The sequence below is a fragment of the Oncorhynchus nerka genome, linkage group LG20 (genome assembly GCF_034236695.1).
Source record: "Oncorhynchus nerka isolate Pitt River linkage group LG20, Oner_Uvic_2.0, whole genome shotgun sequence".
NCBI classification, from domain to species: Eukaryota; Metazoa; Chordata; class Actinopteri; order Salmoniformes; family Salmonidae; genus Oncorhynchus; species Oncorhynchus nerka.
In genome coordinates, this window is record NC_088415.1 from 54,346,387 (window position 1) to 54,407,334 (window position 60,948).

Below are 60,948 nucleotides of genomic sequence, written 5' to 3' on the forward strand. Positions count from 1 at the left end.
ATTAGAATGGACCCCGAAGAGCCTCCTAACCCACCGCCCAATGGAGCACCTTCCCCGGCTGATGCAGTGAGAAGGAGGCGGCAGCTCATACAGAAATTGGTGGTAAGAAACAGAATGCCAGACAATATACAAAGCATAGGTTTTGTATTCATGTGGAAAAAGTGCAAAAATTGCATTATCTAAATTAATCAAAACCCTGCGTATTCTTCCGAGTTCTGTCGAACCAATGTGTTCAACTCGTTCTGGGTTTGCCGGGTTTGACTCGTTCTGGGTTTGAGGTGGTCAACACGCGAACTGTAGATGTGGATGGGCCCTCGACACCTGTGGCCAAAATTTCCCCCTCCTGGCCCCTGCTGATTTGGGAGCCTCGCGCACTTTATCCCTGGGTGGAGGGCTCACGGGCTGCAACGCAGCTTCCCTTGGTGGAGGGGGTACCCTCACCTGGCGCACGGGCTACAATGCAGCATCCCCCATTTCTATGCGAGTAAAATAAATCAGTGCATGTCTTGTATATTAAGTTACTGACAAGCACGTTTCACATTCTCTTAATTACTTACTATGATCCAGTGATGCAGTCGTAGAGGGTTTCGCGCACTGACTTCACTGTTTCCGATGTTACTGCTAAACGAAGTAAAAGTTGGGATGAAACCATGGGAACAGTTTTAAATAAAGCAAAATAGAAGAAACTGACCTTTTTTGAAACATTCACTGCTGCCGTCGGAGCATGTGCCAGTGTATGCGCCTTCCCCAATGATTGCCCAGATGCGCTGGTCCATTTGGGAGAGCTCCGGAGTGCCAGGCCCCCCTCCAGTTCAAATCAAATTTATTTATGACTCCAAAGACACCCAGCCATGGTTAGGATTATTAGAGAAACTTTTCCTGTTGAAAGGCAGATTCATTTCGTCTGGTTGCAGAAAGAATTTATTGGATATGTTCATAACCCCATCCACCTCTAGTTGTACTATCCCAGTATTCTTCAGATAAACAAATCCCACTTCCGTAAAGGCCGTTTTCAACAGCCCTTCGTACATCAGCTGATATCTCGAAGTGCTGTACAGAAACCCAGCCTAAAACCCCAAATAGCAAGCAATGCAGGTGTAAAAGCACGTTGGCTAGGAAAAACTCCCTAGAAAGGCCAAAACCTAGGAAGAAACCTAGAGAGGAACCAGGCTATGTGGGGTGGCCAGTCCTCTTCAGGCTGTGCCAGGTGGAGATTATAACAGAACATGGCCAAGATGTTCAAATGTTCATAAATGACCAGCATGGTCAAATAATAATAATCACAGGCAGAACAGTTGAAACTGGAGCAGCAGTACGGCCAGGTGGACTGGGGAGGGCAAGGAGTCATCATGCCAGGTAGTCCTGAGTCATGGACCTCCGAGAGAGAGAAAGAAAGAGAGAAAGAGAGAATTAGAGAGAGCATGCTTAAATTCACACAGGACACCGGAAAAGACAGGAGAAGTACTCCAGATATAACAAACCGACACTAGCCCCCCGAAACATAAACTACTGCAGCATAAATACTGGAGGCTGAGACAGGAGGGGTCAGGAGACACTGTGGCCCCATCCGATGATACCCCCGGACAGGGTCAAACAGGAAGGATATAACCCCGTTGCCTTAATTCTGCGGTTATGTATGGCTATTCTTTTTTCCCTTGCAGTTTAAGGTCAGACCATTTCTTATGACAAGTATATGACAAGTATAAATCTAAGAACATTTTTATAAATGAGGACCCAGGTCATCTGATGCAGCCCTCCATCCCTCTCCTTGGTCAAATAGCCCTTACACAGCCTGGAGGTGTGTTGGGTCATTGTCCTGTTGTAGAAAAAACCCACCAAAGCTGTCATCAAAGCAAAGAGTGCCTACTTTGAAGAATCTCAAACATAAAATATATTTTATTTGTTTAACACTGTTTTGGTTACTACATGATTCCATATGTATTATTTCATAGTTTTGATGTCTTCACTATTATTCTACAATGTAAAGAAAAACCCTGGAATGAGTAGGTGTGTCCAGACTTTTGACTGGTACTGTATCTGTGACCAATAGATGCATCTCTGTATTCCAAGTAATGTGAAATCCGTAGATTAAGTTCTAATGACCTATTTCCTCACATGAACTATAACTCAGTCAAATATTAGAAATTGTTGCATGTTGCATTTATATTTTTGTTCAGTATAGATGTAATTTACCATAATTCTAAAACTAATTGAGAGCAATGGTGTCTTTTGTAGGCACTAACGTAGGCAAACTTATATAAAAAATAAATAATTTGCTAGTAAAAGATGACATTCATATTCTGACAATCTCTGAAACTCACTTAGATAATACCTTTGATGATACAGTGGTAGCAGTAAATGGTTATAAACAAGACAGAAATGTCAAAGGTGGAAGTGTTGCCATTTTATATTCAGAACCACATTCATGTAAAGCTTAGAGAGGATCTCATGATACTGTTGAAGTAATATGGCTACAGGTGTATCTGCCTCACCTAAAGCCCATTCTGGTGGGAAGCTGCTATATAACAGTCAACAGAGAGGTACATTTTCTGGGTGATTTAAATATTGACTGGCTTTCATCAAGCTGTCAATTCAAGAAAAAAGCTTCAAACGATAACTAGTGCATGCAACCCTGGTTCAGGTTATCAGACCAACCTACCAGGGTATTTACAAACAGCACAGAAATGAAATCATCAACATGTAGTGATCACATATTTACTAATACTGCAGAAATGTGCATTAAAGCAGTATCCAAATCCATCAGATGTAGTGATAAAAATATTGTAGCCATATTTAGAAAAACCAAAGTTCCAAAGGCTGGGCCTGATATAGTTTGTAAGAGGACATAGCATAAGTTTTGTAGTGATTCCTATGTTGTTGTTGTAAATACTATTTGTTGGTCGGTGTTGTGTAATCTGGAGCAACCAGATGCTGCACTTGACACATTTATGAAATAGCTTATTCCAGTTACTAATAAGCATGCAACCATTAAGAAAATTACTGTAAAAAATGGTTAAATCCCAGTGGATTGATGAGGAATTTAAAAATTGTATGGTTGAGAGGGATGAGGCAAAAGGAATGACAAATAATTCTGGCTACACAACCAATTGGAAAACGTACTGCAAATTGAGAAATCATGTGACGAAATTGAATAAAAAGAAGAAACTATACAATGAAACAAAGATAAATGATAGTAAAAACCTTTGGAGCACCTTAAATGAAATGTTCAGAAAAAAGGCAAACTCAGCTCCATCATTCATTGAAACAGATGGCTAATTCATCACAAAACCCACTGATATTGCCAATTACTTTAATGATTTTTTTCATTGGCAAGATTAGCAAACTTAGGCATGACATGCCAGCAACAAACGCTGACACTACACATCCAAGTATAAATATAACTGATCAAATTATGAAAGACAAGCATTGTAATTTTGAATTCTGTAAAGTGCGTGTGAAAGAATTGAAAAAATGATTGTTGTCTATCATCAATGAGAAGCCACCGAGGTCTGACAACTTGGATGGAAAATTACTGAGGATAATAGCAGAAGATATTGCCACTCCTATTTGCCATATCTTCAATCTTAGCCTACCAGAAAGTGTGTGCCCTCAGGCCTGGAGGGAAACAAAAGTAATTATGTTACCCAAGAATAGTAAAGCCCCCTTTACTGGCTCAAATAGCCAACCAATCAGACTGTTATGAACCCTTCGTAAACTTTTGTACAAAATTGTGTTTGACCAGATACAATGCTATTTTACTGTAAACAAATTGACAACAGCTGTTTTGTTAGACTTCAGTGTGGCTTTTGACATTATCGATCAGTCTGCTGACAGAAAAACATATGTGTTATGGCTTTCCACCCCCTGCTCTATTGTGGATAAAGAGTTACCTGTCTAACAGAATTACAGAGGGTGTTCTTTAAAGGAAGCCTCTCCAACAGAGGGGCTCCAATCAGGCCTTTATGGTAGAGTGACCAGACGGAAGCCACTCCTCAGTAAAAGGCACATGACAGCCCGCTTGAAGTTTGCCAAAAAGCAGCTAATGGACTCAGATTTTTTTTAATGTTTCACCTTTATTTAACCAGGTAGGCAAGTTGACAACAAGTTCTCATTTACAATTGCGACCTGGCCAAGATAAAGCAAAGCAGTTCGACACATACAACGACACAGAGTTACACATGGAGTAAAACAAACATACAGTCAATAATACAGCATAAACAAGTCTATATAAGATGTGAGCAAATGAGGTGAGATAAGGGAGGTAAAGGCAAAAAAAGGCCATGGTGGCAAAGTAAATACAATATAACACTGGAAGTAAAACACTGGAATGGTAGATTTGCAGTGGAAGAATGTGCAAAGTAGAAATAAAAATAATGGAGTGCAAAGGACCAAAATAAATAAATAAATAAAATAAATACAGTAGGGAAAGAGGTAGTTGTTTGGGCTAAATTGTAGGTGGGCTATGTACAGGTGCAGTAATCTGTGAGCTGCTCTGACAGTTGGTGCTTAAAGCTAGTGATGGAGATAAGTGTAAGATGATGAGAAACAAGATTTTCTGGTCTGATGAAACCTTGATTGAACTCTTTTGCCTGAATACCAAGCCTCACGTCAGGAGGAAACCTGGCACCATCCCTACGGTGAAGCATGGTGGTGGCAGCATCATGCTGTGGTGATGTTTTTCAGCGGCAGGGACTGGGAGACTAATTAGGATCGAGGGAATGATGAACGGAGCAAAGTACAGCGAGATTCTTGATGAAAACCTGCTCCAGAGCATACAGGACCTCAGACTGGGACGAAGGTTCACCTTCCAACAGGACAACGACCATAAGTACACGGCCAAGATAATGCAGGACTGGCTTCGCAACAAGTCTCTGAATGTCCTTGAGTGGCACAGCCAGAGCCCGGACTTGAACCCGATCGAACATCTCTGGAGACCTGAAAATAGCTATGCGCCGACGCTCCCCATCCAACCCGACAGAGCTTGAGAGGATCTGCAGAGAAGAATGGGAAAAACTCTTCAAATTCAGGTGTGCCAAGCTTGTAGCGTCATTTCTGCCAAAGGTGATTCAACAAAGTACCGAGTAAAGGGTCTGAATACTTACGTAAATGTGAAATTTCTGGGTTAAAAAAAAAATACATTTGCCAAAATTTCTTAACCTGTTTTTGCTTAGTCATTATGGGGTATTGTGTGTAGATTGATGAGGGAGAAAAATAATTGAATCAATTTTAGAGTAAGGCTGTAACGTAATAAAAAGTGGAAAAATGAAAGATATCTGAATACTTTCCGAATGCACTGTATATTTAAAACTCATATATAAACGTGACATATTTTTAAATGTATGATCATATATTTTAAGAACATAAATATCACACCCCCATACAAAATAATATATTATGGATATGTATTTTCATCATGAAAAATGTTCCACGAATTTTTGTCCCCCATCAATTTATTTATTTATTTGAACTGTGTTCCAGAAAAGTTAGTTTTATGGCATATTTAAAATAAAAAAAATCTCACACATAGGGATGAATTACTTTCTAATTGCATTGTGTTAGGCAACCTTATGATTACTTTGTTCCTTGTAGGTACTGTAGATGATACTTGCCATATCATTTTGAGACTAGCTTGAGATGGCGTAGACAACAATAGAGGGCTCGCAGTTGACGTACGACGCCTCCTGGCTGCCATGTTGGAAGTGCCTAAAACGTGTTGATTCATTACCACGGTAATTTTCTGTAGAGTATTTGGCTGCTCTAACAAGGCAGGAAAGACGACGAAAAAAAAACATGTTTAAAGATTCCCCGCAATCATGAAACACAATTGGTGACACCAGTGAGATAAGACTCAAAAACTGTCAGAAAAGCGAAGAAACCTTTTTGCTTGTAAAGGCCTGATCACAGACAGCTGTCAGTAACTGGTCTGCTACGATAATTTCATCACTGGTAAATCAAGTCTGATCGATTTCGAGTTTTGTTAGCAACAACACTAAATTAGCTAGCAGGATAGCCGGTAGTCTATCAATTAGCATGTGTCGCGTGAGTTTAACGTTTTAGGGAAGCTATTTTTCACCATTAAAATGCACATTTATAACAAAGAATTGGGTGCCTCTATCATCACATTTGCAGACTAATGTACATCTACTGTTCATGTGATGAGTAGATTGGATAGTGATAAATTAGGCTATTAATAAGCGCGTAACGTTAGCGACATAGGTTCATAGGCAATATCAGAGCTGTTTCCTTCGCATGGGAATAATGTGGCCTTTTGATAAACTTTTCATGCAATTATACTACACTTTATATGACTGGAGGAATTAGCAGAATGTTTTTTAATACGATGGTAGCCTACCCTATTGACACTGACCAATAAAAACGACCTTGTCTTGAATGCAACCATGTTATCAAGGCCTATGAAAGGGATCCAGCTTTTGATATTTGCTACGAAATATAAAATATGACGTTCATTTTTTACAAAAACTGGATCCCTTCTAGCCATGATCATGAAAAGGGGAGCCACAAATTGTACAATATGACATCCATATTGCCTGGAGGACATTATTTTCCAAAAAAGCTCCAGTGGTTATATTTTATCATATGATAACCCAGTGAAAATTTGTTGAGAACTTTATTCATAAGAGTGAAAATGTATGCACATTACAACATAGGAAAAAAGACTCAATAGGATAGGACAACCTGCTGTGTTGACTATTGCTTGTTCCAGCCCAACAATATATGTAATCTTTATATGGTATTAACACCAGAATGAATTAAACACAACCAAACAATTAAGTGCCCTGATGGTATAGGTGACCTGAAGAAGTGATATTCTAACATCAGGTGTGATTTTCATTTTATGTACTACTGTAGGCTCCCCAGTTGACCTCTATTAAGACACCCATGCTGACTGGATACCCACTGTGAAGATGAGCAATGCTGCAGAAGCATCCGTTTCTACTTCTAGTACTTTGTCCTTTTCCAAATATGAAAGGAGACTTCACTCAATTATACAAGATGGTTGTTATATGATGTGCTTTGGTCAATCTGAATGATTCTGTTGATTCCATTTGAGTAGAGCACCTTCACTTTGTCAAGACAAAACTGTATGAGTATGTAAAATGTCATTTGGAACGTGTAAAATACTACTGTTTATGATATTGTAAACATACTGTACTTTAATAATAGGCTACATTGTTGTATGGGTGAAATTAAAATAGTAATCTTTGCTTTGCCTAGTTCCATTGAATAGAAAGTATTTCTTATAGCCTAACTATTTTATTTCTTAACAATTTAAACACATTTAGCATAGACAATGTAATTGTTGTGGTAGTCTTCGTCAAACAATCTTCACAGTGCCACTCGGACCTTGGAGAAAAGTATCTGGCATTGGACTTGGTAGTAGTAGTTGTGTGTATGTTTTAAGCTAAGGATCCCATCTCGTGCTTCCAGACATTTCACCACCTAGAGTACAAGGGTTGTATTTGAAACAAAATATGTAATGTCAGCACAAGGCATGTGCAAAATCTAGCATAATGACTAGCTTCATATACGTTGTCTACTGGTATCGTTTTTTAAATTGAGAACATATAGCTGAACAATATGTAAACAGTGTGTGATTTAAGCTATCCTATGCATAATGTAAGGAAGGGGTGCATTGCAAATGCCCAAAAGGCAAAGGCCATTATACTGTGGGCCAGTGGTTCCCAACTCCAGTCCTTGAGTATCCCCAACAGTACAGCTTTAGTGTAGCCCCGGACAAACACACTTGTCAACTAATTATCAGGCCCTCAATGAGTTGAATCAGGTATGTTTGCTGTTGGGGGTATTCAAGGACTGGAGTTGGGAACCAGTGCTGTAGGCCTATGGCTGCACTGGTATTATATGCCATTATCAGCTACAAAATGGGTTCACATGGTTGATATCCAGATTTTTTTTTTGTTGCGAGAATCAAATAAAACTAATTGGAGAGCTTATGACTGAACAAAAAGGTAATGTTCATTTGAGAAAACAGACAAATTAGAGACAGATTCCCTTCCCCTCTTTATTGCAGGAATGTGATCTGTGATTAATCAACATCAACACTAGTTAATCTTGAATAATAGTTAACAATTAAAACAAGTTTAAAACGCAACTTCAAAGAATCAACCATTTCAATGTGTATAAGTAAGCTAACGCATATGTAAAGGTTAGACATTTTAGTAACAAGTAGGCTATTATTACCAAAACAATTTCCGGTGAACCAAAAAAAGACAATACCAGTGGTGGCCAACTTCAAGCCACGGATCCCTGATCTACTGGGTGAGCAAACTAGGTCACTGGCTTATTAACTAATTAGGCTTAATATATTGAATACGGTGTTTTAGTGCTGGGCTAAAACAGAAGCATGCACACCCAGCAGGGTTGGTCTGCTCCAGTTGTAATAGGTTTCTACATTGTGTGACTTTTAAAACGGTATATACTCCATGGCATACAGGGATGTACCCTTACTCTCTTGGGACATTCACTGGGACCTCTTCATCTGCAGACAGGCTTCGACAGCTCTCTGTATCTGAAGACAGAAAACATCACAAGGAAACAGGCTGCATTTTTTCCCTTTCCATTATACTCAAGTTAGACAGCCCTTAATATTACGATGCTATATCACTCTGTCCTCAGTTTCTCGCTAGGGGCTGGATCTTCCCTATCCCCGAGTAGCCTACTCTCCCTTCTCTGACACCTGGAAGTGCTGGCTAATCCTTTCACCATCCTTTCACCCTCTTCCATGGCTGTTAGCTAGCTAACGTTACCTACCTAGCTACAAATGCATTTTGTGTTACAACGATAAATAAAGTACATCAAGATAGCTAATATGAAGTTAGCAAGCTGGTGATATGTAAAGTTAACTAGTGACATTTTTACTTACTTTAATAGGTTCTCCCACTGCCTCTGTTTTACGGGTTCTTGGAAAACTAAATAATGATTGTAGCAAAACGCAGCCAGTCATATTGACGATTGGAGGTCTTTCATCTCCTTATTCTATGAGGTTAACGAGGGTTGCATCAAATTTGTTCCATTACTGCCAGACCTACAAGACCTTATACTTAAAGTAGAAAAATGTCCTAAACACTATATTCACTAATTTCAAAATAATTTTATTTTAAATCATTTAACACCCCCATACTCCACTAATTAAATGTATTTATTCCTACCTCATGCCATCACCCTAAAGGATGGGAAATCACAACATCCTGTAACTCTCCTGCGGTCAAGTCCTGCACACCCAAATGCCTCTCTACAGCTGCCACCACAGCCTACATTTTCTGAGACTTCTGATCTATTCCTGCAGTACAATTAATAACCATTGTTGTAAATGCTAAAAATCCAATCTTACTGAAACTTTTCGGCCTATCCCTCTGTACTAGTATATCTCTACTACTCTCACCACTCCTCCCTCTGTACTAGTATATCTCTACTACTCTCACCACTCCTCCCTCTGTACTAGTATATCTCTACTACTCTCACCACTCCTCCCTCTGTACTAGTATCTCTCTACTACTCTACTACATATTCGGCACATAGGCTCGTACAGGATAACTTTATAGATCCCATCTTCACTTTATCAGGCAAAGACTCTGCTTCAAAACTCAAAAGAACAGACACCGACTCTGTTCCCCCACCCGGTCTGCGTCGCATCAAACGCCGAGCATCACATACACCGGGAATCTTTGCCTTCAACTGGTCATCGTCTATATCTACTGCTAGCCCAGTTATATCTCCTTTCACTGGTGCCTTTTTCTTGAGAACGAAACGCTTCACTTTTACTTACCCCCATTCGTTTTACTTCAAGCGCATTCTTCCTCTGCCCAACATAAACCATTATCACTAGACCACTTCTAGTTACCCCGCAACGATTCCACATGACCAAACACTTGTTTTCCACCCACCGTGAAACCACAAATCGACCAGCCAAAAGGCACGAGTCCACTTTCTACATAAACTTCACACCTACTGTCACAGATTCTTCTTCATCCTGATCATCGGTGCATACATCGATCTCCGATGACTTTACCGCACCTACCACCGATACTTCGCCCTCATTCACTTCCATTTCGCCTCCTGTCTTCTATCCGGCGTACAGCTCACTCTGCTTACACCTTCTTCCAATCTCTCTTTTCCGCCCGCCCGCTAACCGATTCAAACACCCTTTTCCTCCTTCTCTCTCTTAGACCTCATCTGCCTCTTTTCCCCTCTATTCCTCACCCGTATTCCAAGTATACATTTCCTTGTGATAATACTGCACTTTTCCTCCTGACATACATCTTGTTCTCGTCCTCGCAAGGGATGCCATTTAACTGTCTTTTCAAGGTAAAGGCGCTCTTCTAACCATCATCAATCTCTTTCCCTCCCGAAAAGTATTTTATTTTGTGATGTAGCTAGTAGTCCATGGCCGTGTTCGATAGGATCAAAACCACAATGTATTGTAGCGACCCGCACAGACAGCTGTGTGTTATGTGCTAGGCTAGGAGGTGGTTGTGTTGTACTGACCAGTACCCGGTGTTCGCGGGGTCCGACATGTCAATCAACCTGCTATCTGCCAATCACGGGAATGCCTGGAATGTTCTGATGCCGGGCATCCTGGTGGTTGGCGGAGTGGCGTGGAGGGGGGTTGGGCATTGGAAGTTAAGACCAGGTTCAGCCTTTGTTCTCTCTCTCTTACGTCTGGGCTTCACAAGGGAAGGTCACGATTGGCTTGTGGGTTATCTGTCATCTATTTGGCGTGTGCTACGGCCCAAACAGTAGCCTGTGTAAAGTTGGTTCAATAAACCGTCAATTCGCAAACTCAAGCCTCTGTCTGGACAATTGTTCATTTATGATCTAGTCAGGTCACTACAGTATCATGGGTAAATTGTGACTGACTGATCTACAAATAACAAATTGTAGGTTTATAATTTGTGACGTTTATTTATAATTTGTTTATTTTCATACAGTATAGTTGTGGCTGCCCACAAGGTAATGTAAACATGGTTTAGATATTGTGGGTTGCGCCCACAAGGGGGAGCGCGCAGGATCGGCAGGAACTCAGTCCGTCTAAATTTACCTTTGAAAGTTTTAATAGTATAATGTACAAGGTGCAATTTTGAAATTGGGTCAAATACATCATCAATTCCTCTTCTCATGTTAGTCATTGCATACCTTAGATGTATAACTTTTCAGAAATGTCCAGCTCAATTAGCTTATAGTTTTTTAAAATTGCGATTTGTTTAGATCATAGATATTGTTGGATTTTTTTTAGACACTCATATCACATGAATACACATTAGACATGGCCAAATGCATAGAATTGCAAGAACATTTGCTTTAAACCCGTTTGTGTCATGAACAGTGTTTGTGCCCACAGAAATAGACTTGCACGGGGTGGGGGTGCACGGGATATCCCCCAATTCTGGAAGGGAGGCCCCGATTGAAAAAATTGGGGAACCCCTAGTAGAATCCACTAGTATTCTGGTCTTCCAACGATTTCCATTGGGAATTGTTTATACCCGTTGCCACCAGCAGGGGTCGCGAAGGAGAATGAGCACAGTGGTTTGCTTCTCCCTCCTATTGCTTTGTTTTGTTAAAAAGGTAGGTACACAGGTAACAATTTGAAAGATTTTACTGAGTTACAGTTCATATAAGGAAATCAGTCAACTGAAATAAATGAATTAGGCCCTATTCTATGGATTTCACATGACAGAATACACATGTTATATCTGTTGGCCACTGATACCTTCAAAAAAAGGTAGAGGCGTGGTTCAGAAAACCAGTCAGTATCTGGTGTGACCACCATTTGACTCATGCAGCGCGACAACTCCTTCGCATAGAGTTGATCAGGCTGTTGATTGTGGCCTGTGGAATGTTGTTCCACTTCAATGGGTGTGCAAAGTTGCTCGATATTTGCGGGGACTGGAACATGCTGTCATACACGTCGATCCAAAGCATCCCAAACATGCTCAATGGGTGACATGTCTGGTGAATATGCAGACCATGGAAGAACTGGGACATTTTCAGCTTCCAGAAATTGTGTACAGATCCTTGCGACATGGGGCTGGCTGTACATTATCATGCTGAAACAGGAGGTGATGGCTGCGGATAAATGGCACAACAATGGGCCTCAGGATCTCATCATGGTACCTCTGTGCATTCAAATTGCCATTGATTAAATGCAATTGGGTTCATTGTCAGTAGCTTATGCCTGCCCATACAATAAACCCACCATGGGGCAATCTGTTTAACACATTGACATCAGCACACGGTTCGTCCACACGATGCCATACACACTGTCTGCCATTGCCCGGTACAGTTGAAACTGGGATTAATCCACGAAGAGCACACTTCTCCAGTGTGCCAGTGGCCATCGAAGGTGAGCGTTTGCCCACTGAAGTCGGATACGACGCCAAACTGCAGTCAGGTTAAGACCCTGGTGAGGACGACAAGCCAAGACGTTTTCGGACAGAAATTATTTGGTTGCGCAACTCCACCGTTTTTCATCAGCGGTCTCAGATGGTCCCGCAGGTGGAGGAGGTCCTCAGCGGGGGTGGTTACACATGGTCTGTGGTTGTGAGGCCGGTTGGACGCACCGCCAAATTCTCTAAAACAATGTTGGAGGCAGTTTATGGTAGAGAAATGAATATTCAGTTCTAGCAACAGCTCTGGTGGACATCCCTGCAGTCAGCATGCCAATTGCACACTCCCTCAAAACCTGAGATATCTGTGACATTGTGTTGTCTGAAAAATTGCACATTTTAGAGTGGCCATTTACCAGCACAAGGTGCACCTGTGTAATGATCATGATTAATAATCAGCTTCTTGATATGCCACACCAGTCAGGTGGATGGATTATGTTGGCAAAGGGAAAATGCTCACTAACACAGATGGGAACAAATTTGTGCACAACATTTGAGAGAAATTAGCTTTTTGTGCATATGGAACATTTGAGAATATTGTTTCTCATGGTCTGAGAGTCTTTTGCCTTTTGGCAAACTCCAAGCGGGCTGTCATGTGCCTTTTACTTGAGGAGCGGCTTCCGTCTGGCCACTCTACCATAAAGGCCTGATTGGTGGAGTGCTGCAGAGATGGTTGTCCTTCTGGAAGTTTCTCCCATCTCCACAGAGGAACTCTAGAGCTCTGTGAGAGTGACCATCGGGTTCTTGGTCACTTCCCTGACCAAGGCCCTTCTCCCCAGATTTCGCAGTTTGGCCAGCTCTAAGAAGAGTCTTGGGGGTTACAAACTCCTTCCATTTAAGAATTACGGAGGCCACTGTGCTTTGTGACATTCAATGCTGCAGAAACGTTTTGGTTCCCTTCGCCAGATCTGTGCCTCGACACAATCCTGTCTTGACACTCTACGGACAATTCCTTCGACCTGGCTTGGTTTTTTCTCTGACATGCACTGTCAACTTTATATAGACAGGTGTGTGCCTTTCCAAATAATCTCCAATCAATTGAATTTACCACACGTGGACTCCAATCAAGTTGTAGAAACATCTCAAGGATGATCAATGTAAACAGGATGTACCTAAGCTCATATTCAAGTCTCATAACAAAGGGTCTTAATACTTATGTAAATAAGGTATTTTTGTTTTCAATGTTATAAAATTAGCAAACTTTCTAAAAACCTGTTTTTGCTTTGTCATTTTGGGGTATATATATATATATATATATATATATATATATATATATACACACACATTTTGGGGTATATATGGGGTAGATTGCAGAGGATTTTTTTTATATATACATTTAATACATTTTAGGATAACCAAAGGCGCTGTAAGTGACCGACTGGCTCGATTCGGTTTAACATTGGATAAAAGTAGAGACTCAGAGCTAGAAAATTGTATATCAAACACTACAGTTGAGGAACAATGGGAAAGTAATTTTGCTTTGAAAGTTGATAAACTAGTAACCTCACTTTTGAGAAAATGTCTCTTGAATATTTTGGTCCCTACTGGAGAGCTCTTTTTTTGTCCACACCCATTCAGCATCGTTCTCTTAAAGCATTAGCCTCACCCATCTCTTTAACGATTCACATGTGAGGCTATGTACTATACAACCAAAGATTTCAAGACTAAAGACTGGCTTATACTGTGGGTGTGTTCGTAAATTGAATCTGCAGTGCCAGAGTGTGCTCTGGGCGTTCGTAAACTCAGAACGCTTTGATCTCGGAACGTTCAGAGCGCACACTGGGCACTCTGGCCGAGGAGTAGGGTTGATCCAAGCGTTCTGACCTAAAAACAGCAGTCAAGCACCCGAGCTAACTGGCTAATGTTGGTTAGCTTTCTAGCTACTTCGACACAAATGAGAGAACAGCTCACTCTGACCATTTTACTCACCCTAGCAGAGCTGGTTAGGCTGGTTTTATGTTATCCAGAGCGTTGGTGACTGCAGCGGTTTGCTGGCAACAATTTAATGAAGCTTTTTTGCCAGCGTTTACTGACGGCGGACAGCGCACTGGAGTCTGTGGGCATCATTCCATACCTCTTCTGCAAGCCTGAACCACTCGTCCACCGCAGGAGTTTCGGTCTGGCTCGGAGTTCACGGAGCCAGGGCTGGCTGATAACCCAGAACACACTAGAAGGGAGTCAGCCCGGTGGAGGAGTGTTGCAATGAATTCTGTGCGTATTCAGCCCAGGGAAGGAATCGGGCCCATTCCTCCTGTCAGTACTGGCATTGGCCCCTTAAGAACCTCCCCAGCTCCCGGTTCATCCTCTCCACCTGCCCATTAGACTGAGGCTGGTACCCAGAAGTGAGGCTGACCGTGACCCCAATCTTCTCCATGAAGGCCTTCCATACAAGTGATGTGAATCGGGGGCCATGCTCAGAGATTATAGCCTCCTGGAGGCCATAGTGCCAGAAGACCTGCAGGAACACTGCCTCCGTGACCTGGATAGAAGTATGGAGAACAGAGAGAGGGATGAAACGACATGATTTAGAGAATCTGTCCAATATCAAAAATATGGTGGCAAAACTAGAAGAGCGGAGATCGTGACAAAAATCAATAGACAGATGAGACCAAGGATGCTGAGGCACGGGGAGGAGATTCCCTGCTGGAGCATTCCAGGGGGATTTGGATTAGGCACATACGGAACAGGAGTTGCCATAACGAGTGACATCTTGCACCAACGTGGGCCATCAGTACTTTCCAGAGAGATTGAATGGTGTGGGTGATACCTGGATGACCAGTGATGACAGCCGTGTGCTCCCAGGTGCACAGCCAATCCCTTATTCCCCTGGGAATGTAGGTGCGCTCAGGAGGACAGGTAGCAGGTGCCGGTTCCCTCACCAAGTCCTGGCGAATGTCCACATCTACATCCCAGAACACGGGGGCTACTACTCGAGAGGGCAGAATTATGGGTGTACTCAAGACAGGAACCTCTCCCGAATTGTAGAGATGGGACAAGGCATCAGTTTTGATGTTTTTTAACCTGGGCGATATGTCAGTGTGAAATCGAATCTGGTGAAGGGCCCACCTGGCTTGGTGCGGGTTCAGTAGCCTCACTGCCCATATGTAGCGTTTAAGAGCAGTTAGCTTGGGTGCTTGACTGCTGTTTTTAGGTCAGAACGCTTGGATCAACCCTACTCCTCGGCTAGAGTGCCCAGTGTGCGCTCTGAACACTCCGAGATCAAAACGTTCTGATGTTGCTCTTGCTGCGAGCGATTCCCTGATCCACCTCTACGCAAACGACACCATTCTGTATACTTCTGGCCCTTCCTTGGACACTGTGCTATCTAACCTCCAAACGAGCTTCAATGCCATACAACACTCCTTCCGTGGCCTCCAACTGCTCTTAAACGCTAGTAAAACCAAATGCATGCTTTTCAGTCGTTCACTGCCTGCACCCGCACGCCCGACTAGCATCACCACCCTGGATGGTTGCGACCTAGAATATGTGGACATCTATAAGTACCTAGGTGTCTGGCTAGACTGTAAACTCTCCTTCCAGACTCATATCAAACATCTCCAATCCAAAAATCAAATCTAGTCGGCTTTCTATTTCGCAAAACAAAGCCTCCTTCACTCACGCCGCAAAACTTACCCTAGTAAAACTGACTATCCTACAGACCCTCGACTTCGGCGATGTCATCTACAAAATAGCTTCCAATACTCTACTCAGCAAACTGGATGCAGTTTATCACACTGACATCTGTTTTGTTACTAAAGCACCTTATACCACCCACCCCCGAGACCTGTATGCTCTAGTCGGCTGGCCCTCGCTACATGTCCGTCGCCAGACCCACTGGCTCCAGGTAATCTACAAGTCTATGCTAGGTAAAGCTCCGCCTTATCTCAGTTCACTGGTCACGATGGCAACACCCACCCGTAGCACACGCTCCAGCAGGCGTATCTCACTGATCATCCCTGAAGCCAAAACCTCATTTGGCCGCCTTTCCTTCCAGTTCTCTGCTGCTTGCGACTGGAACGAATTGCAAAAATCTCTGAAGTTTAAGACTTATCACCCTCACCAACTTTAAACACCTGCTATCTGAGCAGCTAACCGATCGCTGCAGCTGTACATAGTCCATCGGTATATAGCCCACCCAAGTAATTTCTCCAACAATTGTTTACAGACAGATTATTTCACTGTATCACAATGGGACAGAAGTTTACATACACTAAGTTGACTGTGCCTGTAAACAGCTTGGAAAATGCCAGAAAATGCCATGGCTTCAGAAGCTTCTGATAGGCTAAATGACATCATTTGAGTCAATTGGAGGTGTACCTGTGGATGTATGTCAAGGCCTAACTTCCAACTCAGTGCCTCTTTGGTTGACATCATGGGAAAATGAAAACAAAATCAGCCAAGACCTCAGAAAAAAAAATGGTTGACCTCTACAAGTTTGGTTCATCCTTGAGAGCAATTTCCAAATGGCTGAAGGTACCACGTTCATCTGTACAAACAATAGTATGCAAGTTTAAACTCCATGGGACCACGAAGTCATCATACCGCTCAGGAAGGAGACACGTTCTGTCTCCTAGAATTTAATGTACTTAGGTGCAAAAAGTGCAAATCAATCCCAGAACAACAGCAAAAGACCTTGAAGATGCTGGAGGAAAGAGGTACGAAAGTATCTATATCCACAGTAAAACGAGTCATATATCGACATAACCTGAAAAGCCGCTCAGCAAGGAAGAAGCCACTGCGCCCAAACCACCAGAAAAAAAGCCAGACTACGGTTTGCAACTGCACATGGGGACAAAGATCGTACTTTTTGGAGAAATGTCCTCTGGTCTGATGAAACAAAAATAGAACTGTTTGGCCATAATGACCATCTTTATGTTTGGAGGAAAAAGGGGGAGGCTTGCAAGCCGAAGAACACCATCCCAACTGTGAAGCACGGGGGTGGCGGCATCATGTTGTGGGGGTGCTTTGCTGCAGGAGGGACTGGTGCACGAAGGGAAATTATGTGGATATATTGAAGCAACATCTCAAGACATCAGTCAGGAAGTTAAAGAAGAAGTTACAGGTCTGTGAGAGCCAGAAATCTTGCTTATTTGTAGGTGACCAAATACTTATTTTGCACCATAATTTGCAAATAAATTCATTAAAAATCCTACAATGTGATTTTCTGGATTTTCTTTCTCATTTTGTCTGTCATAATTGAAGTGTACCTATGATGAAAATTACAGGCCTCTCTCATCTTTTTAAGTGGGAAAACTTGGACAATTGGTGGCTGACTAAATACTTTTTTGCCCCACTGTATATGACGTCCCCACCAGATTTCAACCAGTAAAATACATCTGTATCACGTCGTATTCCCACTGGGTGCCTTTGTCCAATGACTCTTATGGGTAATGTAATGCTTAGTGCTATCCGGGATCCGAGACATTATTACCCTAAACTCATACCCTAACCATTTTACATTTCAATGTCTATAAAGCCCCACAGTGGAGGTGTCATAATACCCATAAAACATAGCGGTTGTTTTCCACCATTCATTTTTTCAATAGGGATTTTTAGAACCATTTCAAAGGGCTGTGTTTTGTGTAGGCTTATCCAAGCGTGAAGTTTTGATAACCACGTAAATCTCTCTGGATGACTTGTGTATTTCATACACAATACACAGCCCTTATCCATATTTACTTTTAGAATTGAAAATGCTAATTAGCATCAAAGTAGAATTTGTTGCAAGGCAACAAATCCCTGCAAGCTCATGCACGTCATCTCGAGCTGACACCTTTGCTAACAGGTATTGTGTCAATTTAAAACTTGCAGAAGACAGTTCACAGAATTGTCAATTTAAAGAAATGCAGCCAATTTATTAATTACTAAATTTAGCTAACATCAGATAGTTAATCCAGAGATTCTTATCTTTGCCTCGATTTGGCAGTCTTGTTCAGATAAATCCCGGCATTTGTAGTTCTTTATGATAGCCACATTATCAGCTAATTAGCATTTCATTTTTGGGGGGTAAATACAGGCAAATATATTGATAAAAGTCAGAGAGATTTACACGGTTTTCAAAACATCATGCCAGGGTAAGCATACACAATACACAGCCCTTATTTTAAGTGTTTCTAAAATCCCTTATGGGAAAAATGAATGGTGTGAAAATGATTCTCAATCGCACTCCACACTGCCCTTTCTCACCTAGACAAAAGAATCACCTATGTGAGAATGCTGTTCATTGACTACAGCTCAGCGCTCAACACCATATTGCCCACGAATCTCATCACTAAGCTAAGGACTCTGGGACTAAACACCTCCCTCTTCAACTGGATCCTGGACTTCCTGACGGCCACCCCCAGGTGGTAAGAGTAGGCAACAACACGTCTGCCACACTGATCCTTAACACTGGGGCCTCTCAGGGGTGTGCACTTAGTTCCATCCTGTATTCCCTGTTCACCTATGACTACGTGACCTAACACGACTCCTACACCATCATTAAGTTTGCTGACGACACAACAGTGGTATGGGTCCCTAGATCCTCAAAAGGTTCTACAGCTGCACCATCGAGAGCATCCTGACCGGTTGAATCACCACCTGGTATGGCAACTGCTCGGCATCTGACCGCAAGGAGCTACAGAGGGTAGTGCGAATGGTCCAGTACATCACTGGGCCAAGCTTTCTGCCATCCAGGACATATACAATAGGCGGTGTCAGAGGAAAGCCCATAAAAATGTCAGAGACTCCAGTCTCCCAAGTTATAGACTGTTTTCTCTGCTACAGCACGGCAAGCGGTACCGAATCGCCAAGTCTGGGACCAAAAGGCTCCTCAACAGCTTCCACCCCCAAGCCATAAGACTGCTGAACAATTCATAAAATCGCCACCGGACAATTTACATTAACCCCCTGCTGCTACTCGCTGTTTATTATCTATGCATAGTCCCCTGAGCGGCCCCAGTGTTAAGGATCAGCGGGCAGACGTGTTGTTGCCACCTGGGGGAGGCCCGTCAGGAATTCCATGATCCAGTTGCAGAGGGAGGTGTTTAGTCCCAGAGTCCTTAGCTTAGCGATCAGATTCGTGGGTGACCAGAGTTAGCTTAATGTCCTACGTCCACAAGAGTTACTGGAAAACCCACTACCAGCGAGGAATGTAAATCGCAGTACTCTGGCCAGCTTTCTTTGTGAAGGGCATTGCCACAGACAACGTGGAGAAAAGTTTCACATTAATAAATAGAACATTCAGGTAATGAATTTAAGTCGGTTAGTATTTGGTATTTTATTAGGATCTCCATTAGCTGTTGCGAAAGCAGCAGCTACTCTTCCTGGGGTCCACACATGGTGTTGAACTTCATCCCCATCTTCGTGTACAAATTAACTTGACTAACATGTACCCCCGCACACTGACTCGGTACTGGTGACCCTTGTACATAGCCTCGTTACTGTTATTCTTATTGTGTTTCTTTTTATTATTACTTTTATTTTAGTCTACTTGGTAAATGTTTTCTTAACTCTTCTTGAACTGCACTGTTGGTTAAGGGCTTGTAAAGTAAGCATTTTACGGTAAAGTCTACACTTGTTGTATTCGGCGCATGTGACAAATAAAGTTTGATTTTATTTAGACTACATTCCTAAAAACAAATTGGTACTTTTTACATTAAAACATTTTTACCTGACACCCAAAAGTACTAGTTACATTTTGAATGCTTACAGGACAGGAAAATGGCCTAATTCACACACTTATCAAGAGCACATCCCTGGTCATCCCTACTACCTCTGATGTGGCAGACTCACTAAACACATGAGTAGTTTGTAAATTATGTCTGAGTGTTGGAGCATGCCCCTGGCTATCTGTAAATAAAAACTAAAAAATGATGCTTTCTGATTTGCTTTATATTTTATTTTTTATTTTATTTTTAATTTTACCTTTATTTAACCAGGCAAGTCAGTTAAGAACACATTCTTATTTTCAATGACGGCCTGGGAACAGTGGGTTAACTGTATATATAAGGAATTTGAAATTATTTATACTTTACTTTTGATACTTAAGTATATTTAAAACCAAATACTTTTAGACTTTTACTCAAGTAGTATTTTAGGGCGGTGCACAAATTGGCCCGGCGCCGTCCAAGTTAGGAGAGGGTTTGGCTGGGGCAGGCCGTCATTGTAAATAAGAATTTTTCTTAACTGACTTGCCTAGTTTAAAAAAAGAAATGGGTGACTTTCACTTTTACTTGAGTTATTTTCTATGAAGGTATCTTTACTTTTACTCAAGTATGACAATTGGGTACTTTTTCCACCACTGGCCTCGTTATTGTTTTTATTGTTTTTATTGTGTTACTATTCCCTTTTTTATTTAGCAAATATTTGTCTTAATTTTTAACTCTAGATTGTTGGAAATGGGCTCGTATGTAAGCATTTCACTGTAAAGTCTACACCTGTTGTATCCGGCGCATATGACCAATAAAATGTGATTTGTATGTAGGCAGACAATTGTCTACCAAATTGTAGCAATATCTGGTTACATGAGATTGGCCCACCCCCACCTACAGCCAGGCATTATTGTGCACTGTCTGAGTTTAGGGTGTGTGTCACAATACGTATCAATGTAACCACTTTTGCCGTAAAATATTTTTACACAACCATCCATTTCATTCATGGGACTTTAGAGATATGGAAAAACATGGTTGTTATAGCCTAATAAGGAACAGGGCTGGCAAAAGGGCTCTGGCCAGGACACCCCTAGGAAAGCACCCCCAGTCGAGCAAGACGTGACCGCTAAATATTTGTCAAAGAACAATGACAGTTGTTGTTACAATTGATGCTGCACGACATTTTGCACTCTGACATGATTCTACAGAGATTATTTTGACACGTGAAAGAGTGCCTCCTGTTGGTACAAATAAAATTATAATCTAGGAAATTACATTTTCGTATCTTATTAATGCAAATTCATTGTGAATAGCGTGTATGCATAACACTCCACCATCGAATGTATGAATAAAATCAAACAATATGTAATAATAAAATTATATTTACACTTTGACTACTCAGACGTTGGTTGAAGGAAGGCGTTGCTGAAGCGAATTAGTGAGGAAAGGGAAAATGGCGGACCTCGAAGACGTTACACTGGACGGGAGGCCGCTACAATCTCTACGGGTGGCGGATTTGAAAGCTGCTTTGGAGGAGCGGGGGCTTCCTAAAAGCGGACAGAAAAATGCTCTCATTAAGAGGCTCAAAGGGGTGAGTTTTGTTAAGAATTTGAGGTCGTTTGTAACCTGCAGTCGCTAAACCTCGGTGTTGCTAGAGACTGGCCGATGCTTGCCTTGCAGGCCGGAGTGCTTGCCTAGTTTAAAAAAATAAAATTAAAAGAATTACTGTGTGCTGTTTACTTTCTGATAATGTTTTGTCGTCGTTGGAATATTTGCTATGTTCTACCATTTGAAATGGCTTGTTTGTTGAATAAGTTGTTAACCAAAGTTTAAATGGACGTTTGTTGTTTATGCGAGACACAGCTTGTAAGCTAACGTTAGCTGCTAGCTACTGGTAGTTTTGTCGTCTGCGGCTGCACGGTCCGCGCTTTGTTGGTGTGCACGAGTTGGGGGGAGGTTATACAACGTGGACGCGCCTGTAAAGTAGCTTGCTATCTACTGTACTTGAAGCTGGCTAGCTTTGGGAGGTGTAGTAAACAAAATAATGAATGAAGGAATTCATGGATTAATAAAAGTAATCTAAACGTTTTGGAGGCCCGGATCTTCGGGGAATTATTCCTTCTTTGTATAATTAGAAGATGTAATGTTAGCAATCCAAGTGAATTGCAAACAGCTAACGTTAGCTAGCAACCATTGTCGCTTTCAAGTGTAGTTTAATCAATCTAGCTAACTAGCTACCTCTCAGTTGAAAGTACAATTATTTGTATTTAGTCGATATCGGACAGTATTTTTTATTTTTTTATTTCATCTTTATTTAACCAGGTAGGCAAGTTGAGAACAAGTTCTCATTTACAATTGCGACCTGGCCAAGATAAAGCACATACAACAACACAGAGTTACACATGGAGTAAAACAAACATACAGTCAATAATACAGTATAAACAAGTCTATATACGATGTGAATAAATGAGGTGGGAGGTAAAGGCAAAAAAAAGGTCCTTGGTGGCAAAGTAAATACAATATAGCAAGTAAAACACTGGAATGGTAGATTTGCAGAGGAAGAATGTGCAAAGTAGAAATTCAAATAATGGGGTGCAAAGGAGCAAAATAAATAAAAAATAAAATAAATACAGTAGGGAAAGAGGTAATGAGAGGTATATGCTTCTGCTACTACGAATATTTGATATTGAATTTGTTTTGTTAAAGCCCTCTTAGTGTGAATGTCTTCTAATGAGCCCATCATGTAACTAGCTTAACATGATTATCAGATGCAACAATTAATCATTTATTGTGTGAAAGTCTGTTTACTGTTTTGTGTGTGTGTGTGATCATGTATTATGTTTGTGACAGGCTCTCATGCTGGAGAACCTCCAGAGAACCTCACACCATCACATAGGACTGCAGCCAAACTCCCAGGTGAGAGTTACTGTATGAAGAAGTTGCATGAACCATAACAATTCAATCAGCTCCTTGTGTAGATATTTGTCAGTTTCTCTAATTACTTCTTCAATATGTTGGATATGGGCAAGGATGTTAAGTCTTATGGTCTGTCTGATTATTTCAGATTGGTGAAGAGATGAGCCAGAATAGCTTCATTAAGCAGTATCTGGCAAAACAGCAGGAGCTCTTGAGGCAGCGTCTTGAGAAAGAGGCCCGGGAAGCAGTCGAAGATGATGGTAAGTTGGCAGTTTACTTCCTCACGTTTACGTATTGGCTTGGGGTTTAAGCCTGAGTAGTTTACATGTCAGTTCTATGCCTGTACTGAGCGCGGTTCCTTTATAAATCAAATCAGGTCAGCTACTCATCTCCTGCTCAGGGTACTTTGTCTCATTACATTTCACTACTATGTTTTTCCAGATACAGACCAAGAGGACCACACACAGGGCAATAACAGCTCTGCCTGTGCTGCCCCAGACCAGGTTAGTTGCAGACTAATCGCTGTATTCTTTCTGTTTTTAAGAATCCCCAGGGGCGTAATAATTTTTCCCTTTGCATTCCGTTTTGTAACTAAAACAAGAGTGTCTAATGGGCAAATTCAGCTAGGTCCCTCCCTGTTTTCATTCCTTTTGCAAACAGAATCTGTGTAATGAATACACACCCCTGTTGTGCAACTTGCATGTTTGAGAGAAGCTTGCACGTCTGAGAATCTTTCATGATTAACACAAGCTTGCATGCAGTTTAATGTATGCCTGAACAACTGCAACAAACTCAATCTCATCTCCCTTTCCGTCCTCATCAGGATGACTTACCCGTGTTGGTTGACCAGCACAAGCCACTTGGCCCCTCCGAGGGAGAGGGACTAGCAGGCCCCGCAGGCGAGGGAGAGGGACACAGGGCCAAAGACGGCCATGTGTCTGGTCCACCTGCCTCTACCTCTCCTACCTCTGCCCCTGCTGCCGTTGCTTCTCTGTCTGTGTGTGTAGCTGATGGTGAGCAGCGACCGGAGAGAGTCCCAACCTCTAGCCAAGTCCCAGCAGATAGCGATGATGACAGCGACGGAGGTGACGAGGATGGCGAGGATGAGGACTGGGATAGCGGTGCCAGGAGGAGGAATCTAGGAGAGCCACCAAGAGGCCAGCTAGCAAGAGAGAGGTCTGAAGGATCCCGACAACCCCCACAGCACAACCCCCCCCTGTTGTCTCCGCAGCTTCGACAGCCTACCCCTCCCCCATCCCCTCCCCCAGAGTTATCATTCCCACTGCCTGATACCCCTAAACAAAGCCCCCCTAGTCCAGGTGAGCTCCCGGCTAGGCAGCGTACTTCCAGTACCTCCAGCTCTGGCTCCTCTAGCAGTGGCAGTCGTAGTAGCAGTCCAGAACCACAAAGCAACGCAGAGCGCAAGCCTGGCCCACTGACCCTGCTGGCACGCAAGATGGCATCAGAAGGTGCCTTCTCTGGAGTTGGGTGGCATGGACGTGGGGAGGCAGAAAGGCAGGACAACAATGCTGCAACTGCAACAATATTTCCTGGTAGAGGTCCTCAAGAGGGCACAGTGTCTGCCATCACCCACACAGCCAATGCTGCAGCCAGTTTGCCCTTCCCCAGTCTGGTTCCAGTTACCAACCAGAGTGTCCTTGGAGGCCATATATCCCACAGTCAAGTTCCTGTGAGTGTGCTTAGGCCCACTATAATGGAAGAGAGAGATTCTGCATGGCAACAAGAAAACAAGGAAAGGGAGCTGCAGGCAGAGAGCGAAAGAGAAAAGGCCCTTGAGCAAGAGAGACTTAGAGCCGTGGAGCTGGAAAGACAGAGAATATTTGAGCAACAGCGTGCCATGGAGCAAGAGAGGGAAAGAGCTTTGGAGCGAGAGAGGGAGGAGAGGGAGAAAGCCTTGGACGCTGAAAGGAAGGAGAGGGAAAGAGCTTTAGAGCGAGAGAGGGCACAAGCTCTTGAACAAGAGCGGGAGGAAAGAGAGAAAGCTTTGGCAGAAGAGAGAGAGAAGTCTGAGGCAAGAGAGCGGGCCCTTGAGCTTGAGAAGGCTGTGGAGTTAGAAAGGCAGAGAGCCATGGAACGAGAGCAAGCTTTGCAGCAAGAGAGAGAGGAGAGGGAAAGAGCTAAAGCTTTTGAGCGGGAGAAGAGGGAAAGGGCTCTTGAGCGGGAGCAAGTTCTTGAACAAGAAAGGGTGGAGACAGCGAGAGCGTTGGAGCAAGAAAGGGTGGAGATGGAGAAAGCCTTGGAGCGAGAGAGACAGGAAAGAGAGAGAGCCTTGGAGCGAGAACAGTTGGAGAGGGAGAAAGCATTGGAGATGGAGCGTATAGAGAGGGAAAAGGCTTTGGAGCAAGAGCGAGTTGAGAAGGAGAAAGCTTTGGAGCTAGTGAGGCAGAAAGCTTTGAAGCGGGAACAGGAGGAGAGGCAGAAAGTGCTGGAGCTAGAGAGGCAGGAAGCGCTGGAGCTAGAGAGGCAGAAAGCGCTGGAGCTAGAGAGGCAGAAAGCGCTGGAGCTAGAGAGGCAGGAAGCGCTGGAGCTAGAGAGGCAGAAAGCGCTGGAGCTAGAGAGGCAGAAAGCGCTGGAGCTAGAGAGGCAGAAAGCGCTGGAGCTAGAGAGGCAGAAAGCGCTGGAGCTAGAGAGGCAGAAAGCGCTGGAGCTAGAGAGGCAGGAAGCGCTGGAGCTAGAGAGGCAGGAAGCGCTGGAGCTAGAGAGGCAGAAAGCGCTGGAGCTAGAGAGGCAGAAAGCGCTGGAGCTAGAGAGGCAGAAAGCGCTGGAGCTAGAGAGGCAGAAAGCGCTGGAGCTAGAGAGGCAGAAAGCGCTGGAGCTAGAGAGGCAGAAAGCGCTGGAGCTAGAGAGGCAGACAGCGCTGGAGCTGGAGAGGCAGAAAGCGCTGGAGCTGGAGAGGCAGAAAGCGCTGGAGCTGGAGAGGCAGAAAGCGCTGGAGCTGGAGAGGCAGAAAGCGCTGGAGCTGGAGAGGCAGAAAGCGCTGGAGCTGGAGAGGCAGAAAGCGCTGGAGCTGGAGAGGCAGAAAGCGCTGGAGCTGGAGAGGCAGAAAGCGCTGGAGCTGGAGAGGCAGAAAGCGCTGGAGCTGGAGAGGCAGAAAGCGCTGGAGCTGGAGAGGCAGGAAGCGCTGGAGCTGGAGAGGCAGGAAGCGCTGGAGCTGGAGAGGCAGGAAGCGCTGGAGCTGGAGAGGCAGGAAGCGCTGGAGAGGCAGGAAGCGCTGGAGAGGCAGAAAGCGCTGGAGCTGGAGAGGCAGAAAGCGCTGGAGCTAGAGAGGCAGACAGCGCTGGAGCTAGAGAGGCAGACAGCGCTGGAGCTAGAGAGGCAGACAGCGCTGGAGCTAGAGAGGCAGACAGCGCTGGAGCTAGAGAGGCAGACAGCGCTGGAGCTAGAGAGGCAGACAGCGCTGGAGCTAGAGAGGCAGACAGCGCTGGTGCGAGAACAGGAGAGGGAGAAAGCGCTGGAGCGAGTTGAGAAGGAGAAAGCTTTGGAGCTAGAGAGGCAGAAAGCTTTAGAGCGGGAACTGGAGGAGAGGGAGAAAGATAGGGAGGAGAAGGCAAGGGCTTTGCACCAAGAAAGAATTGAAAGGGAGAAAGAAAGAGTGGAGAGGGGAAAAGCTTTGGAACGTGAGAGAGAGGAGAAGGAGAGTGCTTTAGAACAGAAGGCCCTGCAGAGAGAAAAAGAAGAGAGGGAGAGTGTTTTGGAACAAGATAAGGAAAGGGCTATGGTGGCTGAGAGGGAGAGTCATCTTCCTCCATGGAAACGTGGTCGTGAGATTGGTCTTACCCCCCTGCCCACTCCTCCCCTCTCCACAGGAGCAGGTAGAATGGTGGCAACAGAGGAGGGTGGGGAGCCCCACGTGCCATCCCTACCCCAAACAGCATCGAGAGACAACCAGCCAGTTGAATCTGGTACGCCCCTGTCACCAACTATAGCAACGCCTCTGTCACCCCAGTCCTCCTTCAAGAAGTTCCGTTTCTTGAGAGACCCCCCAGTTCTGTCCCCATCTTGCTCTGCATCCCTGGTCATCAAGAGGCCCCGTACATTCTCTGACAGCCCCCATACTCAGGCCTCCGCTCTCCAGTCCCCAAGAAAACCTGGGGAACAAGAGCAGGAAAGTACTCTGCAGGGGTCCAAGCTTTCTTCTGGACAGGCAGCATCACAGATGCCTGCAAGACAGGGGTTCCTTGTTTCTGGACCAACTGCAGCAGACACGTCAGACACGACAGGGCCAGAGACCCCAGTGATTGCCACACTAGGCAAGAGTCCTGAAGAAGAAAAGGCTAATGAGCTTGTGTCAGAGGAGCGTGTCTTAGCAGATAAGGAGACAAACAAACAGGAAGTGGGAGAGATAGCCAGAGGTGCTAAACGGGTGGATGCAGGAAACGTCCCCTCGGGTCCAGCAGAATCTGTGGTACCTCCCTCACCCCCACCGGAAGAGGGCAATGTAGACCGGGGAAGGGAGAGAAGTCAAAAGAAACAAGAGAAGCGGGGAAGACGAGCTTCCTCATCTAGTGACTCCTCAGATTCTGACTCTGGGTCATCCTCCTCACGCTCGTCTGGTTCATCTTCGTCCTCCCAGGGCAAAACTCGCACCACTCCCAGTGGTAGAAAGGTGAGTAGTCTATAGGTGTTCTTTCACTCAGTCAGTGGAATAACAATGATCAAACCCAAACAGCAATATGGGAAAGTAAATGTTCATTAACCATGTAGTACTTGGATTTTCTTTTTAGGTTTCTCTTTTGGTTGTTTTTGGTTTTTATTCTGTCAGGGCCTAGGTTTGACAGGACCACCCAAGCAGTGACAATCAATGGTACATTGGAGATCTGAAGACGTTATTTCATTAATGTTTCAAGGGAACCTTGTCCAAATGTTCAAGATGTGTACCAGAACGGTTTCTGATTTATGAATTACATGTTTTTCTGAAGTTGTGAAAGATGGAGGAAAAGTTATATTTCAGTGTGAAAATACAGTACCGGTCAAAAGTTTGGGCACATCTACTCAAGAGTTTTCCCTTATTTTTCCTATTTTCCACATTGTGAAATAATACTGAAGACATCAAAACTATGAAATAACACATATGAAATCATGTAGAAATTGGGACAAATTTCCACCGGTCTAAAGTCCATTGCTTGTGTTATTTGGCCCAAGTAAGTCTCTTCTTCTTATTGGTGTCCTTTAGTAGTGGTTGCTTTGCAGCAATTCGACCATGAAGGCCCGATTCACACAGTCTCCTCTGAACAGTTGATGTGTCTTTTTACTTGAAGCATTTATTTTGGCTGCGATTTCTGAGGTGCAGTTAATTGTTGATTTCTGAGGCTGTTAACTCTAATGAACTTATCCTCTGCAGCAGAGGTAACTCTGGGTCTTCCTTTCCTGTGGCGGTCCTTACGAGAGCCAGTTTCATCATAGCACCCGATGGTTTTTGCGAATGCACTTGAAGAAACTTTCAAAGTTCTTGAAATGTTCCACATTGACTGATCTTATTTTTATTTTTTTCACCTTTATTTAACCAGGTAGGCTAGTTGAGAACAAGTTCTCATTTACAACTGCAACCTGGCCAAGATAAAGCATAGCAGTGTGAACAGACAGCAACATAGAGTTACACATGGAGTAAACAATAACAAGTAATGATGGACTGTTGTTTCTCTTTGCCTATTTTAACTGTTCTTGCCATAATATTGACTTGGTCTTTTACCAAATAGGGCTATCTTCTGTATACCCCCCTACCTGGTCACAGCACAACTGATTGGCTCAAACACATTAAAGAAGAAAGAAATTCCACAAATTAACTTTTAACAAGGCTCATCTGTTAACCTCTTACCTCTACCTGGGACGCTTGCGTCCCAACTAGAGCTCTGGAAATGCAAATGCGCTACGCTAAATGCTAATAGTATTAGTTAAAACTCAAAAGTTAATTAAAATACACATGCAGGGTATCAAATTAAAGCTACACTCGTTGTGAATCCAGGCAACAAGTCAGATTTTTAAAATGCTTTTCGGCGACAGCATGAGAAGCTATTATCTGATAGCATGCACCAATACACTACAACAGAAAAGCACAGCAGGGGACGTAAACAAAATAATTAGCATTTCGGCGTTACACAAACCGCACAATAAAATAGAAAACAGTCATTACCTTTCACCATCTTCTTTGTTGGCACTCCTAGATGTCCCATAAACACTATTGGGTCTTTATTTCGATTAAATCGGGCCATATAAAGCCAAGATATCGTTATATGTAGACTGTGTGATAAACGAAAAAAACAGCGATTTCACAACGTAACGTCATTTTTTAAAATTCAAAAAGTAGACGATAAACTTTCACAAAACACTTGAAATACGTTTGTAATGCTACTTTAGGTATTAGTAAACGTTAATAAGCGATAAAAATCATCCGTAGGCGATGTACATATCATTAGCTGTCGTCTTGGAAAAAATTTCAGGAGAGAGCTCTTCCGGAATGATCTGGGCGGAGACCGGAGGTACGTCGTGCCCCTCTTTCGGTTCAACCAAGAATCAAAGAGGATTAAATTCACAAGATACTCGACTGCATGGGGATGCTGTGGGAGTTGAATGCTCGGTCTTATCTAATTCGGCTCACTGTTAACAATTGCTGGAAGTGGCGCAATGATATTTATTTCCGTTTTCTGTGATCAGGTTTTCCTGCGCTTTCCGATGTAACGCACGTTATGTAATAGCCACAGTCGTGATTTAACCAGTTTTAAAAACGTCCGAGGGTTTCCTATACACACATTCTAACCATATGAACGTACTATATTCCTGGCATGAGTAGCAGGGCGCTGAAATGTTGCGCGATTTTTAACAAAATGTTTCAAAAAAGTAGAGGGTAGGAGCAACTAGTTAATTGAAATGCATTCCAGGTGACTACCTCATGAAGCTGGTTGAGAGAATGCCAAGATTGTGCAAAGCTGTCATCAAGGCATTTAAGTATGCAAAGAAAAATAAAATTAATAAAAAAAATTGAAAGGTTGTAGTTATTAGGATAATATAAAGGATAGCAGGTGGCTACTTTGAAAAATCTCAAATATTTAACACTTTCTTTTGGTTACTACATGATGTCTTCAGTATTATTCTACAATGTAGAAAATAGTTCAAATCAAGAAAAACCCTTGAATGAGTAGGTGGGTCCAAACTTTTGACTGGTACTGTATGTTGTCATAAAGTACATGGTATAGCTTGGTATAGATTCCTCTTGCTGGAATCTCTTTAGGTCTACTTCTATATCACACAATGGTGGTGATAAAATTACGTGATTATTAAGTCTGTCATTTTTACTTAATAGCCTAGTAGACAAGCAGAGACTACTTTAAGGAGACAATGATGCCAAAACACAAACTCACTATGTTTATTGTAACCATATTAGAGGTCGACCGATTATGATTTTTCAACGCCGAAACCGATTATTGGAGGACCAAAAAAAGCCGATAGCGATTCATCGGCCTGTTTTTAAAAATACAAAATAAATAAAAATTGTAATAATGACAATTACAACAATACTGAATTAACACTTATTTTAAATTAATATAATAGATCAATAAAAACCAATATAGCTTCAAATAAATAATGAAACATGTTCAATTTGGTTTAAATAATTCAAAAACTATGTGTTGGAGAAGTAAAAGTGCAATATGTGCCATGTAAAAAAGCTAACGTTTGAGTTCCTTGCTCAGAACATGAGAACATATGAAAGTTGGTGGTTCCTTTTAACATGAGACTTCAATATTCCAAGGTAAGAGGTCTTAGGTTGTAGTTAATATCGTATTTATAGGACTATTTCTCTCTATACCATTTGTATTTCATATACCTTTGACTAGTGGATGTTCTTATAGGCACTATAGTATTGCCAGTGTAACAGTATAGCTTCCGTCCCTCTCCTCGCACCTACCTGGGCTCGAACCAGGAACACATCGACAACAGCCACACTCGAAGCAGCGTTATCCATCGCTCCACAAAAGCCGCGGGGGGAATAACTACTCCAAGTCTCGGAGCGAGTGACGTTTGAAATGCTATTAGCGCGCACCCCGCTAACTAGCTAGCCATTTCACATCGGTTACACCAGCCATTAGGCTGATAGGCTTGAAGTCATAAACAGCGCTGTGCTTGCGAAGAGCTGCTGGCAAAATGCACTAAAGTGCTGTTCGAATGAATGCTTACGAGCCTACTGCTGCCTACCATCGCTCAGTCAGACTGCTCTATCAAATCATAGACTTAATTATAACATAACACACAGAAATACGAGCCTTTGGTCATTAATATGGTCGAATCTGGAAACTATCATTTCGAAAACAAAATGTTTATTATTTCGGTGAAATACGGAACGGGTGGCATCCCTAAGTCTAAATATTGCTGTTACATTGCACAACCATCAATGTTATGTCATAATTACGTAAAATTCTGGCAAGTTACGTAAAATTCGGGCAAAAATTCTGCCCAAGCTGTTGCATATACCCGGACTCTGCGTGCAATGAACGCAAGAGAAGGGACACACTTTCACCTGGTTAATATTGCCTGCTAACCTGGATTTCTTTTAGCTAAATATGCAGGTTTAAAAATATATACTTCTGTGTATTGATTTTAAGAAAGGCATTGGTGTTTATGGTTAGGTACAGTCGTCCAACGATTGTGCTTTTTTCCGCAAATGCGCTTTTGTTAAATCATCCCCCAGCGTTGCATCGATTATATGCAACACAGGACACGCTAGGTAAACTCGTAATATCATCAACCATGTGTAGTTATAACTAGTGATTATGATTGTTTTTTATAAGATAAGTTTAATGCTAGCTAGCAACTTACCTTGGCTTCTACTGCATTCGCGTAACAGGCAGTCTCCTTGTGGAGTGCAACGAGAGGCAGGTGGTTATAGCGTTGGATGAGTTAACTGTAAGGTTGCAAGATTGGTTCCCCGAGCTGACAAGGTGAAAATCTGTCGTTCTGCCCCTGAATAAGGCAGTTAACCCACTTAAACTTGAAACCGGCCCTAATTAATAGGCTATTCTGATTAATCGGTTGACCTCTAAACCATATGTTGGTTAAATAAGGGATGTATGCTTAGAACTGTGACTTGACCTGCTCAAATGTATGATATTCTCTATCCTTTAGCCTGAGAAACCTCAGACAAAAACCATATCCCAGGATAAGGAGACAGTTAGTCAACTTGAGGAGTCAAAGGAGTCCCCAAAAGCACCCCAGCGCAAAAATCGAGTACCTGGGGAGAAGGACATGACCATCGATGGAGCCAGACACGGCAAGGTCAGCTGAGATTTAAACTGTAGTCTCTTTATTCTTTACAAATCTCTACATCTCTTTATTCTTTCCCCTTGTTTTTACAAAATTGTTCTTCCCCTCTCTAACACTACCCCCCCTTTGATGACCATCAGAAATTCTTTGTTGGAATACCTGCTGGACAAGACAATGAGCAGAAGGACAGCGAGGGAGAGGAGGAAATGACAGACACTACAAGGTCTGTTTACAAAATTGCTGCAAAAGACACACGCATATACTGAACAAAAATATAAATGCAACAATTTCAACGATTTTACTGAGTTACAGTTCTTATAGACATCAGTCAATTGAAGTAAATTTATTAGTCTCTAATCTATGGATTTCGCACAACTGGGCAGAGTTGCAGCCATTGGTGAGGTGCAGCCAACCCACCCACTGGTGAGCCAGGCCCAGCCAATCAGAATGAGTTTTTCCCTACAAAAGGGCTTTATTACAGACTGAAATAATCCTCAGTTTCATCAGCTGTCCGGGTGGCTGGTATCAGACGATCCCGCAGGTGAAGAAGTCTGATGTGGAGGTCCTGGGCTGGTATGGTTACATGTGGTCTGCGGTTGTGAGGCCGGTTGGACGTACTGCCAATTTCTCTTATGGTAGAGAAATTAACATTACATTCTCTGACAACAGCTCTGGTGGCATTCCTGCAGTCAGTATGCCAGTTGCACGCTCCCTCAAAACTTGAGACATCTGTGGCATTGTGTTGTGTGACAAAGCTACACATTTTAGTGGCCTTTTATTGTCCCCAGCACCAGGTGCACCTGTGTAAGGATCATGCTGTTTAATCAGCTTCTTGATATGCTACACCTGTCAGGTGGATGGATTATCAGCATACCACCCTGAATACCACTGCTGGTTTGCTTCTGATGCTAAGCAGTGTTGGTCCTGGTCAGTTCCTGGATGGGAGACCAGATGCTGCTGGAAGTGGTGTTGGAGGGCCAGTAGGAGGCACTCTTTCCTCTGGTCTAAAAAAAAGATATCCCAATGCCCCAGGGCAGTGATTGGGGACACTGCCCTGTGTAGGGTGCCGTCTTTCGGATGGAACGTTAAACGGGTGTCCTGACTCTCTGAGGTCACTAAAGATCCCATGGCACTTATCGTAAGAGTAGGGGTGTTAACCCCGGTGTCTGGCTAAATACCCAATCTGGCCCTCAAACCACCATGGTCACCTAATAATTCCCAGTTTACAATTGGCTCATTAATCCCCCTCCTCTCCCCTGTAACTATTCCCCAGGTCATTGCTACAAATGAGAACGGATAAATAAAAAATAGAAATCTTGGCAAAGGATAAATGCTCACTAACAGGGAGGTTAACAAATGTGTGCACAACATTTTAGAGAAATAATATTTTTGTGCTTTTGGAAAATGTCTGAGAACTTTTATTTCAGCTCATGAAACATGGGACTAACACTTTCCATGTTGCATTTATATTTTTATATGTATATAAACTCAGCAAAAAAGACATTCGTAAAAATCCAAATACCTTCACAGATCTTCATTGTAAAGGGTTTAAACACGGTTTCCCATGCTTGTTCAATGAACCATAAACAATTAATGAACATGCACCTGTGGAACGGTCGTTAAGACACTAACGGCTTACAGGCGGTAGGCAATTAAGGTCACAGTTATGAAAATTTAGGACACTAAAGAGGCTTTTCTATTGACTCTGAAATACACCAAAAGAAAGATGCCCAGGGTCCCTGCTCATCTGCGTGAACGTGCCTTAGGCATGCTGCAAGGAGGCATGAGGACTGCAGATGTGGCCAGGGCAATAAATTGCAATGTCTGTACTGTGAGACGGACGGACAGCTGATAGCTCTCGCAGTGGCAGACCACGTGTAACAACACCTGCACAGGATCGGTACAGCCGAACATCACACCTGCTGGACAGGTACAGGATGGCAACAACAACTGCACCAGGAACGCACAGTCTTTCCATCAGTGCTCAGACTGTCTGCAATAGGCTGAGAGAGGCTCGACTGAGGGATTGTAGGCCTGTTGTAAGGCAGGTCCTCACCAGACATCCCCGGCAACAATGTCGCCAATGGACACAAACCCACCGTCGCTGGACCAGACTGGACTGGCAAAAAGTGCTCTTCACTGACGCCTGAGGCCTGGATCGATTTGGAGGTGGAGGGTCCGTCATGGTCTGGGGTGGTGTGTCACAGCATCATCGGACTGAGCTTGTTGTCATTGCAGGCAATCTCAACGCTGTGCATTACAGGGAAGACCTCCCTCATGTGGTACCCTTCCTGCAGGCTCATCCTGACATGACCCTCCAGCATGACAATGCCACCACGCACAAAACGAGCAGTATGGCTGATTTCCTGCAAGACAGGAATGTCAGTGTTCTGCCATGACCGGCGAAGAGCCTGGATCTCAATCCCTTTGAGCACGTCTGGGACCTGTTGGATCGGAGGGTGAGGGCTAGGGCCATTTCCCCCCCCCCCCAGAAATGTCTGGGAACTTGCAGGTGCCTTGGTGGAGGAGTGCGGTAACATCTCACAGCAAGAACTGGCAAATCTGGTGCAGTCCATGAGGAGATGCACTGCAGTACTTAGTATCTGGTGTGGCCACCAGCTGTATTGACTGTTACTTTTGATTTTGATTATTCCATTTGTTAGTCACATGTCTGTGGAACGTGTCCAGTTTGTCTGTTGTTGAATCTTATGTTCATACAAATATTTACACATGTTAAGTTTGCAGAAAATCAACTCAGTTGACAGTGAGAGGACATTTATTTTTTTGTTGAGTTTATATAAAATATATATACATACATACACACACACACACAGTACCTTCGGACAATATTCAGACAGACTTTTTTTCACAGTTTGTTACGATACAGCCATATTCTAACATTGATTAAATTGGGGGGTTTTCTCCGCTTGTCAATCTACACACACTACCCATAATGACAAAGCAAAAAGGTTTTCACTTTTGCTAACATCACATTTACACAAGTATTCAGACCCTTTACTCAATCATTTGTTTAAGTACTTTTGGCAGTGATTTATATCCTTGTCTTCTTGGGTATGACGCTACAAGCTTGGTACACCTGTATTTGGGGAGTTTTTCCCATTCTTCTCTGCAGATCCTCTCAAGCTCTGACAGGTTGGATGGGGAGTGTTGCTGCACAGCTATTTATAGGTCTCTCCAGAGATGTTCAAGTCTGGGCTCTGGCTGGGCCACTCAAGGACAATCACAGGGATGCAAACTAGTCACCTTTCTGCGAAATTTCGTGTTTTGAATCCAAAATAGGTTGCCTACGTGATTCGTGTAAATCTGATGAGGGAAGTTTGTGGTGGAACAAGTATTGTTGGCATTGTTAAGTATCTTGCTAGCTGGATCGAGTTCTCCGTTAGCTAGCCAGAGAAATGTTGAGCCAACTTAACTGATAAAATAATTGAGTTTATGGTGTGAAAATGAGCTGGCAAATAAAGTCAGACAGCTAACATTACAATATCAAATGAGCTAACGTTAGTAACCTAACCAATTCGCTGTAGTATTAACTGCTATACGACTCCATGCCGTTCCTCAAGTTATGACCCTGGCAATCTGTGAAATGTTAACTAGCTAATGAACTAACTACTATCTCTGAACTAATGTTTTCCCTCTACAGTATGTGGTTAATTTTCAGAATGAGAGAATTGGGTGAAAATGAGGCATTGCTTGTTAAACAAGTGGATTCAGGGATCAAGTGGAGCTGGAGATGGGCCTGGCTTAAGCTAGATGCTACTATAGAGGGGAAAGGAACATCACTCACTTACCCTCTCTCTCTTTTTCAATACAGTGGATTAAACTGGGTATTCCAGGTGTACTGAAAGAGATCAAATATGCCAACATTGTAGAACAGATGTCCACAGGCAGAAAGTGTAATCATGTGCAGGGTAGCCCAAAGATATTGCTTTTGTTGTGTTGAACTTGACAGTAACGTGGGGAGATTTTTTATTTTTTTGACTCAGTGAATGCTATTTTTCCAAGAGTTTTTGTGCATTGATTGATGTCTACTATAGTGGCCATTATAATTGAGCAAAAATAGAATGCCTATTTCTACTTCAAGATGTTTTTTTCCCAAGTGCGATATTTAGATGTGTGTGTGTGGTCACAAGCGTTCTATTTATTTAAATAATAATACAAATTGTTTAATTTTACCCCCTTTTTTGTGGTATCCAATTGTTAGTAGCTACTATCTTGTCTCATCTCTACAACGTCTCTCCCGAGCCTGTACGGGAGAAGGTTGAAAGTCATGCGTCCTCCGATACACAACCCAACCAAGCCACACTGCTTCTTAACACAGCGCGCATCCAACCCGGAAGCCAGTCGCATCAATGTGTCAGAGGAAACACCGTGCACCTGGCAACCTTGGTTAGCGTGCACTGTGCCCGGCCCGCCACAGGAGTCGCTAGTGCGCGATGAGACAAGGATATCCCTACCGGCCTAACCCGGACGACGCTATGCCAATTGTGCGTCGCCCCACGGACCTCCCGATCGCGGCCGGTTACGACAGAGCCTGGGCGCGAACCCAGAGTCTCTGGTGGCACAGCTGACGCTGCAGTACAGTGCCCTTAACCACTGTGCCACCCGGGAGGCCCCCAGCATCCTATTTTAAAGGCTGTCAATGGCTAACTGAGTGTCATTTGCAGTAAAGTCTAGGCAACAAATACCATTGGATTGCTTTATTTTTTTTTGCTGTGAGTTCGGTTCAAATTAACCACTTTATTTTACAAACACAGACTGATAATATAGATCATATTTTTGTCCTAGCAGGGATTTTTTTTTTTTTACATGTTTCAGTGCAAAAAAAGTGTCACCTTTTTGGGCCCTCACCAGTTTGCATCCCTGCATTCAGAGACTTGGCCCGAAGCCACTCCTACTTTCTCTTGGCTGTGTGCTTAGGATCATAGTCCTATTGGGAGGTGAACTTTCGCCCCAGTCTGAGGGCCTGAGTGCTCTGGATGAGGTTTTCATCAAGGATCTCTATGTACTTTGTTCTGTTTATCTTTGCCTCGATCCTGTCTTGTCTCCCGGTCCCACAGCATGATGCTGCCACCACCATGCTTTACTGTAGGGATGGTGCCAGGTTTCCTCCAGACGCGACTCTTGTCATTCAGACCAAAGAGTTCAATCTTGGTTTCATCAGACCAGAGAATCTTGTTTCTCGTGGTCTGAGTCTTTAGGTGCCATTTGGCAAACTCCAAGCGGACTGTCATGTGCCTTTTTACTGAGGAGTGGCTTCCGTCTGGCCACTCTACAATAAATACCTGATTGGTGGAGTGCTGCAGAGATTGTTGTCCTTCTGGAAGGTTCTCCCATCTCCAAATCAAATGTATTTATATAGCCCTTCGTACATCAGCTGATATCTCAAAGTGCTGTACAGAAACCCAGCCTAAAACCCCAAACAGCAAGCGATGCAGGTGTAGAAGCACGGTGGCTAGGAAAAACTCCCTAGAAAGGCCGAAACCTAGGAAGAAACGTAGAGAGGAACCAGGCTCTGTGGGGTGGCCAGTCCTCTTCTGGCTGTGCTGGGTGGAGATTATAACAGAACATGGCCAAGATGTTCAAATGTTCATAAATGACCAGCATGGTCAAATAATAATAATCACAGGCAGAACAGTTGAAACTGGAGCAGCAGCACGGCCAGGTGGACTGGGGACAGCAAGGAGTCATCATGTCAGGTAGTCCTGAGGCATGGTCCTAGGGCTTCGGTCCTCCGAGAGAGAGAAATAAATAGAGAAAGAGAATTCGAGAGAGCATACTTAAATTCACACAGGACACCGGATAGGACAGGAGAAGTACTCCAGATATAACAAACTGACCCTAGCCCCCCGACACAAACTACTGCAGCATAAATACTGGAGGCTGAGACAGGAGGGGTCCACAGAGGAACTCTAGAGCACTTTAAGAAGTATGGAGGTAACTGTGTTCTTGGGGACCTTCAATGCTGAAGAAATGTTTTGGTACCCTTCAGCAGATCTGTGTCTTGACACAATCCAGTCTCGGAGCTCTACAGACAATTCCTTCGACCTCATGGCTTGGTTTTTGCTCTGACATGCATTGTTAACTTTGGGACCTTATAGACAGGTGTGTGCCTTTCCAGATCATGTCCAATCCATTTACTTTACCACAGGTGGACTCCAATCAAGTTGTAGAAACATCTCAAGGATCATCAATATGTTAGGTTTTACCATGTTATTTAGAACCTGACAGAAAAATATAAAAGCTCAAACCAAGTTTATTCACCCAAAGGATCGGACAGCTGAACAGAGAAAGACATGTTTCCCCCAGCGTGTATGTGTGTGTGTGTGTGTGTGTGTGTGTGTGTGTGTGTGTACACACACACTACCGTTCACAAGTTTGGGGTCACTTAGAAATTTCCTTTTTTTTAAAGGAAAAGCAAAACATTTTGTCCATTAAAATAGCATCAAATTGATCAGAAACTGAGTGTAGACATTGTAGCTGGGAACGGCAGATTTTTCTTTTTAAATGTATGGAATATCTAGAGGCCCATTATCAGCAACCATCACTCCTGTGTTCCAATGGCACATTGTGTTAACTAATCCAAGTTTATCATTTTAAAAGTCTAATTGATCATTAGAAGACCCTTTTGCAATTATGTTAGCTCAGCTGAAAACTGTTGTTCTGATTTAAAGAAGCAAATTAAAATGGCCTTCTTTAGACTAGTTGAGTATCAGCATTTGTGGGTTCGATTACAGGCTCAAAATGTTCAGAAACTATGACTTTCTTCTGAAACTCCTCAGTCTATTCTTATGTAAGTCTGAATACCAACTTCTGAGAAGTGCGTATGAAATGTTTAATTTCCAAAATCGGAATTGGGCCCTTCTAGTATATTATAGTGGTGCATGGGTCAGGTGTTTGTTCACCCGCCCGCAGTTGCTAGTAATCCATCCGCAACCACCCGATTATTTGTGATCGAGAAATTCTGAGGCCTGCACACACGCTAACATAGAAAATGCGCTGTACGCTACAGTCAGAGACAGCGTATACATTTATTTTTTTACACGGGTTGCAGGATTTGTTTTGCCAGATGTTTCTGGTTATTTCTGACATTTTGGTAGGCTTTGTTTATCAACTTGTCTATAATTAGATGCAGAGTATTTAGATTTAGAGTAAAAAATAAACCCGTGCTCACCAGAATGTCATAAATTGATTGAAGCATTCTATCTAATTGATATTGGTAAAGTTTTCTGTCATCTCTGCTTCTTTCACAGACCAAAGACATTTAGGGACCGCAGAGAAAATGCAGTAACTCTAAAGAAACTGGAAAGATTTTCTTTGCAAAATGTCCAAATTACAGAAAGCTGTGAAATCGACATGTTTCTGATATTTTATATGGTTGAAATACTATGAGCTTTTATGATGCTGATAATGAGATGCCGCCTGTAGAGGTGCTAACTCAGCATTACCATTCTCTCAAGATGCTGTTCCCGATTTAAAGAAAAAAATTGCCTACATTTGGTGTATTATTTTACTGAAAGAAAAGGGTAATTCTGCATAAGTTTTGTTTTTTTTACCTTTATTTAACAAGGCAAGTCAGTTAAGAACAAATTCCTATTTTCAATGACGGCCTAGGAACAGTGGTTTAACTGCCTGTTCAGGGGCAGAATGACAGAACGGCAGAACCTTGTCAGCTCGGGGATTTGAACTTGCAACCTTCCGGTTACTAGTTCAACACTCTAACCACTAGGCTACCCTGCCGCCCCAAGTTAATATTAATGCTATGTGACCGGTTATAGACCTACAGTCAGTGTCCAGATTTCGGTTTCCATTTAACCCGTATGAACATTAGGCTACAGTTTTCTTTGTGCCATAGGCCTATTTGAAGTCCCTGTCTTTTTTAACTGTTGAATTTGTATAGTGTCTCACAATCATCACACACAACAAAGCCGACACTGCTATAAGACTATTTTTACCACTTCACCAAATCTTTCCCAAAAGTTGCTTTTCTGGCCCTCCCTTTATCTTTATTTTCAACTCTCCATTTCGCAGCTTTACGGTTATTGAATTAAACTCCTGACGTTGTCATTTTTGCCCTTGTGGATCAACGTAAAAGTTTTCTGCTCTTTCCCAAAAGCATTTGACGATTGGCGTGTAGGCTATTTGGCTTGTAGTGTCATAGGCCCACAATCTTAGGCTTACACACTAATGGCAGTGCGTAAGCCCTAAATTATGGATTTCTTTAAGGTATTGAATTCTCTTTATTCAGCCTGCCCGCCACCCACCCGCCCTTCATCCACACAGTATTGTATTACCCTAAACCCGCCCGCCGGGTTATGAGTCAACCCGCACATCACTAGTGTATTAAAATAGTAAAAAGTTTGGAATTTGGTCCCATATTCCTTGGATTCAATGACTAGGTCAAGTTTGTTTTGATTGTGTTTCGATTATATTGTTCCCAATAGGAACTGAATAGTGAGTGATGTATTGTCATTTTAGTCACTTTTATTGTACGTAAGAATATAACATGTTTCTGAATACTTCTGTATTAACGTGTATGCTACCATGATTATAGTTCATCATGAATAGGAAGGTGTACAGAGGCACAAATTATAACCCCCCCCAAAATGCTATACTCCCCTGTTATTGGTAATGATGAGAGATTCTCATTTTTATTTTATCAGGTAAGTTGACTGAGAACACGTTCTCATTTGCAGCAACGACCTGGGGAATAGTTACAGGGGAGAGGAGGGGGATGAATGAGCCAATTGTAAACTGGGGGTTATTAGGTGACCGTGATGGTTTGAGGGCCAGATTGGGATTTTAGCCAGGACACCAGGGTTAACACCCCTACTCTTACGATAAGTGCCATGGGATCTTTAATGACCTCAGAGAGTCAGGACACCCGTTTATCGTCCCATCCGAAAGACAGCACCCTACACAGGGCAGTGCCCTGGAGCATTGGGATAATTTTTTTAGACCAGAGGAAAGAGTGCCTCTTACTGGCCCTCCAACACCACTTCCGGCAGCATCTGGTCTCCCATTCAGGAACTGACCAGGACCAACCCTGCTTAGCTTCAGAAGCAAGCCAGCAGTGGTACGCAGGGTGGTATGCTGCTGGCGTTTCATGTTTTGTTGTAGTCTGTAACCTTCCCAATCATCATCATTCATTGGTTTTCTTAATCATGGAATTATCAGGATGAATTTAGAAGTATTCAGAAACGTCTCATCTACTGAAATCATTCACCATTCAGTTCCTATTGGAGAACCATAACCAAAACAAACTGTAAATGCATCTGATGAGTTTGTGGTGTCACAAGCTTGAGGTAGTCATTGTGTGCTAGGAATATGGACCCAAATACTACATCTTTGACTATTTTAATACACTATAAATTAATTTCTTAATATTTCTTCAATTGGGGGGGACTATATATTTTTTTTGCGGTTAAACAGATGTAGGAAAATATCCTAAAATTAAAAGTTGACATTCTGTACTGTCGCCTCATGTAAAACATTTGATCTCAAATCCAAAATGCTGGAGTATGGAGCCAAATTATTATTTTACTGTCCAAATTAATGTGGAGGGGAGTGCATTTGTGAATCCCAAACCAGCCCCTAGCCCCTACCAACTCGCTCAGAGGCCCTCAGTTGTCACATGTTGCTGATGAAACTGAGGGTGACTTTAAGTGGCAAGGGGATCAAATAAACCCATCAACTTCGGGACACACTTGTGATGTAAATCATGTTACACATAATAATAAAACGCATAATAATAAAACGAGCATGAAATGCAATTGAGAATTTCCCCTGTCGTTTTACAAGGTAGACACTTCAGTAACACTTAAACATTTAATTCGGGAGGTATTTCATGTTACATGTGTCAAGCATTGAAATCAGAAACATACAAATACAGGTGGCTAATTAAGCACGGCTCCATTCTTTTCGGTGACATTGCGCAAACTCAAAAATGAGGCTGTGCGTTATGCAAGGGTTTGAAATTATGACCACTTGCATTTGCGACCCTTTGACCTGACAGTGTGACACCTATTTTTAATTAGTCGCTATGGTGCCAGTGGAAAAAATGTAGCTGGTCACGTTCGTTTTGGTTAACAATTGGCTTTTTTAATTACGATTTATTCAAACAATGGGTATGCAAACCAAGTATTCAAACATTTGGTTTCGAAGTCATGGTTTAATCTTTGTAATTCAGTAATCATGGACTGTTTGAATTAGCATTTCTAAAGGCTTTTCCAAAAAACCTTCCCAATTAAATGTTGACTGCAAAAATAGGCCAACCTGGCAGAATGATATCATACTGATTTGTATCAATTGCGGGGCGTTTGTTTTGCGAACTCTGCTATCACATACATGTAGGCTACATTGTACAGTACAAAAACACTGCTAGCCAATCACAACGCTGTTAGCCAACACACTTGCTAGGCGCAATTGAATTATAGGGCAACTACACTCTCCAATCATTTTGGGGGATTGTTCCCAGACGTCCAAAGTAGTCTCCTGGTATGGTTTAAGCATTGTTGTGGACTTAGAAAATCTACAAATGTTTAAATATTCTATAAAAATCGGGGACAGGGAAAAACTAAACCAAGAAAACCGTATTTATTAAAATATAAAACTATGTATAGCCTTACAACTGTAGATTGACTGTTCAGATGTGCCAACAATAACACCATTTTGAGAATCAACGCAACGTTAAACATTTTAATAGTTTTATTGTTGCTTAAGACGCAAATGATAAAACGGCAATAAACCGTTAAACCATGCACTAGGTTGTCCTCAAGAATGCCAGGTTAATACTATTCCTGTCAGGCGTTTCATGCGACTGCCTGGAAGCCAATTTGCCTGGAAGCCTCATCCAGAGGAGATGAGGGTCCTTTTTTCCCCCCGTATCTCATTTTTCATTCAATTCTATATGGCTGTGCTGCGTGTATGTTTTGGTTGTAACCGATAACAATGCACTGCTTTGGCCAGCAGCAGAATGTATCGCAAAACTTGTATCATTTAATCTCACCGAGATATTTGTCTACCGGGTTCGGTAAAAATGCTGTCCGAGGGGATTAAAAGCCGGTGAGCGTGAGGTAGGAAGAGAAAAGACTGGTCGTCGTGGCGCTGGAATTTTTTATATCAACAGACCGTTTGCGGTGTTGCATTGTAGCGACGTTTCACGTCCATGTCTTTTTTAACACGCATATTGCCATTTTGTAGCGATAAATGTTGCGCTCTTACATTTTAATGACGCAGCAGAGTTGTCCGTGTGAAGTATTGATGTGTGTATAATGTGGACGGGAGGGGTATGGGGGGCATTCGGTCACCGCTCTCATTGTTCTGTGCCGCTCCTTGACAGAATGAATCAACCAATAGAAAGGGGATTGCACTTGAGTAGTATATTCCCGAAATGCCCTGCTTTTCTTTTCCATTCATTACAACAAAAAAATTGACCGCAGAATCTGCATGAATTGGAAATAGATAATGCACGAATGGCAATCACAAGCATACAGGTGTTGACTATTTTGAAAGCCTACCTCTCATTTCATATCAAATTCATTTTTTTAACATGATAATAATCATGATTACATTCTAATAGAATACGTTTTGGGATTTGATTTAGCACAAAACATAGGTCTGTTTTGTCTTTGAGTTTTGTTTTCATGGAAATTAATGCTCAACAAGCAAATGTGCAAATAAGGGATTCTTGCCTTACTTTGTGATGTATAAATTGCTGCTAATGTTGCACCTCTCTTCTCTGCTACACCAATCTGTATGGATCACCCTGTTAGGCATGCCCTTGTGTATGAGCAGGACACTATCATATTGCTTGTATATCCTATTCCCATAGGGCCCGATCCAGGAAATCTGTTCCTTTTTTACATGTTTTAATAAATGCCCACACCTTTAGAAATCCACTTTTTCGAGCTGCAAGACAATGGCCTGAGCTTACCCATGATGTTGCACAAAGGTTTTAAGTCAATAAATAATAGTTTTAGTCAAAGTATATTTGGGCTTGAAGTGACACCCGAACTGCCTACTTCGTGTGAATGTGGTGTCTTTTCCTATGATATGACATGAAAAAATGTCAGCCTACATTTAGTTTCAGAGCTGGGTTTTATTTTAATGTTACCACCCACCAGCATGGCATTCTTTAGCAGAAACCGTTGCAAATTTATTTTTGTGACTGCGATGAGCCAAACAGCCTTGTATCCATTTGGCTGCCTGAGCCATGGAGCAAATTAAGTGTTACACCAATCAAAGCAGTGGAGCTTTAGCGGTCAAAGCCATTCATTCATCTTGGGATGCCGGGGAGAGCATTTTTTTCTTAATGCTGTCATATTACGCAATTATAATATTTATAAAATGGTCAGATATACACTACATGGCTAAATGTATGTGGACACCCCATCAAATTAGTAGATTTGGTTATTTCAGCCACACACGTTGCTGATAGGTGTATAAGATTGAGCACGCAGCCATGCAATCTCCATAGACAAACATTGGCTATAGAATGGCCCGTACTGAAGAACTCAGTGACTGAATATTTTTCTAAGGGCACTGTATAGGGGATGTTGTTCCCACTGTGACTATTAAAACCTACCCAAACCAAAAACTGTGGATAGATGGTAGCATTCGCACAAAACGGAAAGCACGAACCACCGCATTTAACCACAGCAAAGTGACTGGGAATATGGTTGAATACAAACAATGCATTTATGCCCTCCGTAAGTGAATCAAACAGGCAAAATGTCCCAGAGACAAAGTTGAGTTGCCATTCAACGGCTTAGACACGAGACTTGTGTGGCAGGGACTTCAGACAATCACAAATTACAAAGCATAACCAGCTACGTCGCTGATGTTTTGCTCCCAGACAAGCTTAACACCTTCACCCGCTTTAAGGATAACACAGTGCCACTGTTGTGGGCAGCTCCCGGGGACTGTGGGCTGTCGTTCTCCTTGGCTGACGTGAGTAAGACATTTAAGCAAGATGACCCTCGCAAGGCTTCCGGCCCAGACGGCCTCCCTAACCGCGTCCTCAGAGTATGCGCAGACCAATGGGCTGGAGTGTTTACGGACCTATTCAATCTCTGCCTATCCCAGCCTGCTGTCCCCACTTACTTCAAGATGTCCACCATTGTTCCTGTACCCAAGAAAGCAAAGGTAACCAAACTAAATGACTCGCTCCGTAGCACTCTTCTGTCATCATGAAGTGCTTTGAGAGGCTAATTTAAGGATCATGTCACCTCCAACTTACCTAACACCCTAGACCCACTTCAATTTGCATATAGATCCACAGACGATGCAATCACCATCACACTGCCCTATCCCATCTGGATGAGGAATGCCTGTGGAAGAATGCTGTTCATTGCCAATAGCTCAGCCTTCAACACCATAGTACCCTCCAAGCTCATCTTTAAGCTTGGGGCCCTGGGTCTTAACCCTGTGCTGCTGGATCCAGGACCTCCTGATGGGCTGCTGATCCTCGACACACACACCTCCCCAACTCAATCATGCCGTTTGCAGACGACATAATAGTAAGCCTGATTACCAACAATGACAAGACAGCCTACAGGGAGGAGGAGGTGAGGGCCCTGGCGGAGTGGTGCCAAGAAAATAACCTCTTCCTCGACGTCAACAAAATAAAGGAGATGATTGTGGACGTCAGGAGACGGCTAAGGGAGCACGTCCACATCGATGGGGCCGCAGTGGAGAATGTGAAAAGCTTCAAGTTCCTTGGCGTACACAACACTGACTATCTGAAATTGTCCACCCACACAGACAGTGTGGTGAGGAGGCTGAAGAAATTCAGCTTGGCCCATAAGACCCTCACAAACCTTTGCAGATGCACCATTGAGAGCATCCTGTCGGACTGTATTACAGCCTGCAACTGCACCGCCCGCAACCGCAGGGCTCCCCAGAGGGTGGTGAGGTCTGCCCAATGCATTACCGGGTACACACTGCTTGCCTTCCAGGACACTTACAACACCCGATGTCACAGGAAGACCCAAAAGATCATCAAGTACATCAACCACCCGTTCCATGGCCTGTTCACTTGGCTACCATTCAGAAGGCGAGGCCAGTACAGGTGCATCAATGCTGGGACCGAGAAACTGAAAAACAGCTTCTTTCTTAAGGTCATCAGACTGTTAAATAGCCATCACTAGCCAGCCTCCACCCAATACCCTGCCCTGAATGTAGTCACTATCACTAGCTGGCTACCACCCGGCTACCACCCAGCGCCCCTGCGACTTAGAGGCTGCTGCCCTATGTACATAGACATGGAATCACTGGTCACTTTATTCATGTTTTCATTCTGTTTTACTCATTTCATGTATATGCTGTGTTCTAGTCAATGCCATCCTATTCAACTATTACTGTGTATACAGTAGCAGTCTTCAAAAGAGTTTTATTTTCTGCATTGTAGAATAATAGTGAAGACAAACCTGAAAAATAACATGTATATGGAATCATCAAAAAAGTGTTAAGCAAAGTATATTTGAGATTCTTCAATGTAGCCACCATTTGCCTTGACAGCTTTGCACACTTGGCATTCTCAACCAGCTTCATGAGTAATGCTTTTCCAACAGTCTGGAAGGAGTTCCCACAAATGCTGAGCACTTGTTGGCTGCTTTTCTTTCAGTCTGCAGTCCAACTCATCCCAAACCATCTCAATTGGGTTGAGGTCGTGTGATTGTGGAGGCCATGTCATCTGATGCAGCACTCATCACTCTCCTTCATGGTCAAATAGCCCTTACACAGCCTGGAGGTGTGTTGGGTCATTGTCCTGTTGAAACACAAATTATAGTCCCACTAAGTACAAACCAGATGGGATGGCGTATCGCTGCAGAATGCTGTGGTAGCCATGCTGGTTAAATGTGCCTTGAATTCTAAATAAATCACTGACAGTGTCACCAGCAAAGCACCAACACACCACCACCTCCATGCTTCATGGTGGGAACCACACATGTGGAGATCATCCATTCACCTACTCTGCTTCTCACAAAGGCACAGCGGTTGGAACCAAAAATCTCAAATTTGGTCTCAGACCAAAGTACAGATTTTCACCAGTCTGATGTCCATTGCTCATATTTCTTGGCCCAAGCAAGTCTCTTCTTGTTATTGGTGTCCTTTAGTAGGGGTTTCTTAGCAGCAATTTGACCATGAAGGCCTGATTCACAGTCTCCTCTGTATAGTTGTTGAGATGTCTTGCTTGAACTCTGAAGCATTTGTTTGGGCTGCAATCTGAGGTGCTGTTAACTCTAATGATCTTATCCTCTGCAGCAGAGGTGACTCTGGGTCTTCCTTTCCTGTGGTGGGCCTCATGAGAGCTAGTTTCATCATAGCGCTTGATGGTTTTTGCGACTGCACTTTAAGAAACTTTTAAAGTTCCTAATTTCCCGTATTGACTGACCTACATGTCTCAATGTAATGATGGACTGTCGTTTCTCTTTGCTTAATTGAGCTGTTCTTGCCATAACATGGACTTGGTCTTTTACCAAATAGGGCTATCTCCTGTATACCACCCCTACCTTGTGACAACACAACTGATTCGCTCGAAAGCATTAACTTCTCTAGGGTAGGGGCCAGCATTTGGAATTTTGAATGAAAAGCGTGCCCAAATTAAACTGCCTTCTACTCAGGCCCAGAATATAGGATATGCATATAATTGGTAGATTTGGATAGAAAACACTCAGGTTTCCAAAACTGTTACAATAGTGTCTGTGAGTATAACAGAACTGATTTGGCAAGCGAAAACCTGAGAGAAATCCATTCAGGAAGCAGGATTTTTTTGGTGTAGTTTTCTATTCAATGTCATTAGAGTATCCATTGACTTAGGACTCAAATTACAGTTCCTATGCCTTCCACTAGCTGTCAACAGTCTTTAGAAATGGTTTCAGGCTTGTATTCTGAAAAATTAGGGAGTAAGAGCAGTCTGAATGAGTATTGATTATATTGACAACGTTATAGTCCGGTTGAAATATTAGCGATTATTTAGGCTAAAAACAAGCTGAGGATTGATTATGAACATCGTTTGATATGTTTCTACTAACTTTACGGATACTATTTGGATTTTTTGTCTGCCTGTGACTGTATTCGAGCCTGTGGATTACTGAAGAAAACGTGCAAACAAAACAGAGGTTTTTGGATATAAAGAGACTTTATCGAACAAAAGGAACATTTATTGAATAAATGAATGTCTTCTGAGTGCAACCATATGAAAATCATCAAAGGTAAGTGATTAATTGTATCTCTATTTCTGACTTGTGTAACTCTTCTACTTGGCTAGTTACTGTTTGTAATGATTTGTCTGCTGGGCTGTGTTCTCAAATAATTGTAAGATATGCTTTCGCCGTAAAGCATTTTTAAATCTGGCACCGTGGTTGGATTCACAAGAAGTTCATCTTTAAACCTATGTAAAATAGTTGTATCTTTTCTGAATTATTTTAATGAGTATTTCTGTATTTGAATTTGGAGATCTGCAATCTCACTGGATGTTGCCAGGTGGGATGCTACTGTCTCACATACGCTAGAGAGGTTAAGAAGGAAAGAAATTCCACAAATGAAATTTTAACAAGGCACACTTGTTAATTGAAATGCATTCCAGGTGACTATCATGACGCTGAGAGAATGTCAAGAGTGTGCAAAGCTGTCAAGTCAAAGAGTGGCTGTTTGAAGAATCTCAAATATAAAATATATGATGATTTTGGTTACTACATGATTCTGTATGTGATATTTCATAGTATTGATGTCTTCACTATTATTCTATAATGTAGAAAATAGTACAAATAAAGAAACCCTTGAATGAGTAGGTGTGACCAAACTTTTGACTGGTACTGTAAGTCGAGGTCAGGATACTGCTTATTTGTAGACACCTCCATTTCTTTGATCTCCACCCCAAACTTGTATCTTGTTGGTACCGGCTTTTCCTCATGCTTAAGTTCAAGGTCAACATGCTAGAGAGAAGTGCATAAACAGGGAATAAAGTTACAGTGCCTTGCGAAAGTATTCGGCCCCCTTGAACTTTGCGACCTTTTGCCACATTTCAGGCTTCAAACATAAAGATATAAAACTGTATTTTTTTGTGAAGAATCAACAACATGTGGGACACAATCATGAAGTGGAACGACATTTATTGGATATTTCAAACTTTTTTAACAATTCAAAAACTGAAAAATTGGGCGTGCAAAATTATTCAGCCCCCTTAAGTTTTGCGCCACCTTTTGCTGCGATTACAGCTGTAAGTCGCTTGGGGTATGTTTTGCACATCGAGAGACTGACATTTTTTCCCATTCCTCCTTGCAAAACAGCTCGAGCTCAGTGAGGTTGGATGGAGAGCATTTGTGAACAGCAGTTTTCAGTTCTTTCCACAGATTCTCGATTGGATTCAGGTCTGGACTTTGACTTGGCCATTCTAACACCTGTATATGTTTATTTTTGAACCATTCCATTGGAGATTTAGCTTTATGTTTTGGATCATTGTCTTGTTGGAAAACAAATCTCCGTCCCAGTCTCAGGTCTTTTGCAGACTCCATTAGGGTTTCTTCCAGAATGGTCCTGTATTTGGCTCCATCCATCTTCCCATCAATTTTAACCATCTTCCCTGTCCCTGCTGAAGAAAAGCAGGCCCAAACCATGATGCTGCCACCACCATGTTTGACAGTGGAGATGGTGTGTTCAGGGTGATGAGCTGTGTTGCTTTTACGCCAAACATAACATTTTGCATTGTTGCCAAAAAGTTCAATTTTGGTTTCATCTGACCAGAGCACCTTCTTCCACATGTTTGGTGTGTCTCCCATGTGGCTTGTGACAAACTTTAAACGACACTTTCTATGGATATCTTTAAGAAATGGCTTTCTTCTTGCCACTCTTCCATAAAGGCCAGATTTGTGCAATATACGACTGATTGTTGTCCTATGGACAGAGTCTCCCACCTCAGCTGTAGATCTCTGCAGTTCATCCAGAGTGATCATGGGCCTCTTGGCTGCATCTCTGATCAGTCTTCTCCTTGTATGAGCTGAAAGTTTAGAGGGACGGCCAGGTCTTGGTAGATTTGCAGTGGTCTGATACTCCTTCCATTTCAATATTATCGCTTGCACAGTGCCCCTTGGGATGTTTAAAGCTTGGGAAATCTTTTTGTATCCAAATCCGGCTTTAAACTTCTTCACAACAGTATCTCGGACCTGCCTGGTGTGTTCCTTGTTCTTCATGATGCTCTCTGCGCTTTTAACGGACCTCTGAGACTATCACAGTGCAGGTGCATTTATACGGAGACTTGATTACACACAGGTGGATTGTATTTATCATCATTAGTCATTTAGGTCAACATTGGATCATTCAGAGATCCTCACTGAACTTCTGGAGAGAGTTTGCTGCACTGAAAGTAAAGTTGCTGAATAATTTTGCACACTCTATTTCCGTTTTTGATTTGTTAAAAAAGTTTGAAATATCCAATAAATGTCGTTCCACTTCATGATTGTGTCCCACTTGTTGTTGATTCTTCACAAAAAAATACAGTTTTATATCTTTATGTTTGAAGCCTGAAATGTGGCAAAAGGTCGCAACGTTCAAGGGGGCAGAATACTTTCGCAAGGCACTGTACATTTACGGCCTCGTGTAACTCGAGTCTGAAATCCCTCCATGTTGCATATTTTTGGACCCCATTGTTCTGAAAACCTTTTTGCAACTAACCGGAACCACACTTTACCCCCTCTTTATCCTCCTGTCTCTTCATCCTTCTATCTCTCCATCACTCCTCTTCTTCATTTCTTTCATTCTCTCCATAGCGAGGTGAAGGAGGCTGCCATGGCTGAGCCTGAGCGGGTTCCTGAGAGCAGTGAGGAGGTAAGGCCACGGAGGAACACTGGGACATCCTCACTGTACCATGGCTCTCTAAAGAGGGGTGTGCTCCGGGCTTGGACTGTCACTGGCCAACCTGTGAGGCGACCTCCCTCCAGTTGTCAGCCATCAAACAAAAACACTTTAGTTAGGAATTAGAAATGGGGTGTTTTTGGTCATAGTTTTTAGGTTGTGATATTGGGCACATCTGTGCTCCATCTTCTCCCGTTAATGATGTCTCTCGTTTCAATTTAGCTTTATACCCCATATCATTGTAGACAATGAAGTGCTTTTAGGTCCTGAAAATGCTTAGTGATAAGAAATAAGAAGCACATTTCAAACATTTCTAAATGAAAAGTAACAATCTGTTATTTGTAATATTTACTTACTGGTTTGGTTAACCTGACCCTTTTTTAAGAGGTTTGATGAGCTAGTAAAAAACAAACAATTTTAGCTGTGTTTTTGACCCTTTGCTGATGCTGTCTCAGACAGAAGCAGCAGGGGAGATGCTTACTGTGGCTGATGTTTAAAACCCCATTGATTGCTTTGTTATAAAGGTGCTCATGCCTCTTCCATTGCCCCTAATGGTACCTGCATACTACTTCTGCCACTACTACTGCTGCACCTGTTCCAATGTCCCCAAGAGCCCTGGGTATCCCACACATAGGCCCCTGATTCTGCACTGCAGTGGGACAACTGTGGCAACAAAGGCCATGTTGCCACGGAGATGGCACTTGATTGGACTAATGGGCTGAGGGTTTAGGATGACTGATCTCGTCTCTAACACCAGCGACTGGCTCATACACCACCTGTATGGCCACATACAAACTCACTTCACAATGGGTCTGAGGGGAGGTGAGGCTGACACTCAGTAAGACTGTTTCAAATCCTTCGATGACATGCCTGTGGATGGCTTCCAACGGGGTTTCTGCAGTACATTTTTCTTCTCACCACCTACAGATGAATGTGCTGCTCAATGGACTTGCGTGGACCGTTTTAACTGGTCAATCTTTTTTTCTGGACTAAACGGTTTCTCTGAGAAAGGACATTTTGGGTGTTCTCCACCTATTCAGAATGAGATCCAAATGAACCTGATGAGTCGTGAGGACAGCTTGGGTCTTCTCTTCGTGGCTGTTTTTCAAAGTCATGATCTCGGACATTTGATACCTTTCTCAATGGTCTTCAGCATTTCTTTGGACTCACTACCAAACATCTGATTGATGGCTGGAAAAGGTACTTGCCAATTGGGTCCCTTTTTTTTGCTACTACCTAGCACCCAACAGACTGTCTGCTGAACTATGCCCCTGCTAGTTTTTGGAGTTACTCTTGTTCAACATTGACTATCCCATCTCCCATTAAACCTCAGCCAGGCAGTATCCCAACAGAAAAGCATGACAAAGATCTGAAAGACTGATGCTTAAGCGCTAAGGACTTGACCCCAATACATTTCCAAAAGCCACTCAAGTCCCACCCCCATTGATCTACAGAGCCCATCCTGCCAACCAGCTGTCAGATTTCCACCCAAACTTCACAACCACCTTTGATTGGACCCTTGTTGCCTAGATACAGTACATGCAGTCGAGATTGGGCCATATCCAACCCAGTAAGGATCAGGTGTCAGTGGTACCAGGGAATAAGTAGTACTTTTCTCAATGTTATTTTCTACAAAGAAATACACAATATTTAGAAAATGTATAGTTTCAGTCGACTCCCTCCTTTTAGCCTAAAATGGGGGAATTGACTCTGACATAGATGTCAAATGATTTAGTTTACATATTTATGGCTACTGATGTTTTTGAATGAATATTGTTGTAAACCACCCAATATTATAGTCTTGCTTTATGGCCCAGTAATCCTGGCAGCCACGTAGTTGTTATGAAAGTGTATTGAAATGTCAGCTATTTAATTCTAAGGAATTTAAACTGCAGTATTGTCATCAGGCTACTATCTGTCCTTCTGTATGTGTGATAGAGACTGTGGCTCCATCCCTGAACTACTTTCTTCACCAAACATAAACTGACATTTGGGCCCCAGTCATTAATATTACTACATATCTTAAAGCCATGCACACTGTTTTGAGACCAAGCAAAGATGTTACCCGCTGTCTGCTCACTGCAGTGTGCTATTGAGAGCCATATATTGAGATTCAATATTACTGGTGCTATTCATTGTTTGACTAATATGTTGGGATGGAAAGTGACCTAGACTGGAGTAGCAGTCTCTCTCATCTAGTTTTTCTTCCCTTGTTCACCCACACTTTCTCTCTTGTCCTGTCTTTCCTCTAATCTGTTTATGCACCTCTCCATCTCTGCCTCTCACCTTTCCCCTGTACTTCTGGGTGTGTTTTATTTATTTTTGTTTCAGAGTCTGACGCCAAAGGCATTCACAGCCCGTAGGATCTCCCTGAGCAGTGAGTATACTTTGTTTTCTTCGGCTCAGTAGGTAGACGTCGTTTTTAGTTGAGTTGGCCTGTGCGTGTGGGTGAGAGACAATTCTAGATGAGGTGCTTACGTTCGCGTTTGGCCAGTTGTGCAATCATCCTTTGTCTTCCAGGCAGCAAGGCCTCTCCAGGTGTCGTCAGTGCAGAGGGCGAGGCAGAGTCTGGGGCCGGCCCCGGGAGGAAGAGGAGGTGGGGTTCCAGCACTGCGGTCACAGCCAAGAAACCATCCATCAGCATCACCACAGACTCACTGAAGGTACAGTATCATTTACATTTACATTTAAGTCATTTAGCAGACGCTCTTATCCAGAGCGACTTACAAATTGGTGCGTTCACCTTAATCATCGTCACTACACTGCAAAATATACTGTTGTACATATTACAAATCATCTATCCAAACACAGCATGATAATGAATACTAACCTAACTTTTTATCTGTTGAGTCTTGAAGCTTCTCGCCTTCTCCCATCTGTAATATATTGATTGCGCTGCCCAGTCTCTGATCCCAGACATCAGGCTGAGTCCAGGACAGGAGGCGGTGGTGGATCTGCACCCAGAGGAAGCTCACCTCTCTGGGGGAGAGGAGGACAGGGAGCAGGGCGAGCAAGACTTCAAGATCAGACGCACGGTCACACAGGTCAGGGTTCTACTTCGCCTGTTTTGTGGACTGTACATTTATCTTGATTCAAGAAGTAATAATGTATTACTGGAAATTGGTTTTGCGCGGCAGTCATTTATAAAGGTGCGTTAAAGTAAGATTTACTATAACGGCTAACATTCGTAATTGACCCAAACATATTACATTGTGAATGTCTTAAAACATCTGTGTGCCGCCTCCTCTACCCCACCCACTTCCAATGTACTGTATGTAGGTGGTCCTGTCCGAGACCCAGGAGAATGGACCGAAGGAGTCCAAGAGGAGTGAGAACATGGAGGACAGAGAGGATGGAGTGGAGGTTAAAAGCGACAGAGAGGAGAAGATGGACGACTCATTCCAGAGAGACTCCATGGAGACACAATCCCCCTCTCCCCCCATCCATGACATGGAGATGAACACAGGTGATAGATGGATCCAAATTTAAAGATCAACTTAATTATCTTGTCAGATTTCTCAAAACCTCTGATAACCCTGGGCTAGATTCTAGCCTTTTGATATGTTGTGAGTTATCAGGTTGATGCATCTCTCTGGTCTCATCTGTTCAGTGACCCCAAGTGACACCCTGATCCGTCGCTCCATCAGCCAGCAGAAGTCTGGCGTGTCCATCACCATAGACGACCCTGTCCGCACGGCCAAGCAGCCCTCTCCTCCACGAGGCAAAGTGTCCAACATCGTCCACCTGTCCAACCTGGTTCGGCCGTTCACCCTGGGTCAGCTGAAGGAGCTGCTCAGCAGGACTGGCACCGTGCTGGAGGACGGCTTCTGGATCGACAAGATCAAATCTCACTGCTACGTCACCGTACGTCTCTGTCTGCTGGCCGTTGTCCTGAATACAAGTCTGCGTCTCAACTGACATCCTATTCCCCGTATAGTGCACTACTTTTAACCAGCCATAGGAGGCTCTGGTCAAAGCTGGTGCACTTGACTATAGGGTGTCATTTTAGATGCAGCTCAGATCTCCTCCTACAGTTTTCTATTTTCTGTGTCTTGTCTAAGGCAAGCCTCAATGTTCCTAATGGATGTCCGTTCTTGCTCTCCCTCTTCTTTCAGTACTCCAGTGCAGAGGAGGCAGTGGCCACTCGTGCAGCACTACATGGGGTGAAATGGCCTCAGAGCAACCCCAAGTTCCTCTGTGTGGACTTCAGTCAGCAAGAGGAGGTGAGACTAACTTGTCCCTTGTAGTTCTGCCCTATGTGATGATGCATATCATTCCCCAGTTCTCTAATATTTGAGTGCTTATGATGTTCCTTATGGTAACCTTCCCCCTCGTGTGTGTGTGTGTGTTTGTAGCTTGACTTCCACAGAGGCTTGCCACCCCCCGGGGGGGCTGGAGAGGAGGAGCGGGGGGCTTCATCGGTGCCTGGCCGAGGTCGGGGGGCGGCCCTGCCCCCTCTCCTGCCCGAGCGTGACCAGTGGGCAGAGCGAGAGCGTGAGATGGAGCGCAGGGAGAGGACCCGGGCGGAGAGGGAGTGGGACAGGGACAAGGTCCGGGACTTTGGTCCCGGAAAACCTGGAGAGGATGCGGGCCCCAGACGATCGCGCTCCAGAGAGAGGAAGCGCAAGGAGAGGAAGACGGACAAGAAAGGTGAAGATTGGTGATGGTACTTTAGAGCTGTGCCCTGTCGGGTCAACTGTACGTTTACACTTTTTTGTGTTGTGTCTCCAGAGAAAGCTGCAGAGGAAGCCCCTGCCAAACTGCTGGATGACCTGTTCAATAAAACCAAAGCAGCCCCTTGTATATACTGGCTCCCCCTCACAGAAGAGCAGGTCAGATATATATATACACAAAACTCAACTATCTGAACAAGATTTCTTATTGATGATATGGGGTCCACATATCCTTCCTTACGTTTTGTTGAAAGTGTTGATTTTAAATGGTTCACAATCCACTCTTAACATCCTCCCTTGTTCGGTCTCTTTGTGGCCAGTTTACACAGAGGGAAGTAGCTCGACAAGAGAGGAGGAAGGAGCGAGAGAAGAGGAGGAAGGAGCAGCAAGAGGAGGAGGAGAAGAAAAGGGAGGAAGAGCGCAAAGAAAGGATAAAAGCATCTGGTGAAAGAGGCGAGGGGGACAGGGACAGAGAGCGAGACAGGGAAAGGGGCAAAGACAGGGACCGAGACAGAGAGGGTGACAAACACAGAGAAAGCACCCACCGCAGACCAGGGGGCAACAGTGCAGGGGTGGGCAGACGCTCTCGCAGCCGCAGTGATCCTCCACCTCGTGACAGACGACGCTAGAGGGAATTGGTGTGGCTGAAACTGTCTTAAAATAACCCCCCATTCCCCATCACTACATGTACTTTGTTAGAACTAAGACCCTACAGAGGACCAACACACACACACTGACACATATATATATATATACACACACACGCACACACACACACACTGGGACCATGGTTTGAGCAGTGTTTCCCCCAGACTGCGGTCTGTCTTGCTTCAGTCTGAAAGTTTAGATTTTATATGTGTTAATTTTGCCTAAGTATATTCTTATTAGTTTTTTAAATATTCTTGGCAGATTGGCAACCAACTCTTTTCCCCCCCGCATATCTGAAGATTAAGTGCTCTATGTAGAGTTCTATGCATACACACACAGCGGTTTTTCTCCTTCCCCTGGGTTGTGTATTCCACAACTGGTTTCTGTGGGGTGCTTTGTCATGGCTGCGTGCTGTCCCAGTGAGTCTGCCGTCCTCCACCTTGATTCCTGTGGAGGACTGACGGTGTTGCGCAAAGTTCTGTCTTTGTTTAGTTTGAAAGATGAGAGACTATATTCTTGCAAGAGATTAGAATCTTCTATACGCTTCTTTCTGTCCATCCTTTGCCCCCCCCGGTCAACGCAGGCTGGAAAAGGGGTGCGTATTAATACACACAAGCGGATTTAATATTGTTTTTAATCATTATTAAAGAATACTTTATTGTTTTTTGGTTTACCCCTGTAAGTGGTGAATGTACAAATAAATAAAAAATAAGTTTGAAAAACCTTTTGCACTTGTTTTCTGCAAGAGTACTTATATCAGTAGAACTTTATTTTAGATTATCATTGTAAAATGGAATCCTTTTTTTTGTTGCTGTTACAACCATTACATGTTCCAAGTAACAGTCATTATTACTATGCAGCAGAAAGAAAATATGCAGTAATATTGGAGATCCACAAGGTGTCACTGATGCACAATAGGGCTTAATTAATCATTTTACAAATTGAATCAAATTGGTCACATGGTTAGCAGATGTTAATGCGAGTGTAGCGAAATGCTTGTGCTTCTAGTTCCAACAGTGAAGTCGGAAGTTTACATACACTTCAATAAAACGTGTTTTTCAACCACTCCACAAATTTCTTGTTTGGCAAGTCGGTCAGGACATCTACTTGGTGCATGACACAAGTAATTTATCCAACAATTGTTAACAGACAAATTATTTCATTTATAATATACTATCACAATTCCAATGGGTCAGAAGTTCACATACACTAAGTTGACTGTGCCTTTAAATAGCTGGGAAAATTCCAGAAAATCTAAAGAAATCAGCCAAGACCTCAGAAAAAGAATTGTAGACCCGTATAAGTTTGGTTCATCCTTGGGAGCAATTTCCAAACACCTGAAGGTACCATGTTCATCTGTACAAACAATAGTATGCAAGTTTAAACACCATGGGACCACACAGCTGTCATACTGCTCAGGAAGGAGATGCGTTCTGTCTCCTAGACTTCGGTGCGAAAAGTGCAAATCAATCCCAGAACAACAGCAAAGGAACTTGAGAAGATGCTGGAGGAAACAGGTACAAAAGTATCTATTATCCACAGTAAAACGAGTCCTATTTCGACAACATGAAAGGCTGCTCAGCAAGGAAGAAGCCACTGCTCCAAAACCACCATAAAAAAGCGAGACTACGGTTTGCAACTTAACATGGGGACAAAGATCGTACTATTTGGAGAAATGTCCTCTGTTCTGATGATACAAAAATAGAACTGTTAGGCCATAATGACCATCTTTATGTTTGGAGAAAAAAGGGGGAAGCTTGCAAGCCGAAGAACACAATCCCAACCGTAAAGCACGGGGATGGCAGCATCATGGTGTGGGGGTACTTTGCTGCAGGAGGGACAGATGCACTTCACAAAATAGATGGCATCATGAGATAGGAAAATTACGTGGATATATTGAAGCAACATCTCAAGACATCAGTCAGGAAGTTAAAGCTTGGCGGCAAATGGGTCTTCCAAATGGACAATGAACCCAAACATACTTCCAAAGTCTTGGCGAAATGGCTTAAGGAAAACAAAGTCGAGGTATTGTAGTGGCCATCACAAAGCCCTGACCTCAATTCCATAGAAAATTTGTGGGCAGAACTGAGCTCTACAAACCTGACTCAGTTACACCAGCTCTTGTCAGGAGGAATGGGTCAAAATTCACCCAACTTATTGTGGAAGGCTACCCGAAACGTTTGACCCAAGTTAAGCAATTTAAAGGCTATGCTACCAAATATTAATTGAGTATGTAAATTTCTGACCCACTGGGAATGTGATGAAAGAAATACAAGCTGAACTAAATAATTCTCTCTACTATTATTCTGACATTTCACATTCTTAAAATAAAGTGGTGATCTTTACTGACCGAAGACGGAACTTTTACTAGGATTAAATGTCAGGAATTGTGAAAAACTGAGTTTAAATGTATTTGGTTAAGGTGTACAGTCGTGGCAAAACGTTTTGAGAATGACACATATTCATTTCCACAAAGTTTGCTGCTTCAGTGTATTTAGATATTTTTGTCAGATGTTACTATGTAATTATTAAGTATAATTACAAGCATTTCATAAGTGTCAAAGGCTTTTATTGACAATTACATGAAGTTGATGCAAAGAATCAATATTTGCAGTGTTGACCCTTCTTTTTCGAGACCTCTGCAATCTGCCCTGGCATGCTGTCAATTAACTTCTGGGCCACATCCTGACTGATGGCAGCCCATTCTTGCATAATCAATGCTTGGAGTTTGTCAGAATTTGTGGGGTTTTGTTTTTCCACCCGTTTCTTGAGGATTGACCACAAGTTCTCAATGGGATTACGGTCTGGGGAGTTTCCTGGCCATGAACCCAACATATTGATGTTTGTTCCTTATGGCAAGGTGCTCCATCATGCTGGAAAAGGCATTGTTCATCACCAAACTGTTCCTGGTTGGTTGGGAGAAGTTGCTCTCGAAGGATGTGTTGGTACCACTCTTTATTCATGGCTGTGTTCTTAGGCAAAATTGTGAGTGAGCCCACTCCCTTGGCTGAGAAGCAACCCCACACATGAATGGTCTCAGGATGCTTTACTGTTGGCATGACACAGGATTGATGGTAGCGCTCACCTTGTCTTCTCCGGACAAGCTTTTTTCTGAATGCCCCAAACAATCGGAAAGGGGATTGATCAGAGAAAATGACTTTACCCCAGTCCTCAGCAGTCCAATCCCTGTACCTTTTGCAGAATATCAGTCTGTCCCTGTTTTTCCTGGAGAGAAATGGCTTCTTTGCTGCCCTTCTTGACACGAGGCCATTCTCCAAAAGTCTTCACCCCACTGTGCGTGCAGATGCACTCACACCTGCCTGCTGCCATTCCTGAGCAAGCTCTGTACTGGTGGTGCCCCGATCCCGCAGCTGAATCAACTTTAGGAGACGGTCCTGGCGCTTGCTGGACTTTTTTGGGTGCCCTGAAGCCTTCTTCACAACAATTGAACCGCTCTCCTTGAAGTTCTTGATGATCTGATAATGGTTGATTTAGGTGCAATCTTACTGGCAGCAATATGCTTGCCTGTGAAGCCCTTTTTGTGCAAAGCAATGATGACGGCACATGCTTCCTTGCAGGTAACCATGGTTGACAGAGGAAGAACAATGATTCCAAGCACCACCCTCCTTTTGAAGCTTCCAGTCTGTTATTCAAACACAAACAGCATGACAGAGTGATCTCCAGCCTTGTCCTCATCAACACTCACACCTGTGTTAACGAGAGAATCACTGACATGATGTCCACTGGTCCTTTTGTGGCAGGGCTGAAATGCAGTGGAAATGTTTTTGGGGGATTCAGCTCATTTGCTTGGCAAAGAGGGACTTTGCAATGAATTGCAATTCATCTGATCACTCTTCATAACATTCTGGAGTATGTGCAAATTTCCATCACACAAACTGAGGCAGCAGACTTTGTAAAAATGTATATTTGTGTTTTTCTCAAAACTTTTGGCTAAGACTGTATGTAAACTCCCAACTTCAACTGTATCTTACAAGTAATCTAACAATTCCCCAACAACTACCTTATTGTGTATAAGATAGTTGTTGGGGAATTGTTAGATTACTTATAAAGGGATGGAATAAGAATATGTACATATAAATAAATGGATGAGCGATGGCCGAGTGGCATAGACAAGATGCAATAGATGTATAAAATACATTATATACACATGAGATGAGTAATGTAAGATATGTTAACATTATTAAAGTGACTAGTGATCCATTTTTTAAAGAAGCCAGTGATTTCAAGTCTGTATTGAGGCAGCAGCCTCTCTGTTAGTGATGGCTGTTTAACAGTCTGATGACCTTGAGATAGAAGCTGTTTTTCAGTCTCTCGGTCCCAACTTTGATGCACCTGTACTGACCTCGCCTTCTGGATGGTAGTGGGGTGAACAGGCAGTGGCTCAGGTGGTTGTTGTCCTTGATGATCTTTTTGGCCTTCCTGCGACATCGGGTGCTGTAGGTGTCCTGGAGGGCATGTAGTCTGGGCAGCGTGATGGCGATCGCATCGTCT

The 60,948-nt window shown here is 43.1% G+C and overlaps 1 protein-coding gene and 1 long non-coding RNA gene across 4 annotated transcripts; one reads left to right on the forward strand and one right to left on the reverse strand.

Annotated features, from left to right (window-relative positions):
- Window positions 1-6,609: 6,609 nt before the first annotated feature.
- Window positions 6,610-10,861, reverse strand: LOC135563005 (uncharacterized). Of its 2 annotated transcripts, XR_010460191.1 has the most exons (3): window positions 8,903-10,861; window positions 8,488-8,548; window positions 6,610-7,461 (listed from the first exon to the last, which is right to left on the reverse strand). It is a non-coding gene; the product is annotated as an uncharacterized LOC135563005 (long non-coding RNA). The 2 variants fall into 2 exon arrangements; XR_010460190.1 differs by having other exon boundaries at window positions 8,488-10,861.
- A 10,621-nt stretch (window positions 10,862-21,482) lies between these two features.
- On the forward strand, window positions 21,483-57,158 carry acin1a (apoptotic chromatin condensation inducer 1a). Of its 2 annotated transcripts, XM_065005599.1 has the most exons (18): window positions 21,483-21,644; window positions 22,904-22,969; window positions 23,118-23,229; window positions 23,411-23,472; window positions 23,793-26,173; window positions 26,210-27,596; window positions 32,105-32,254; window positions 32,383-32,465; window positions 51,031-51,088; window positions 53,447-53,492; window positions 53,636-53,778; window positions 54,019-54,159; window positions 54,395-54,581; window positions 54,726-54,979; window positions 55,231-55,338; window positions 55,471-55,765; window positions 55,847-55,947; window positions 56,109-57,158. In XM_065005599.1, exons 1-18 carry the CDS (start codon window positions 21,507-21,509, stop codon window positions 56,415-56,417), a joined length of 6,021 nt encoding a protein of 2,006 aa, XP_064861671.1. In that variant the 5' UTR covers window positions 21,483-21,506; the 3' UTR covers window positions 56,418-57,158. The 2 variants fall into 2 exon arrangements, with proteins under 2 accessions (XP_064861671.1, XP_029478922.2); XM_029623062.2 differs by having other exon boundaries at window positions 21,489-21,644; window positions 23,793-27,596.
- The last annotated feature ends 3,790 nt before the right edge of the window (window positions 57,159-60,948 follow it).

Excerpts from the sequence above, each read along its gene's own strand:
- acin1a (XM_029623062.2), top strand. The coding sequence starts at position 21,507 with ATGGCGGACCTCGAAGACGTTACACTGGACGGGAGGCCGCTACAATCT. Across the intron at positions 23,473-23,792 it reads CCTGTGCTGCCCCAGACCAG|GATGACTTACCCGTGTTGGT; the intron begins GTTAGTTGCAGA and ends CGTCCTCATCAG. Across the intron at positions 51,089-53,446 it reads TTCCTGAGAGCAGTGAGGAG|AGTCTGACGCCAAAGGCATT; the intron begins GTAAGGCCACGG and ends TTTTTGTTTCAG.